Source organism: Rutidosis leptorrhynchoides, chromosome 4 (assembly GCF_046630445.1).
Source record: "Rutidosis leptorrhynchoides isolate AG116_Rl617_1_P2 chromosome 4, CSIRO_AGI_Rlap_v1, whole genome shotgun sequence".
NCBI classification, from domain to species: Eukaryota; Viridiplantae; Streptophyta; class Magnoliopsida; order Asterales; family Asteraceae; genus Rutidosis; species Rutidosis leptorrhynchoides.
The window spans coordinates 588,764,662-588,836,750 of record NC_092336.1 but is presented as its reverse complement, the minus strand read 5'-3'; the positions used below and the strand labels follow the sequence as shown (position 1 = coordinate 588,836,750).

The following is a 72,089-nucleotide window of genomic DNA, read 5'->3' as shown; positions in this document are numbered from 1 at the left end:
AGGGTTTAATGAGTTCACGATGATAAGGGGTTTTTACGAGGAAGAAAACCAAAAGAAGAAGAATTGGTGTCTCGGCTTTAGGTGGTGGTGGCTATGAACCGAAAGTGGTGGTGTTGAGTTGTGTTTGTACGGAACTGAAACAGAAACAAGAAGCGTAGCAGTAGCAGAATATGTTTGTGTCTTGTTTCGAGTAGAACAACAACGGGGAACGAAAGGAAGAAAAAAAAATGATAATGGTTGTGGTGATTTTATGTGGTGGTGATGGAGTGGAGAATAAAGGTGGTTGTCGTTGGTGGATAAAGAGGATGAGGGTGGTTGTGGTGATTTTTGGTGACGGCTTAAGGTGGTCGGAGGTGTGAGTGAAAGTGGTGATTTGGTTTGTGAAGTGTAACAGAAAAATAGAAGGCAGTAATCGAATATAGTGGTGATTTGTGATAGTTTTGTGGTTTTGTGATCAAGGCTTAGTCGATGGTTTTTGATGCAAGAACACACGTACTATAGTAGTAAGAAATTGAAGACGGTGATGTTGGTTTGTGAATTAAATTAACAAGAAACATTACAAGTTATAGTGAAATCATATATAGTAGAAGAAGAAGCATATAAGTATGGTTTGTGTGTGTGGTTCCAAAATGATAAGAAGACCAATTATATAGATTTATACTGTGTGAATTATATGAATATGTGTCTGTATATGTAATAGGTATATGTAGTAGATATTTACAGATATATTGCCTAATCAATCCAAGAATTAATCGATTTATTCAATCACCTGGACCCCTTTATCCCATGATTGAAGCAAGTTGTTTTCCAATTTCAACAGATTTAAACTCTTGCTTGTTGAAAATAATAAATAAATAAATATAATATTAATTATAAGATATTTAAAATAAAACGTGTGGTAAACAGATTAGCAACCTACATTTTAAATTCTTATGCCGACAGTTTTATTGGACTGGTATTTTGTACTACGTTGTAAATCAGTAGCGGATAAAAAGTACTCAGATAACTTCCAAATTTTTATGATAATTATTATTTTAAGTTATTATATATACTTATATTTATATATATATATATATATATATATATATATATATAAACACACATTTATTAACAAATAATGGTTCGTGAATCGTCGAAACTAGTCGAGGTTAAATGATTATCCGAATATAGATTTCAAGCTTTCTAGACTCAACATTACAGATTTTGCTTATCGTGTCAGAAACATATAAAGATTAAGGTTTAAATTTGGTCAAAAATTTCCGGGTCGTTACATTACCCACCCGTTAAAGAAATTTCGTCCCCGAAATTTGATCGAGATCGTCATGACTAACAATAAAATGTTTTTATGACGAATATGAATTGATAGCTAGAGTTTTATCACCATTTAGTAATAGCGATAAAACAATTCGATTATGTGAAGCGTACGAGTGAAGTTGTCACAAGAGATTGAGATAGAGATTTAACTTTTGACGTAATCACGGTGAATTTCCAGAATTTAAGAAATTTAAAGAAAATCTTCTAAAAAAAATGTAATAGCACGATTCATTAGCGATTGTTGAAATTACGGAAAGGATAGAAATATCAAGAGAATATTTTCTTGATATGTTTAGAGGTTAAATAGAATGAAAGAGTCGTGTAACATGACACATGATGATGATACTGTGAATTATCACATTCTATTAGAAACTTAACATGACTTATTGTAATATAATGAAGTTGGTCAAGTTTCATTATATTATACTAATTCATGCATCAGTTCCCAACACTACTTCAAAACATTCATATTTTAAACTCGAAGGTTTCAGAATTTTAGAAACTAACACAGTTTCTTTTATGTTATAACGCAGATATTACAGAGAGATACATGATCTCGAATAAGAATAGTTGTGAAAATATCTCCAGAAATCGAGGATATTTATAATGAAAGATACGACGGTATCTTGGAATGTTTCAGATATGATGATGATAAAGAATATTTGTCTGTGAAGGGTTAGAATAAGGTGTAGGGTTCTTACTAACGGTTTCAGCAGGTACTGAATCATTTGGATCCTTTGAAGGCAGGTTCAGTCCTTGTGATTTATCCACAGCCTCTTTCATACTTTGCTCAATCCGTTTTCCAGTTCCAAAACTTCTCTTTTTCTGGGCTTTTCCAACATACCGTACTTCATTGTAAACTTTTAACTATTAAGGTCGTTTACGGTTTTTGCTGCTTCATCAGCATTTCAAGAACTACTTCATAGTTCAGGGTGTTTTTCAGAAACTTCACATTCGGAATATGAAATTCTTAGGATAGATGTTATAGATTTAACTGGAGAGGTTCTGCGAATTTTCAAAATACTGATTGCGGGTTTCGCCAAAGAGATAACGAGCTGCTGGTACATCTGTTGATGATGTCGCAGAATATGAAAGGTTCTCCGGTAACGACGGCGAAAGGATAACGTATAATTTCGAGGTTATAGTAGGAGTAGTCTCACTGAGAAGCCGAAGTGGAGCTGTGACAAAATTAGCTTCTTGAAAAGGAATTATAGGGTTGTTTTTGCTAATAAATGGCAAAGGATTCAACACGGCATGTGTTAAACTATGAATTTGGGTTCGAGAGTTTTTCAAGTGCATAAATATTTTCTTCCGTAGATGAAGTGCGGTTGGTTCAACTTCTCGATCGAAGTGTTTTCAAGAATCGTGAAAAGTTGTGAATACGAATTGTAATCGCCAAGATACGAATGAGGTTTAGATAGAATCAAGTGGCAAACTTGAAGAATTGTTTAGTTTCATATGTTATAATCAATATTTTAATTCATTTTAATTGTCCAAAGTTAGCAGCCCGATAGTCCAATAGTTCAATAGTTCAATGATTCATATATAATTTAATATATAATATTCGAATTAAATAATACGTATCGTGACCCGTGCACCGGTCTCTGTATTGATCACAACTCAAAGTATATATATATTTTGGAATCAACTCTAACCCTGTATAGCCAACTCCCACCTTCACATATAGAGTGTCTACGGTTGTTCCGAAATATATATATAGATGGGTCGATATGATAAGTCGAAACCTTGCATACGTGTCCCGTTATTTATAATGCGTAAAATAAATAAATATATATCATGACCCATTACACAACGTGTTGTCTCAGAATTAATCCGACGTATTGTTGTACATGTGTCCCGACGGTATGTAAAGTGCGGAAATTAAATAACAATAAATAAAATTGCGAGAATGTAAATTGCGATAAATTAAATGTAATACGGAATTAACAGTCAGCTGGGAACAGTTAGCGTGAATTCTTAACAGATTTTCAATTAGTTAATTCGTGTGTTTCTAACAATTTTTAATTTGTCCAATGTTTCTTCTTTATGCCACTTGTTGGATTCGGATAGGTAAAAATCCAAATATGAAATTTGAATTGAAATGGTTATTTTGTGATGAACGGATACGTATATCGGTGATTGTAAGTAGGATAGTAAATGATTGTTGAATCAGATTCGAAGAATGTACAGTGTAACTTGTTAATGTGAATTTTAAATATTCCTTGGGTACTACCCACCCGTTAAAATATTTTCATCATTAACAGTTTGTACGGAAGAATTTTTAATTACAATCTTTATGAAAATATACTTGCATATATATTTTCGTCAGATGTAATCATGGATTTAATGAGTCAATAGGATATTAAACTCATTTGATTTGTCGTTAATACTATATTACATAATCTCTAAAACTTTAGAAATTACATAATCGTCATGTTGAACGAAGATAAATGAGGTAAAACGATACGTATAGCGAAGATAATCGATGTAGAATGATATGTAGAACGAAGTTCATACTCGAAGTACAGATGGTAATATTGAGGCGTGTGATGTTGGTATCCGAGATTCAGATTGTGAGGTTGAAGTTTATGATGCGGTTGTGGTTTAGGGGTGCTAAGGGTACTGTCGGTGTTTGATAATATTGGTGCTGATTATGCTGCTGGTACCGAAGATTGCGATGTTAATGTTACCGGCGATACTGGTTATACTGCCGGTGCTGTTGCTAATGTTGGTATCCTTCGCACAATGTTCTCCAAAATCGTTACGCGAGCGCGAAAATTCGTTAACTTCTGCTAGTACATCGGGATGATTGACGGTTGAAATGAGCGGGTGAGTAAGATTCAAATATAGGATAATATATAATCGTGACGGGATACTCTAGAAATGAGAGGGTAAGCGGTTTCTCGAACAGGTTCGTCGGTAAGTGCTTTCAGGTTCATTGCCAAGAGAAAGTCGATTAATGGAATAGTTCTTCGATGTGAAATAATTTTCGAATATAGGATGATATTCTAACTACATAGAATATCTATATATATATATAACACTAAGGATTTTGTAGACTACAGAAGAACCTACGGCATTTGTCCGGCAGGTCTACAGATGTGCTAAGATATGAATTTCGTTTATACACTATCGATGCACTGAATGCAGTAGAACGTGTCTAGACTTGAGAATGATAGGCAAGTAATTTCCTAAGGATGATAAGCAGATGGTTTCCGACTAGAAATGATAAGCAAAACTTTTTGGCAGGTAGACACGGTCAAAGTCCAGACTCACTAATGTATCCTAACAACTACCAGTTAGCCACACTAATGCAAGGCCTGGTTCACTAAGACCAACGCTCTGATACCAACTGTAGTAACCCGAACTAATCCATCCGGACGAAGTCATCAACAGTTGGTCCCATTGCGATGATCGATTCCAAGTAATGTCCTTAACGTGAGCTAATGCACAGCGGAAGACTTAATTCGTACCTGAGAAAAACATGCTTTAAAAGTCAACATAAAGTTGGTGAGATATATAGGTTTGATGCTAGCAGCGTTATAACTATGGACCACAAGATTTCATATGTAAACATTTTAATAAAAATATTCTAAGTGGTTGAGCACTTGGTAACCATACTTAACATTTAATCACGTCGCATATTCCCTTTATTATGAAATCTTACTACACTGTACCAAGTGTAGTCACGAAACGAAGTACTGTGCAACCGTTGAATACTGGTCGTCCAGTCCGGTTGGGGTTGTCAGGCCCGATAGATCTATCAACAGGATTCGCGTTTACAATACCGCTGTAAATAACAGTTACCAAGCTACAGGGAAGTATGCCAGTGGTACAACTCAACGTAGAATATATTTTTCAGTTACTTGTGTCCATAATGTAAAACATAAAATACATGTATTCTCATCCCGAAATATTTAGAGTTTAAAAGTGGGACTATATACTCACCATACTGTATTTTGTAGTAAAAATACATATAACATCATTGATCAAGTATAAGGTTGGCCTCGGATTCACGAACCTATATCATTTTTACATTTATCAATACACATAATCGTAATCGAATACGTTTATATATATTTATATTATTAATATACTTTTTATTTTAATAATCTGTTAACTATATTCATTTGTATATTTTTAATACTTAAATTTTATATATATTTTTATGTATTCATATATCAAATTTAAAAATGTAGGTTAAGTCATTTATTTTAAATACCTGTTTTGATGTTTAAAAGTATTATCTTATGTATTAAACTTAATATATATTTATTTTCAATATTCAAAATAATTACTCACTATTATTCTAAAAATATAGATTATCAATGTTAAAATATTTTTGTGTTAGTAATAATATTCATAAAATAATGATAAAAATAATAATAGAAATGATACTTTTAATAATAATACAAATAAAATATTTATAATAATTATAATGTTAATAGTAGTAATGATATTAATAATACTAATAATAAGAATATTTTTACTAATAATAATATTAATGAAAAATAATGATAATAATAAATTACTACCTTATAAGTTCCAAAAATTTAGACAAAACTGTCTCTTCCAGGACTCGAAACCCGCGATGTCCCGCTAACCCGTTAATAAACCAAACAATTATGCAGTCTATTCATTTTCGTTAATCACCTTATCATCATCATCTTCCATATCATTATGATCATTGTCATAATATGTGAATCATCATCTTCATCATAACTAAACCGTTAACCCTATCACCATCCTTATATTTAATCATGATCATAATTTAATTATTATCCTAATTACCTCATTTTCCATGATGTTATTCATCATCATCATGATCTTTACTATTATAATACCATATCCACCGTCTATCTATGAGTCCAACAGCAAAGTCGAAGTTGGGTCACGGCATATTATATGATCCAAGTTCACGGTCCAAAAATAGAATAAGTTCACGGTCCTTAACCAAAATAAATCCACAATCCAATGTAACCACTAGAACTTGCGGCCCAATAATCTATATTATCTAAACCCATTTGTGTGATTATTTCTAAATAATCCGTTTAGCAATTGGACAAAGATTCTGGAAGCCTAACAATCTATAATTTAAACCCGTTAATCCCTAAGTTTTTGGTTACTCTTTATGTTGTAAATTGAAATAGCACATCCACCAAAGAAACATAAGTGGGGTATTTAGGATTAGTATTTGTCAGCCAAAAGTAAAAAGGAAGTTCAAATCATGGACCTTAATATTTATCAATTGGGTTTCAAAAGCCATGTTAGTGTACGCTGTAAAAAGAACAGGAAACCAATCGAGCAATAACCGTAACGGTTATGTTGTATGATGGCAAGTTGTAGGCTGAACATGCAACATATATATCAACCACAATCTGGTTCGTTTTAGTTGTAGAAGGAAACAGAAACATTGAGCAAGTTTTGGTGGTTAAATAGATGAAAGTGATGGTGGTGATAGGGTTTAATGAGTTCACGATGATAAGGGGTTTTTACGAGGAAGAAAACCAAAAGAAGAAGAATTGGTGTCTCGGCTTTAGGTGGTGGTGGCTATGAACCGAAAGTGGTGGTGTTGAGTTGTGTTTGTACGGAACTGAAACAGAAACAAGAAGCGTAGCAGTAGCAGAATATGTTTGTGTCTTGTTTCGAGTAGAACAACAACGGGGAACGAAAGGAAGAAAAAAAAAATGATAATGGTTGTGGTGATTTTATGTGGTGGTGATGGAGTGGAGAATAAAGGTGGTTGTCGTTGGTGGATAAAGAGGATGAGGGTGGTTGTGGTGATTTTTGGTGACGGCTTAAGGTGGTCGGAGGTGTGAGTGAAAGTGGTGATTTGGTTTGTGAAGTGTAACAGAAAAATAGAAGGCAGTAATCGAATATAGTGGTGATTTGTGATAGTTTTGTGGTTTTGTGATCAAGGCTTAGTCGATGGTTTTTGATGCAAGAACACACGTACTATAGTAGTAAGAAATTGAAGACGGTGATGTTGGTTTGTGAATTAAATTAACAAGAAACATTACAAGTTATAGTGAAATCATATATAGTAGAAGAAGAAGCATATAAGTATGGTTTGTGTGTGTGGTTCCAAAATGATAAGAAGACCAATTATATAGATTTATACTGTGTGAATTATATGAATATGTGTCTGTATATGTAATAGGTATATGTAGTAGATATTTACAGATATATTGCCTAATCAATCCAAGAATTAATCGATTTATTCAATCACCTGGACCCCTTTATCCCATGATTGAAGCAAGTTGTTTTCCAATTTCAACAGATTTAAACTCTTGCTTGTTGAAAATAATAAATAAATAAATATAATATTAATTATAAGATATTTAAAATAAAACGTGTGGTAAACAGATTAGCAACCTACATTTTAAATTCTTATGCCGACAGTTTTATTGGACTGGTATTTTGAACTACGTTGTAAATCAGTGGCGGATAAAAAGTACTCAGATAACTTCCAAATTTTTATGATAATTATTATTTTAAGTTATTATATATACTTATATTTATATATATATATATATATATATATATATATATATATATATATATATATATATATATATATATATATATATATATATATATATATATATATATATATAAACACACATTTATTAACAAATAATGGTTCGTGAATCGTTGAAACTAGTCGAGGTTAAATGATTATCCGAATATAGATTTCAAGCTTTCTAGACTCAACATTACAGATTTTGCTTATCGTGTCAGAAACATATAAAGATTAAGGTTTAAATTTGGTCAAAAATTTCCGGGTCGTTACATATTATTATTCTTAACTTTATGTTACAACTGAATTTGGCTTGTTGTATCCTATTCATTCCACTTATTGCATTATGCAATATATCGAATCTGTATATTTTTCCTTATTGATTTCTTTTACTACTCGACACAAACCCACACATCGATGTTACTATTTTTGTTTGTCAATTACACATATTACTACAAATGCAAGTGGTACTCAACTTTCACCATAAGAAAACAAAGAAAAAGTGATTGATTATCTATCTCTTATTACTGATTGCTTAAGTGTTTATTACTTTACATATTATATATATATATATATATATATATATATATATATATATATATGTATACATACATGCGATTGAGAGGGATAACGGAAAACATTCATAGTCTTTCTCCTATTTTACTATAGATCTCCATCTTCTTGCTTCATATAACTCACTCTCTTCTCTCTTTTAACACCCACTTCTGTTCCATTTCTGATTAATGACCATCAATTAACCAAACACCCATTTCAATCACCACCCTTGTAGATAACCTCCGGCAACAACCTCCATCACAAACCCAACATCCACCACTAAACCACCATCATCTTTTATATATTTTTCTTTCGGTTACTTACTTCTGGTTGTTCGCGAACAAGCTCTACGACATCACCTATTTAGTTTCCTACTAATCGATAACTTCAACTGTTACTGTACATAAATTGTTATTGGTTCGATCACCTATCAAGAAACAACCCACACTTCCTATTTTTCTTTTCTGTTTCTTATTTATGTTTGGACGTAAACCCAGCTAGCAACAAACCTGCAACGATTTTATTTCTCCTATTTCTAATTCGCTGGTTACTGCTACTGTCCTATCATCTATTTCTATTCGCAGAGGGAACCACAACAAACCCACTTGCAAGCCTACAACATTGCTCATTTATTTTAATAAACTAATAGCTATTGAAGTTGATGAATCATACCACCTTGGCGTGTTCCTTTTTGTTTTTCTTTGCTTTTGTTTTCTTGGCCGACATATTCATAACAACTAGCCCACTTGAATTATTAAAGTGATTACATGATGGAAGATGACATGGGAGTGGGGTTAATGAAAGTGTTGTTAATGATTAAATAATGAGGTTTTGATAAGTGATTAAATGTTAATGACGATGAACAAAACTTGTCGAAGTCCTCTGATGCAGATGCTATTACGGTGATCATTGTATCTCTTCAAAACCTGGTGAACGAGCTGCTGCTGTATTTTTCTTTATACCGTATGATTTGATCAGGCCATTAAGCAATTGAAGCCCAACATTTTGTTTTAATGTCAGTCCATTATAAACGGACCATTAAGTGGCCCAATATCTGCACCACACATCCAAATATTGTTACTACTGCTCGCTGGTTCCTTGTTTCTATTTTCGATCAAACCAAAACCCATTTGTTTATACGTTGCTGCTACAACCGTTCGTTTTCTGTTTAAAAGACGTAATTAGAGACGATGATTATGATAATGATAAGGACGTGATGATGATGGGTATCATGACGAAAATGTGATCGAATAATGATGATGATGTGTGATTAAAGATGAGGATTATGAAAAGATGGATATGGGGACTGTGTTAACCGCGTAATTTTTCTTTCGTGTACTCCTACTGTCGTCGCAAGTTACCAGACACAACCCACATATTGTTGTTGGGCAGCGGCCTGCTATGTTGGGCCCTAGTTTGCTATCTTGGACCGTGTCCCTATTTGTATTTTTAGGCCGAGATGAGGATATATGACTATGATTTACGATGATATATGAATGTGATAATGATAATAGATGATAGCGTTATTGATAAACGAAGTAGATGATAAACAAAAACAACAATTAAGATTAATAATAATGACGTTGATGCTATGTTAAGATGAAAATGATAATGTGCAATGGTGGTAATAAAAGATGGTAATGATGATAGAAATATGAGGGATATGTTAAGCATTTCATACGCATCATATGTGATCGAACGAGTTTAAACAGAAACGAAATAACGGGAGGAATGGTTAGGATTGTTTTCGGGTAAGCGGGACGTCGCGGGTTCAAACCCGGACTTGGGCATTTTTTTTAAGGGCTACTCCTTTGAGGTAGTTATTACTAATACTCTTATTATTATTTCATCATTATTTTTATTATTATTATTATTATTATTATTATTATTATTATTATTATTATTATTATTATTATTATTATTATTATTTATTGATTGTTATTAAGTAATTATTATTACCAATATTAGAAATAAGATTATTAGTATAATTAATATTATTATCATTATTATTATTATTAAAATATATAGTATTATTATTAATCTGACTATTAAAATTTCTATTAGAATCATCATTTTATTAAAAGTACCATTATTATTTAAAATATTATTTTTATGAAAACTATCATTTTTATCTTATCATCATTATCTTTTCATTAAAATTATTATTATTACTAACATTACTTTTATTATTAATATTATTATCAAAACTATTAATAGCAGTATCATTACTAAAACTAATTACTTTTATTATTATTATTATTATTATTATTATTATTATTATTATTATTATTATCATAAAAAGATACAAATTTTTATTTATTATTATTGATATTATTTTACCAAATAAATAGCTATATAAGAAAATATTTAAAACATATCGCATAACAACATTAATATTTTCATAATAAATACTAATTATTTATCTAAAGTATATAAAATAAATATAGTTAATATAATATAGTTACCAATGAAACATACAAGTTACTGATATAACAATTAATAATAATATCTAAACTTGTTCGATTACAATTATATGTTTTAACTTTTGACGTAGTCACGGTGGATTTTCGGATTTCAAGGAATCTAAAGATAATCCTTGATATCTATAAAAGATTTGATTCTCCGGTAATCAAGGAAATTATGATCCTCTTTGATTAATTGCGGTAATCTGCCTCGATTGCTATGTATGATATTTTGCTATAAATCAACCTCTTCCGTTCCATTATTTTCATTACTCCTACATCTTCTTCCTCATTTCATACCTCCCAATAGGTTGTGAAAATGTTAAATCCAAACCTGATTCTTGATATTTTTCTGGCTATCGTATCCTTCATTCTTCTTTTTCATCTACCACCAGAGGAAGTTATTTTCTTCTACTATTACCTTGGGGTTATAATATTTTTAATTCTCCCATGTCTTTACATTGCAATACGTATTGATATACATGGTTTGTAATTTATGTGTTGTTGTCAGGCTTTATATTTTCCCTTATATTTAGGAGTTATATGCTTTTGTTTTTCCTTCCCGACTTCAACTCAAGCGAATAATGGTCCAGAATTCGCAGGTATGGAGTTTCGAATGATCATAATATACAAATTAGAAAGGAAAGGTAATAGCACGATTTGATTTGTCAAATTACCAGAATATCCGGAAAAGACCGAATCATCAAGAAAAATATTTTCTTGATAGTTTAGAGGTTAAATAGAATGAAAGAATTATGTAACATGGTTCATGATGTGGGTATGATCTGTGAACCTTTATCACGTTCTATTAGAAACTCAGCATGACTTACTGTAATATAATCACGTTGATCAAGTGTCATTATATTATACTAACTCATGCTTCAATTCTCAACACTACTTCAAAACATTCGTATTTTTAACTCGAAGGTTTACAGAATATAGAAACTAAACAGTTTCCTTTATGATGTAATACAGATAACGCAAGAAGATAAATGATTTCAGACAAGGTTGCAAAAGACGCGAGACGGGGTCGAGACGGTCGGGTCCTAAAAGGGTCGAGACGGTCGAGACGGGGTCGAGACGGAGGTCTAGACGGATGTTGACTAACGTTGACTTTTAAATAAAAATGTTATATATTATATATATATTGTACATTACATTATTCCAAACATAAGCATTTCACACATGTTTAAATACTTCAACATTTCAAACATAAAAAAAAGAAACCCTAAGTAATAGCACAACGTTTAATATTAAAAAAAAAAAAAAAAAAAACTTGAAAAAAATCAGAAAAACCCATTTTTTCCCGTCTCGGACCGTGTTTGACCGTCTTTTGACCGTTTTTTGGCCGATTTCCGTTTTTTCAAACGTTTTATGTATAAACGGGACGGGGCACTCCAAAATCCGTCTACACCCCCGTTTTTTCCTTTTTTACAACACTGATTTCAGATAAGGATAGTTAAGAAAATATCTTCAGAAATATCGAGGATATTTATAATGAAAGATACGATGATATCTTATAATTTCTAATATCGAAAGGTGATGAAGAATATTTGTCCGCAAAGGTTTAGAGTCAGAAGCATGGTATTCATTAATGACTTCAGTAGACACTGAATCATTTGGATTCTTTGAAGGCGGGTTTAGTCTTTGTGATTTGTCCACAGCCTCCTTCATGGTTTGCTCAATCCGTTTTCCAGTTTCAAACCTTCTCTTTTTCTGAGCTTTGCCAACACACTATTCTTTATCATCAAACTTTGGCTGTTAAGGTCGTTTACAGTTTTTGCTGCTTCATCAGCATTTTTCAAAATTTCGAGACCTGATTCGTAGGCTGGGCGCTTTTCAGAATTTCATAATGGAAGATCATAATTCTAAGAGATAATTGTTATATGTGTGCATATAACTGTTGATGTAGAAACACTGCGAGATTCAAAATACTAATTGCTAATTCCCTGTAGTTGGTATGGCAATTATTGTTACAAGATGTGGATGAGCACATGATAGAGTTTCAATGAGTATAATGATTTTTCGGAAGGTCAAAGATCAATGAAGTTGTTGGTAAGTTTTACTGCTAATGTGGCGAGATATAAAGGTTCTCCTGTAACAATGATGAAGGGGTACTCGTTATAATAAGGCTTATTCGAATGAAAAATTGAAGTTGATTTGCTGGAGGTGTGACAAAACTGGCTACTTTGAAAAGGAATTGCAAAGTTATTTTCGGTAATAATAATGTCAAAGGATCTAGCACAGTTTTGAATTCAAAGTATGGTTTTGTAAGATGTGAAAATCTAATAGTGATATCTTCTGTTAAATCTTGACTCAGATTCTGATCTGTCAAAAATCAGAATGTGTAATCGAATTTGTATGAAAATGGTTGTTATGATTCTTATGGAAGAATGTATATCGCTGTGAATGTAGTGAGTATAGTTAATGATTCTTGAATCAAAATTGAAGAATGTACAGTGTAACATATTAATTGTGACCTTATATATTTCTCGGGTATTACCTACCCGTTAAAAAATTTCACAAGTAATATTTTGTACAGAAGAATTTTACTACAGTCTTTATGAAAATATATATGTATATTTTCTTCGGATGTAATACAGATTTAATGAGTTAATATACTATTAAACTCATTTGATTTTTGGCTGGAACTAGAGATAAATAATCTCTAAAACATTAAAGATTACATAATCTTCGCGGAGTATTTCACTAATGTAATCAATATTTCATTATCTATTCTTATTGATACTCCTCGGTGAAGGATGTTGGTGCCCGTGGAATTCTTATGAACTTTGTAAGATATAAATGATGTTTTCAAGAAAGTTTCGAGTTCATTGAAGATAAAAGTGTAAAATCAAACATGTAGTTGATTAATACACTAAGTTTATTATGAAATGGAATTCATTGAGTTGAAACAGAGATTGTAGTTAACGATGGTTAAGTCGTTAACAAAGGATGTACATCATAGCATATTAGTAATATGAATTAACCGAGTAGTACTTACCCCCAAAAATTTCATACATAATAGCTTAGTACGGAAAGATATATTATGGTTTCCAAATTTTATATATATAAGATATACATATAAATTCTTTAGATGGAATGAGTTAATATTTCATAACTCATTGATATAATATACTCGTTGTTGCTTGTGGTGTCGATACCGTTGATGGTTATAGAGCTGATGTAGCTTGTGGTGCTACAGGTGTTGCTGGTGTTGGTGATACTGATGGTGATGCTGGTGGTACTACCGGTGGCGCTTGTATAATAAGTTTAACTTGTAAATCACGCACCATTCTTGTCAGAGTTTCTACTCTTCCTTCTATCATTTCGGTCCACTCATCTGGTTTACGGTTAGAACTAGAATAAGTAATCTCTAAAACTTTTAGAAACTACATATTCTCTGCAGAATATTTCTTCAAGGAAGTGATGAGTCAATACTTCATCGTTTGTTGTTGTTGGTATTCCTTGGTATCTACGGTGCGTATGACGTTGATGCTCGAGGTACAGATTGTAATGTTGAGGTGTGGGATGCGGAGGTTGTTGGTGGTGGTAATGGTACTGTTGGTGTTGATGATGGTGGTACTACTGATGCCGGTGATGCTTGTCATACCCCCAAATAGGGCCGGGGAAATATGACTTCACAATATCACAACACAAGTATGTATAAACGAGAATGACTCTACATGAGACGTTTTAACAAAATTTAAATTTGCAGCGGAAACATAATAATGTGTTACATAATGAAACTCATATGTAAATAACAAATGATAAGTCTAATATGTGGACTCCAATGTAACAGCTAACTAAGCATCATAGGGCAGCACACAAGCTAATCTTCACCTGAGACAAACATGCTTAAAAGTGTCAACACAAAGGTTGAGTGAAAATCATAGGTTTAACAATAATAATAAGTTTTAGACCACAAGATTTAATTTAAAATATTAGAATATTCAATATGCCATGAGTTATAATATCGAACTAAACATTAACCCCTGACACTATACGGGTGTCGGCAATCATTATTATGTACCCCCTTGAATATTACGCCAATGGGTAGAGACGTCACTCTCAATAGGCCTACTCACAATAATTAAGCTTGCAAAATTTCAATTCCAGCAATTAACGATATTATGGCGGGAATTCGCATGTAACAATAAATACATGTTTAACAAAAGTCTCACGTAATTACATATCAAATAGTTTAGGTACTTGTGTCTAAATTGTAAATCATTTAAAAGCAAGCATGTGTCTCACCCCAAAAGTTTATAAAAACAGTTATGAAATAGTAGAAAGAGGGGCTATGAAGTTCACCTTAGTAGCAAGTAAGACATTTCACGCAAGAAGTATGAACGGAGTATGAAATCGGAGATCTCAACCTAGAGATATAACCTTAGATTAGTTAATGTCTAATAGACATAAAGTTTGTTTATTAATATAGAAAACTATATTAACAGTGACGGTTTTCGAGAAAAGTTCCTATTTTTCAAAAGTTTCTATTTTTGGAAACCTACTATTTATGGAAAGCTTCCACTTATAGTAAGCTTCTAATTTAAGAAGTTCGGGTTATAATTCTTAACAAAGATGTTGTACAATCTCGCCCAAACTTCGTTGCTATCATGCAAGTCACTCGAATGATCTATTATTACCGGGCGCCCAGGATTCTTGACCAGAATCTAAGTCATGGCATTTGAAATCCACAAGCGGTTCCCATAAGGCAACAAGGACCACCCTAGGCCACAAGTAGCGGTGATGTTTGTAGTCTTTGTACGCTATCTTTAATCATAACCTTCACGTTAATAATGTAAACACATAGCAAGTTATTAAGATACTTATTAGTTATATGTATATATATAAGTAATAATATATTTAGTGTAATTAAGTGTTACGATATAGTTAGGTGTATAAGTTATACTAATAATAGTATTATTATTTACTTTAATAATCAACTATTATGTTACATGTATGAATATACCTATATGATACATACATATATATTCTTTATTATTATTATACATGTTCATAACTATATAGTATATATATATTAAGTGTAGGTGTTACATATATATATAAGTGTAAGATGATACATATATATACACTTATTACTTTTATTATTATATTTACTAACCTTATATAATACTTTCATAATACACATTCATACATACATACACACGTACATATACATACATATGTACACATACATATACACGTATGTATATATATACATATATACATAAGCATATACTTACAATATACACATGTACATACGTACGTATGCATGCATGCATGTATATCTTTTTCATTATACGTTACTAATTATAATATCATAACCTACTTATCATATACAAGACCTATTAGCATTAACATAAAATCATAATCTTTAACCTTTACCTTAATACTTCATGATCAATCCATAATTCATAACTCTTTATTATATTAACTAGTTTATTATTCAATAACCATATTCATACATATTTTATCATAATCATAATCTTATAATTATACTTTTAACTTTGATCATAACCATTAACATTATTCATTATCATTATTCTTATACATTCATAATTCCTATTCATTATCAACTTTTAACACATAAAATCATAAACTTTTATTCATATTCATAACCTAAACTTTTTAATAATCACAATACTTTTAATCTAATCATACTTACTAGTTATCAAATTATTTATACCTCATAATCTTCTTATTAATCATAATACTTGATCAAGATCATACTTCATAATACTTATTAACAACATACATAATTATAATTTTAAAAGTAAATAAATTAAGAACAAGATTAAACTAGGGTTTAGGCTACCTTGGGAGCTAAAGATCAAGAATGGATGATGATGATGATGATGATATACGAAACAGAAGCAGTCTGCAGTAGCAGCAACAATCGACCCAAAAGAGGTAGTTCTTGGGTCTGAATTGTCACGACAGATGCAGCAAACTTAGCAGCAATTATGCAGGCAACTTAGAGTGATTCTTGGATTAATTGAACTCGACAGTAATCGCAGCAAAACCATAAAAATAGGCGCAGCAACTAAGGGGATTTGTGGCTGTTTTGATCACGCAAACAAGTAGGAAAACACAGCAGGTTGTTGGGTCTGTTTTGGTTCAGATAGCAGCGGGAAACAGCAGCAGGGAGTGGCGAATAAAAGTGGGTTGAAGGGCTATTTTTGGATTGCTAAAAGTAGCGAGATAGGGACTGTTTTGGTGAGGGTTTGAGTGTCGACTACAGCAGATGGTTTGGGGCTGTTGTAGTCGACTAGGATGATGATGATGTGTTGTAAAGTGTCGACTAAAAAAAACCTTGGGATCTGTAGGTGTCGACTGGAATAAGAGGGAAAAAGATGGAGGGATTAGTCGACTATTTTGCAGAAAAGGGAGTGGGTTTTGGATTATTTTGTGGTGTGCAGATTTTGAAAACAACAAAGCCTTATATAGATGTGTTACAAGAGTTGTGATCTTATTAGGAGTCTAGGAACTTGGTGATCAAAAACTTGGATTAGGATTAGGATTAGGATGCAAGTAATTAGGATTAGACTAGGATTTGGTTAACTTAATGATCAAGCTTATTTTCCTATTTCTTTTCTAATGAACCATACTAGCCGATTTTTATACATTACATATTTCTGTTCTTTTTTTTTTACACGGCACTTATATATTTATTATGTATTATATATATATATATATATATATATATATATATATATATATATATATATATATATATATATATATATATATTATTAATATTACTAATATTAGGATTACATTTTATTTAAATATTAGACCCTAACTTTATTAATTTACATTTACTTCTATTTAGTTTTAATATATATAATTGTATTTGTTATAAAGTTAATTATATATTATATATTACTTTAACTATTAACAAAAGTAATATAATTTACATATATCTTCATAATGTTAATAATTTAATTAGCACTAGGGTTAAGGTTTATATTATTAATTTTATTATTAGGGTTAGGGCTTATGATATTAATAAACCTTTAGGGTTAGAATTTAGATTATTAATTACTATTAAGTTTAGGGTTTCAGGTTTTTAATTACGAGCATTAATTATAAAGCATTTAATATGTCTTGATAACAACCCTAATGATGAGGCACAGAACAAGAAAACGGAACCCTAAGGGTAAATTAGTAAATTCAGAATGGAAAACGGGGGAATGTTATAGTACCTCCCCGTTAATTTAAACTTCGTCCCGAAGCTTCAGTAAGACTTCTCGGATGCATCAACATTTGAGAATAGATGGGGATATTTCCGCTTCATCCGGTCTTCACGTTCCCAGGTATACTCGGGCCTTTTCGTGAATTCCAACGGATCTTAACAATAGGAATGGAGCTTTGTTTCAAGCCTTTAAGCTTACAACAATTTTGAAGATTCAAGATGTGAAATGTATGAACTTTAATTAACAGGAAGTGTTGACTAAAAATTACCATTCGATCAACGTTTTGTTAAAACAAGGTTCACACTTAATTATAGTGGGGATCTACTTGAGTGATAGCTGATATTGTATGAAATTTCAGTTAAAAGAGCATGGGTGTTTAGAACATCTAGTCTTATGTACCTCATCCAAGACTAGTTCTCAAGAATTTCTGAATAGCGGTGACTTTTATAGGATCGACATGTATTCCTTCACTATAAACTACATGTCTAAGAAATTGTACGGTTCGCAGCCAAAGTTCACACTTGGAAAACTTGGCATACAGTTGTTCCTTCTTTAAGAGCTCTAGAATAAATCGCAGAGGTTGCTCATACTTTTTCTCGCTCTTGGAATAGATTAAGATGTCATCAATGAAAATGATTACGAATTTATCAAGATAAGGTTTGCATACATGGTTATAAGATCCATGAATACAGCAGGAGTATTGGTCAAATAGGTCATCAATAAGCGAGAATGAATAATGATTCTTGATGGTTAACTTGTTGAGTTCTCGGTAGTTAATACACATTCTCAATGTGCCACCTTTCTTATTAATGAAGAGAACGGGAGATCCCCACGAAGGCAAGCTAGGACGAATGAAACCTTTCTCCAAAAGTTCTTGGAGTTGGTTGGATAATTCCTTCATCTCGGGTGGAGCTAATCGGTAAGGTGCCTTTGCAATAGGTGCAGCACTGACAATTAAATCAATTTGAAACTCAACCTGTCATTGGGGAGGGAGACAAGGGAGTTCCTCAGAGAATACTTCAGGAAAGTCTCTAACCATCGGTTCATCATTAATGCGTTTCTCTTCCGGTTCGACTTTCTTAACATGAGCCAAGATGGCTTGATATCCCTTCATTAGATACTTGCGGGTTTTGATGCATGAAACGATATTGAGTTTGGAACCACTCTTTTCACCTTCAATGACTAGAGTTTCACCATTCTCTAGAGGAATACTAACGGTTTTATCGAAGCATAGGATTCTCGCTCTCAATGGGGCTAAACAATCCATTATAAATACATCGAAACCTCGTAATTTGATCGGTAGTACGTCAATGTACTCATAAGTATGAGGTAGTTTGGTTACAACGAGTTCTTCATATATGATGATTACCCTTCATGTAATCACATTGAGATTTTCGAATAAGTGGCTTGGAAATTTTCTTTGATTCACTTTCTATTCCATATGTCATGATATTGGAATTTCTATATGAATTACCATAACATAATCACGTTGATCAGGCATCATTATGTTTCACTAATTCACACTTCCACTCCAAGGTCACTTCATAGAGTCAGGATATGTGATCAAACTACAGAATTTTACTTATTAGAAAACTATCTAAGGACTTAAAACTTAATTTCCGTTTTACAAAATCCTTAACTTAAAACGTTTTCTCAACGCACAAAGGATAACACGGAGAGAATCTTCACGAGTTAAGAATAACGTTTTCTGGTTCACAAACCAAGGCATCGCGGTACGTATTATAACAATAATGTTATGTACATGGCCGTAATAAGTGACATGGAAAATGTCGGGAAATTCAGAAGTCATAAATGACATGTTTAGGAAAGGAAACAGGGTATCGAGATGGATGCTAAGGAAAGATACAAGGGCAATATATAAAGAAACGTATAATAGGGAAGCACTAAAAACTAAGAAGTCTGCTATGACTTGTCCCTTGACCGAATGCCTCGGGAGAAAAGTGATCTCGTGTTCTCCGAGTTCTATTGCCCATTTTGCCATTCTACCAGAGATTTCCGGCCTGGTCATAACGTGTTTGATTGGTTGGTCCGTAAGGACTTGTATCGGATGTGCTCGGAAGTATCGCCGTAGCCGCCTGGCTGTGTGTACTAAAGCATAAATCAGTTTTTCCATGGCTGGGTAGTTTACCTCTCCATTTTGCAACACTTTGCTTACAAAGTACACCGGCATTTGAGTCTTGCCTCTATCAGTGATTAGAACTGAGCTAATTGCCTCGGAGGAGGCGGCGAGATATACCATGAGGGTTTCTCCCGGTATAGGTGCCGTTAATGCTGGTAGCTCTTTTAAGAATGCCTTCATATCCTGGAAGGCTCTCTCGGCTTCATCCGTCCATATGAAATCTTTTTTGCTCAGGCACCCTTTTAACGTTTGGAAAAAAGGGAAAGCTCTGTCGGCGGCCCGGGACAGGAACCTTGTGAGTGACGCTAGCTTCCCGTTTAAGCTTTGCACGTCCTTTTTGCTCTTGGGTGACTGCATGTTCTCGATTGCTTGGATCTTCTTCGGGTTTGCCTTGATCCCTCTCGGAGTGATCATGAAACCCAAGAAGTGACCTTCTCCCATTCCGAAAGAACATTTTGACGGATTTAGCTTCATATTAATTTTGCGCAGCGAATCGAATGTTTCGATGGTGTCCAGGATCATTTGCTCTTCCGTTTTGCTCTTGATGACGATGTCGTCTACGTATGCTTCAATATTTCGCCTGATTTGACCCTGGAATGCTTTGTCGATTAGTTGTTGGTATGTTGCTCCGTCATTCTTTAGCCCGAATGGCATTTTGGTATAGCAAAAGATGCCTTTGTTCGTGAAGAATGCGGTTTTTTCTTCGTCGATTTCTTCCATAGGGATTTGCTGATAGCCCCTGTATGCGTCCAGGAAGCTTAGAAACTGGTAACCTGAGAGAGACTCAACTTTCCAGTCAGTTTCCGGCAGAGGGTAATTGTCTTTTAGGCATGCTTTGTTGATGTCTTTATTGTCGACACACATGCGCCAAGATCCGTCTGCCTTCTTTACCATCACGGGGTTCGCTACCCATGTTTGATATTTTACTTTTTTCATTATGCCGGCATCGACTAGTCGTTGTACTTCGTTATCCAGGAATTCACTTCGTTCTAACGCCATTGCCCTTTTCTTCTGGATGACTGGTGTGATATTCGGGTTTACGTTTAGCCGATGTTGGGCTATGTCGCGTGGGACACCCGTCATGTCCGATGGTTCCCAGGCGAAGACGTCAATACTTGCTGCTAGGAGTTTGCAGAGCGTATCCCTTACATTTGTGCTCAAAGTAGTACCAATCTGTATCCGTTGGTTCGGATGCTTGGGATTTGGGGATACATAACCGTCGTCATGGACTACGATATCACTTGCTCCGTTGAACTGAGCTAATTGCCTCAGAGGAGGCGGCGAGATATACCATGAGGGTTTCTCCTGGTATAGGTGTCGTTAATGCTGGTAGCTCTTTTAAGAATGCCTTCATATCCTGGAAGGCTCTCTCGGCTTCATCCGTCCATATGAAATCTTTTTTGCTCAGGCACCCTTTTAACGTTTGGAAAAAAGGGAGAGCCCTGTCGACGGCCCGTGACAGGAACCTTATGAGTGACGCTAGCTTCCCGTTTAAGCTCTGCACGTCCTTTTTGCTCTTTGGTGACTGCATGTTCTCGATTGCTTGGATCTTCTTCGGGTTTGCCTTGATCCCTCTCGGAGTAATCATGAAACCCAAGAAGTGACCTTCTCCCATTCCGAAAGAACATTTTGACGGATTTAGCTTCATATTAATTTTGCCCAGCGAATCGAATGTTTCGATGGTGTCCAGGATCATTTGCTCTTCCGTTTTGCTCTTGATGACGATGTCCTCTACGTATGCTTCAATATTTCACCCAATTTGACCCTGGAATGCTTTGTCGATTAGCTTTTGGTATGTTGCTCCGTCATTCTTTAGCCCGAATGGCATTTTGGTATAGCAAAAGATGCCTTTGTTCGTGAAGAATGCGGTTTCTTCTTCGTCGATTTCTGCCATAGGGATTTGCTGATAGCCCCTGTATGCGTCCAGGAAGCTTAGAAACTGGTAACCTGAGAGAGACTCAACTTTCCAGTCAATTTCCGGCAGAGGGTAATTGTCTTTTGGGCATGCTTTGTTGATGTATTTGTAGTCGACTGATGTGCAGCGGGGTGTATATAAAATAGTTTTGAATTTTTGCAGGAAATACTATTAAATACGATACAATTTTACACAAGATATTTATTTATTTATAGAATGGATATACTTAAACCTTGCTACAACACTTATAGGCAGTGTACCTAATCGTACAGTAGTGTAGTTTTTAGTAAGTCCGGTTCGTTCCACAGGGAATCTTTTTTAAACAAAGCTCAACGCTATATTAGTTTACTTTTATAAAAATACAAATATATATATAAGTAATATTATTATTATAAAGGGGGGTTTTTACCGTTTAATGACCGGTTTGTCGATTTTAAAACTTTAGTCGCAGTTAAAACCTAATGTAAAATATTAAAAATAAATACAAGACTTAATTTAAAGCGTAAAATAAATAACGATAATGAAATTGCGAATAATAAAAGTGCGATAAAATAAACTTGCGATAATTAAAAAGGACGATAATTAAAAGTGCAATTAAATAACAATAAATAAAAGTGCGATAATTAGAAGTGCAATTAAATATAAAATAAAGGAAATTAAATATGAAATAAAAGAATTATGCTTATTTAAACTTCCGTAATCATGATGTTTGACGTGTTGATTTTAGTTTTATGCCCATGGGTTAATTGTCCTTTGTCCTGGATTATTTAATATGTCCGTCTGGTTTTTGTCCATAACAGTCCATCAGTCATAAATATAAAGTGCGAGTGTCCTCGTCAAATTATTCTTATACCCGAAGTTAAATATTCCAACTAATTGGGGATTCGAATTGTAACAAGGTTTTAATACTTTGTTTAATGAATACACCAGGTTATCGACTGCTTGTAAACCAAGGTTTTACTACTTTGTTAACAATTACACCAATTACCCTTGAATGTAATTCACCCCTGTTTCAACAAGTTTATTAACTATTAATCCATTTCTGTGTCTGGTTAAATGAACGATTATTCGTACATATAAATACCCCGCCCATCGTGTCTGATTGAGTGTATATGGTAATTTATAGGGACGCCCAATTGTAAATCTTTATATTAACATTAACAAACTATCATTTAGTTAAACAAATATAAAGCCCATTAATAGCCCATAGTCTAATTTCCACAAGTGTCGTTCTTTTGTCCAAACCCCAATTATGGTACAAAGCCCAATTACCCAATTTTAGTAATTAGCCCAACATCATGATTACTTCGTTTTAAATAAGCATAATAATAACTTAGCTACGAGACATTAATGTAAAAAGGTTGAACATAACTTACAATGATTAAAAATAGCGTAGCGTTACACGGACAGAATTTCGACTTACACCCTTACAACATTCGCTAACATACCCTTATTATTAGAATTATAATTAAAATTAAAATATAAATTATAAATATATATATATAATTTACGTATGAGAAGAAGAAGAAAAAGATGATGAAAATGATCAGAATTCGGTTTGCTTTATAGGGAGTTTCAAAACTGGGGGCTCCGCGACTCGCGGCAATTTTGGCCTTCAAACTCCGCGAGTCGCGGAGATTGAAAATACAGCTCACACCAATTTGGAGTCTTTCTTGCCGACGGATTTTATATATAAATATAAAATATAAATAATTAATATAATTATTTATATATTATATTATATTCTTGTGCATAGTAGACTTGTAATTTTTAGTCCGTTGCGTCGAGCGTTAAGAGTTGACTCTGGTCCCGGTTCCGGATTTTTGAACGTCCTTGCGTACAATTTAATATCTTGTACTTTGCGTTTTGAATCTTGTACTCTTGTAATTTCGAGACGTTTCTTATCAATAATTGGAACCTCTTTGATTGTCTTTTGTACTTTTGAGCTTTTTGGTCGTTTGCGTCTTCAATTCGTCGAATCTGTCTTTTGTCTTCACCTTTTATTATTTAAACGAATATCACTTGTAAATAGAACAATTGCAACTAAAAGCTTGTCTTTCTTGAGGAATAATGCTATGAAATATATGTTCGTTTTTAGCATTATCAAATATTCCCACACTTGAGCGTTGCTTGTCCTCAAGCAATATCGTCTTGAAATACTAGAATCACTTCTTTATTCTTCACACTTTGTACATCAGTGATTTCTATACGGTGGTATGAACAATGGTAGTAACGATATGGTTTACAGTCCCACATGACTATAAAAATTTAGATCCATTAAGGAAATTGGATCTTTATGAAAACATTTGATCTTTTGAAAATTAAATCTAGTTTTTACCCTAGATAAGTTTTCCGGAATAACCCTTTACCGGTGTTTGCAAAATATTTTTGTGGGTTTGGTGGGTTTCAGATTTGAAAATTTTAGCTCAAAACTTGCGGTTTTGTGTCACCCACTTGCTAACCTTGTATTTGGAAAGCAACACGTCCAGTTTACTTGTCCCGTATATTACCTTTCGGTAAACTACCGTCCGGTTGAAAGGAAAGCGTTGAACAAGCAACTGTTAAGGCAATGTCTCCTGACATGCTTTTAATTATGGTCTATAACGTGTCGGACGCAATTACTATCCTTGGTAGGAGCAATAGTAAAGCTCACCCTTATAATTTTTCGGTATGGCACAAGGTCCTGTCTTTGACCACTATGCAACCACCGTTCTTACGGTTGACACCCGATTTGGTTCAGGTGACCTAATGAATTCCAGGTGAATTCCTAGGATTTTACGTTCAATGGTAATGAACGCATTGAAAATAGGGTTTTCAGAAAACAAATTGGTTTGTAATTTTGATCAAAATATTTTCTCGTTCAAGCTCGAGTTTAGATATCATCGAATTCCATGAGTTTGTAATTCTCAATCTTTAAGGTCAATCTCAAGGATTGAGTAATATCAGGCTTAAAAGCTGATTTTTAATCTTTAAGGAGATTATCCTTTCTAGGGATCTGATTCATTAGTCTTATCTAGCTAATTTGCATGGTGCCCCCCATTGTACAAGATAAATCCTTCTCATGGTTAGGATAAATCTGACCACTTGACGACCCTGTTTAATGCTGAGGTCCGTGGATTTCCTGCTGATTTTAGTGATGACTTTTCTAGATTTTTCGTCAACCTACAGCTAGTCTGGACGACAACTTCATGACCTAAATCAAGAAGCGCGTGTCTTTTTCGGAAGACTTTACTTCCTTTTAATGATGGAATTGATTCATCGTGTAGATCCATCTTTTCTTTTCTTTTATCGGGTAAAACAGTTTAGTTTAGTCCAAAGCAAAAGTATTTTCAGTTATTTGTTACAGATATATGTGACATTTGTTTAAGATAACTTGGTAGATTTTCCCACACTTGGCTTTTATTTTCCTTTTTATCGTCCTCTATTCCATTTTAAATGAATTTTAACATTTTGGTTTGTTTCTCAATTTATGTCCTTTCCGAGGTAATAATAATTTCGGTGTTAAAACCTAGTTTTATCGTTCATAAATATGTATAAACATGATTTTGAGTTCATTTAATTGAAAATTTTGAAAAATTTTACTAGAATTGGGTAGTCAGTATATAAGACTAGGGCTGTTCTTTATTATCAGAGAGCACTATATTCTAATACAACTACTGCTTTACTAGTATTTTTAATGGTAACCAAGTGTTTAAGATAAAAATTTTAAAATCCGAAAGAATTTAACCCCTTCCCACACTTAAGATCTTGCAATGCCCTCATTTGCAAGAAATCAGTAACAATTTAAATTATTGAGGGTGATTTGTGTGAATGATTAAATTTTTACCAAAGTTTCCAAATATATTGGCGTTTGTTCGCTGAATGATAAATGGTGCACATCATTTGTTCATTCCGTCTTGTTGTTATTTCACATATATTTTGCATCTTGTCGTCAAAATTAGTTGCTTTTGCTGAACTTAATGCCAGTCTTTGAAAATGCGTTGTTTTACCCTGTTGTGTACATAAGATAAACTACAAACATATATACATATTTTTGAAGTTTGGTATATTACCCCACATTCAAAAATTATTAAAATCTAAGAATAAAAGTTAGACAATTATAAAAACTATTACAATATTAACAAAAGTATTAAACGTATCAATAATTACAAATTACAAAATAAATAAAACTAAGTATACTAGGGATGATACTGGTACCAATAGGGGTTCCAGGCATAACCATAGGTGCTATAGAATGCTTCGGCAGGGTCATACGTAGGATATGGTGGCTGCATCTCTATAGACCAGGGAGGGAAGATGGGTTTCGGTGTAGGAATATAGTTTCTACCTATATGTTGGCAATGAGCTATGATTTGGTTCTGATGAACTTGCCAATCTTCAAATGCTCTCTGTCTAGCATTTTCGTATTCCTGAGAAGCTATAAACCTTTGCATTTCTTGCATCTCTTTCCCCCCTCCTACATTACCTTGCTGTTGGTTTCTCTCCACCTGTGGATGTCTACCATGGTATCGTACTGCGGCGTTATTTCGCCTCTTCAAAACTTTCGCACCATGGTATACATTTAAACCTATAGTATCGCGGGGTTCTGGTTCTTCTACTAATAATCCCCCCGACTTATATCCACACCGAGATATTCACCAATCAAAGTAATAAAAATACCACCTCCTATTATGCTATGCGGTCGCATCCCCCGAACCATAGCTGATAAATAATAACCCACACAATACGGTATACTTACAGCGCTTTGTGGGTCTCGAATACACATATGGTAAAACAAATCCTGTTCATTTACTTTTTCCTTGTTCTTACCCCTTTGTGTAATCGAATTAGCTAAAAACCTATGTATCACTCTTAATTCGGCTCTATCTATATCCAAATAAGAGTAATTTCCCCCTTTGAAACGGTGATGGCTTGTCATTTGACTCCACACACCGTGTGTATCAAAATTTTCATCTATCTTTCTACCGTTTAGTATCAACCCTCTACAATCGGCAGATGCTAACTCCTCAGGCGTATATATACGTAAAGCCTGAGCCATGTCCATTAAAGACATGTGGCGCATCGAACCGCCTAACAAAAATCTAATAAAAGAACGATCGGTTAAACTAGCTACCCGATCATTCAACTCTATACTACATAACAATTCTTCACACCATACTTTATATACAGGTCTACGCATGGTGAATAAACGTACCCAGTCATTAAAAGAAGAATTACCATACCTCTGTATAAGTAATTCCCTAATTGGCCTGGCCAATTCTACAGCTTCTAAGGGTCCTCATTCTATGACCCTCGGTACCTCAACAACCTTAGAATGAAGCGTATGCAAACCCCTTTGATATTTTGGATAATATATCCAAAGTCTGTCAAATCTCAGGTTCAGGTGCAACTCTTCCAAGTGCATATCAGAAAAGGTCATGACTGGATGAGGTATATCCTGCTTGTAGTAGTTATCCACCTCCTGTTGTTTCACATTCTCAGCAGGAGCATTGCGGGCTTGGGATGAAGATTCACCCCTTTCAGTCTGCAAAACACATCAAACACAAATTTTGTGCATACAAATATGCATTAGTGTCAGCAAAATCATCAATCAAAATAATTACAATGACATTATCAATTTATATCAAACTTAAGCTTATTTTCATATTTTCATCAAATCTACACTTTTTCAAATAAGCATATACGAAAATGTTCGCCAAGTTCATAATCATTCAACTCAAATAACATGTCAAAATAATCATTACTAGCAATTAAACAAGTCTCAAATGGCATTATCTTTCAAAAATCAAGTTCATGAATTTTAGACTTGAAAAAGTCCACTTTAATTCTCAAAATCATGTTTAGGCTCAAAGTTTGGATCATTTAACTACCTAGACATGTTACACTACTTAATTTAGCAACAATTCATGACAAAAATCGGCCATAACCTGTTTATATCAAAAAGCCCCAAATTTGCTCAAGAACACAAACCCTAGATTACTCAAAATTTGAAGTTTAAGGCTTCTAATCATGTTAAACAGCATCAATCTAGGTTATACAAGCATAATACATAAATAATTTAAGCCTAATTACACTAAAAAGCATCAAAATCAAATTGGGGGAAAAAAATTGCTCAAGAACACCAAATTTCGGATTAAATGGTGTTTAGGTGTAGAAATTTACCGTTTTTCTTGAGTAATTCCTAGATAGCATCCTTCTCAACATGATTTTAGTAAAAGATTTGGTGATTAACGGTTAAAAATTGTGATTTTGGGGGTGTTTTTGGTGTATTTTCGGAGTCTTTTTTCGCTGTGTTTTTCGGTTTTGAGGGTGTGGACTGATCAGTTCGGGTGTTTATATTTTTTTTCTGATTTTTCGACCCCTCCGCGACTCGCGGTGAATAACCCTTCAAACTCCGCGAGTAGCGGAGTTTGATATTTTTTTTTTTTTATATAATCATTAACTTATAAAACAATTAAGTACTTAATTTTAAAATTTTGTTTCCCTTGTTATTTAGGACGAGGTCGTTTCGGATCGATGTCCAAGTCCGTCCCTCGACAAAATTTTAAAATTTGTCTTTTTGTAGCGATTGTTTTAAAAGCTAAGATTTTTGGGTTTTTTAATGTTTTTGGCATACGTTAATTCAATAAGATTAAAAATAATGATAATAAAAGTTCTCGTCCCTCCCTCGGGTAAAGCAATTTCGGTTCAAAGACCTAGTCTTCAACTTACGACGAATTTTAAAAATCATATTTTAACTTAATGAGATAAAGTAAATTTTTGTTTTTAAATTCACACAACTTAAATATAAAATTCAAAATTAATATTAAAAATTCACACCAAACTTAAAAATTTGAAATGCATAAAATTAAAAATTCATTTTTTAAAAATTAAAAATTCACACCAAACTTAATTTAAAAATTCATATTATAAATTCATACCAAACTTATATTAATTTTTCAAATATTTTACAATTTTAAAAATATTGTTTTTACAAAGTTTACAATATTAATTTAAGATTTAAATATTAATTTTAAAAACATGGTAAAAATAAAATTTAAAATCTTTTTGTCTTTTTATCCCACTTTAATCAATCAAATATTATCAAAAATATGCGCCCCTCTTTTCGGTAAAGTAATTTCGGTTCCAAAACCTAATTTAACTCATGACGAATTTTTGAAATATTTTGGGTTGATTGATTAAAGATATTTATACCTTAAGAATAAACGTTAAATTTCGCAGTGATGTAATAAATTTTTGAATGATATCAATAATTTCGGTCGCCAAACCTAATTTTATTCAATACCAATTTAATACTTTTTAGCGAACAAATTAGCGTTTATTATCAAAAGGTTAAAAATAAAAAATAAAAATAAAAACTGTACAAACATACCTGTGAAATAGATTTCTTAGTTATATGATCTATCCCATTCATAAGATAGTCGGTTTAATTGGTTTTCCATGGCTACATAGGCATAACCTCGAGCATTCAGTGTCTTTTCTTCTAAACATATGAACGGTCCGTCTCTGCATAAAGTAACAAATTCGGTATTTGAATAGGTTTGATTATTTGAACATTTACCTCCATGTGACCATTTTCCGCATTTGTGACATCTTTCTAGGTGTCGTGCTCTTCTTTTCGCTGCGGATTTTGATTTTCCTTTACCAAATTGTAACTTATTATCTTCGCATCTGGATTCTTTTCTAACTCCGTCCATTCTTTCTCTGATTACTGATACTATTTCACTTGGTAGTATGTCATTATTTCTTTTAGTGATCAAAGCGTGTAGCATTAGACCATGGTTTAGTTCACAGGCAGTCTTCATTTTGTAAAAACCTAAAAAAATAAAAAATTCAGAATGGGGGGAGAAGACTAGTTCTTTAGGGTCTGCTAGGTAAAGACCATTCGGGTTTCATTTTCGAGAACTACACGAAAACAGACAATCTAACTCTAACAGAAATACATATTATCCTTTAAAGACTTGATTCTCCCCACACTTAGTTAGCTGTTGTGTCGAAATTGTGATTAACTTCGTTGTTGACTTCCATTGGACCATGTATGTAATGTTTAACTCTGTGACCATTAACTTTAAATTCAATCCCATTTGAATTTATTAATTCTATCGTTCCGTATGGGAAAACTCTTTTGACCATGAATGGTCCAGACCATCTTGATTTCAATTTTCCAGGAAATAGCTTGAATCGTGAATTGAAAAGAAGAACTCTGTCTCCTTCTTTAAATTCTTTTGAACTTCTGATTCTTTTATCATGTCATTTCTTCGTTCTTTCCTTATAGATTAACGAATTTTCGTATGCTTCATGTCTTAATTCTTCTAATTCGTTTAGTTGACTTAATCGTAGACGTCCGGCTTCATGTAAATCAAGATTACATGTTTTCAAAGCCCAAAATGCTTTGTGTTCAATTTCTACTGGAAGATGACATGCTTTTCCATAAACAAGTCTAAAAGGTGTGGTTCCAATTGGAGTTTTGTAGGCTGTTCTAAAAGCCCAGAGTGCATCCTCCAATTTAATGGACCATTCCTTCGGATTTGATCCTACGGTTTTCTCTAGAATACGTTTTAAAGCTCGGTTGGTATTTTCAAATTGTCCACTTGTTTGTGGATGATATGCGGTGGAGATTTTATGAGTTACTCCATATCTTTTAAGAACTTTCTCAAGTTGATTATTACAGAAATGAGTACCCCGATCACTTATTAAAGCTTTCGGTGTTCCAAACCTTGCAAAAAGACGTTTTAAAAAATTGACTACAACTCGTGCATCGTTAGTTGGGAGAGCTTGTGCTTCCGCCCATTTAGATACATAATCAATGGCTACGAGTATATATAGATTATTATGAGATTTTTGGAAATGGACCCATAAAGTCAATACCCCAAATGTCAAATACTTCACATACTTGGATGACATTTTGTGGCATTTCATCACGTTGACTTATTTTTCCGGCCCTTTGACAAGCATCACAGGATTTGCAAAGAAGGTGTGCGTCTTTGTAAATTGTAGGCCAATAGAATCCAGCTTCATAAACTTTTCTAGCTGTTAGTTGAGGCCTATAATGCCCTCCTGTTGGTCCTGTGTGACAATGGTTTAAAATTTTACTAGCTTCATCTCCAAATACACATCGGCGTATTATTCCATCGGGACAACTTTTGAACAGATGTGGATCTTCCCAGAAATAGTGTTTTATATCACTGAAGAATTTCTTTCGTCTTTGGTACGATAATCCTTTTTCAAGGAATCCACAAACTAAGTAGTTTGCATAGTCTGCAAACCATGGGATTTCTTTATAATCTATCTTCAATAGATATTCATCAGGAAAGTTGTCTTGTATGGCCGATTCATTTAGAACTTCTAATTCGGGATTTTCAAGACGAGAAAGATGATCAGCGGCGAGATTTTCTGCTCCTCTTTTATCTCGGATTTCAATATCAAACTCTTGTAAGAGTAAGATCCAACGGATTAATCTTGGTTTAGCATCTTGTTTTGAAAATAGGTATCTAAGAGCAGAATGGTCGGTATAGACCACCGTTTTTGCTAGAACGAGATATGATCGAAATTTGTCAAAAGCAAAGACAATAGCAAGGAGTTCTTTTTCAGTAGTTGTATAGTTCGTTTGTGCTCCTTGTAATGTCTTACTAGCATAATATATAGGTTGAAATCGTTTTTCAATCCTTTGTCCTAAAACGGCTCCCATTGCAAAATCACTTGCATCGCACATTAGTTCAAATGGTAGATTCCAATTTGGTGTTATCATGATCGGTGCATTAGTGAGTTTCTCTTTAAGAATATTAAAAGATTTGATACACTCATCTGAAAAGATGAATGGAGCATCCTTTTCTAGGAGTTTATTCATAGGAGTGGCAATTTTAGAAAAATCTTTTATGAAACGTCGGTAAAAACCGGCATGCCCTAGAAAACTCCTAACTCCTCTAACATTGGTGGGATGTGGAAGTTTAGCAATTACATCTACTTTAGCTCTATCCACTTCAATTCCTTCTTTTGAAATTTTATGACCAAGAACGATGCCTTCTTTAACCATGAAATGGCATTTCTCCCAATTAAGAACTAGATTTGATTGTTCGCATCTAATTAGCATTCGTTCCAGATTAACTAGACATGATTCAAATGTATCACCGAAGACTGAAAAGTCATCCATGAATACTTCCATGCATTCTTCTATCATGTCATGAAAAATCGCCATCAAACACCTTTGAAAGGTTGCAGGGGCGTTGCAAAGTCCAAATGGCATGCGTTTGTAAGCAAAAGTACCATAAGGGCACGTGAATGTGGTTTTCTCTTGATCTTCGGGTGCTATTGGAATTTGAAAATATCCGGAAAATCCATCTAGAAAACAATAGTAACTATTTCCGGCTAATCTTTCCAACATTTGATCTATGAAAGGTAAGGGAAAGTGATCTTTTCTGGTGGCGTCATTTAATTTTCTATAATCAATACACACACGCCATCCTGTTACAGTCCTAGTAGGAATAAGCTCATTTTTTTCATTTGTGATGACAGTCATGCCACCCTTCTTAGGCACGCATTGAACTGGGCTTACCCATGGACTATCAGAAATTGGATATATCAAACCTGCATCTAGCAGTTTAATAATCTCTTTCTTAACTACATCTTGCATATTAGGATTTAGTCTTCGTTGGCGTTGCACATATGTTTTATGACCTTCTTCCATAAGGATTTTATGTGTGCAATACGAAGGACTTATTCCTTTAATATCATGAATCTTCCATGCAATGGCTGGTTTATGGGCTTTCAACACAGAAATGAGTTGTGATTTCTCATTTTCAGTAAGAGAAGACGATATTATTACAGGTAATTCAGATTCACCATGTAAATAAGCGTATTCCAAATGGTTTGGAAGTGGCTTTAACTCTAATTTCGGAGGTTCTTCTATCGATGATTTGTATCGATATCTGTCTTCTTCTTTTAGCATTTGAATTTCTTCTATTGTTGGTTCATATCCATTAGCTATAAGTGTAGCTAATATTTCAGCTTCATCAATTGGTTCATTACCTTCTCCTAAAGAACATTCTCCTGTTCCTTGTAATTCTGGAAATTCTTCTAATAATTCTGCATGTGCATCTATAGTTTGAATATAATAACATGTATCATCTGCAGATTGTGGTTGTTGCATTGCTCTATCAACTGAAAAGGTAACACTCTCGTCCTCTATACTTAGGGTCAGTTTCTTACCAAACACGTCTATCATTGCTTTAGCCGTGTTTAAGAATGGTCTTCCTAATATGAGAGGAACTTGAGAATCTTCTTCCATGTCCAAAACAACAAAATCTACTGGAAATACTAAAGTACCAACTTTAACTAGCATGTTCTCCATTATCCCTCTAGGATATTTTATTGATCTATCGGCTAGTTGTATGCTTATTCTTGTTGGTTTCAATTCTCCAAGGTCTAGTTTAGCGTATAGTGAATACGGCATTAGATTTATACTAGCACCTAAGTCTGCCAATGCTTCTATTGAACTAAGACTACCCAGAAAATATGGAATTGTGAAACTTCCTGGATCAGATAGTTTTTCTGGTATCTTATTCAACAGCACTGCTGAACAATTAGCATTCATAGTAACAGCCGAGAGTTCTTCCATTTTCTTTCTATTTGAGATTAGATCTTTCAAGAATTTAGCATATCTAGGCATTCCTGAAATCACATCAATGAAAGGAAGATTTACATTTATCTGTTTAAACATATCCAAGAATTTGGATTGCTCGGCTTCAAGTTTCTCTTTCTTCATTTTACTCGGGTAAGGAAGTGGTGGTTGGTATGGTTTAACATAAGGTTTATCCTTAACTGTGTTATCTTCATTAACCTTTTCAACTACCGGTTCTTTTTCCTTATCTTGATCAGGTTGTGGTTCTTGTGGAGTAGGAATAGCTTCATCAGAAGTTACAGGTATTTCAGGTGGTTTAAGTGTTATACCACTTCTTGTGGTAATGGCTTTCGCTGTTTCATTCCGGGGGTTAGCATTTGTATCACTAGGTAGACTTTTCGGTTTTCTTTCACCTATTAACCTTGCTAGGTTACTCACTTCTTGTTCCAGATTTTGAATAGAAGCTTGTTGATTTCTAAATGCTTGAGCATTTTGTTCATTGGTTTGTTTTTGAGATGTGAAAAATTGTGTTTGAGTTTCAACTAGCTTTGTCATCATATCTTCTAAATTTGGCTTTTTATCATCGGTTTGTTGTGGTGGTTTGTTTTGAAAATTAGGTCTTTGCTGATTGTAAGTATTATTGGATACTTGTTGATTGCTAGGACCTTGTTGGTTGTTGTATGGAATATTTCTGTTATAATTCTGGTTTTGATTGTAAATCGGTCTTGGCGGTTGATAATTATTCTGATAATTATTTCCAGGCCTTTGGTTTATGTATGAAATATTCTCTCTTTGTTCCATTGTTAATTCAATACTGAGACAATCTTTTGTCAAATGTGGTCCTCCACACTGCTCACAACTAATTCGTATTGAGTGAATATCTTTAGTCATCTTTTCCATTCGTCTCTCCACAGCATCTATCTTTGCGGAAATGGAATCTAAGTCATGGCTAGAATCGGCTCTAGCTGCTTTAGATGATCTAACGATATCTTTTTCTTGGTGCCACTCATGTGAGTGGGAAGCAGTGTTATCAATAATTTTGTAAGCATCAGTTTCGGTTTTCTTCATAATAGAACCACCAGCTGCTATATCTATGTCTTTTCTTGTAGTGATGTCGCATCCTTGGTAGAATATTTGTACTATTTGACAGGTGTCTAAACCATGTTGCGGACATCCTCTTAACAACTTCCCATATCTTGTCCACGCCTCATATAGAGTTTCATTCGGTTTTTGTGTGAACGTAACAATTTCTGCTTGAAGTCTTACGGCTTTAGATGCAGGAAAGAATTGTTTAAGAAATTTGTCAACTAAAACGTCCCATGTATCAATCGCCCCTTCAGGTAACGATTCCAACCAATCTTTGGCTTCTCCCTTTAAAGTCCAGGGAAATAACATGAGATATATCTGTTCATCCTCCACTTCTCGGATTTTAAATAGTGTGCAGATCCTATTAAAGGTACGTAGATGTTCATTTGGATCTTCCTTCGGCGCACCACTAAATTGGCATTGATTAGTCACCATGTGTAGAATTTGTCCTTTGATTTCATAATCTGGCGCATTAATGTCTGGATGAGTAATTGCGTGACCTTGGCCAGTGCGTTTAGCTCTCATTCGGTCTTCCATACTTAGAGGTTCCAGATTCTCCATAATTGAATTTGTTGAATCGGTATCACTAGATGATTCTGATTTAATGGTTCGTTCCTCAACAATCTCTGTTTGAATGATTGGTGGTTCCGGGGGAAAGTTTAGTGGTTCAGGATCTACGAACCGTTCCTGAATATTCTCCGGATTCTCAATTGTGAGGTTGGGTTCAAAAAATGGATTATCGGAAATTTGAACTGAAGTACTTGGTTGACTGGATGACGATTCTAAAGAGAAATCAATGGCGGTAATATTTGCTAAATGTCTTGATCTAGTTACAGGTGGTGAACGTACAAAAGGTGGTGAACGTCTTGCTCGGTGCATTCACTGAATATCCTATTAGTTTTAAAAAGGAAAGAAAAATTATAATAAGTTATCCAATCAATAGACTTTTCTGATTTTGCCCACGTTTCTAATAGCCAAAAGATGCAGCAGAGGGGCAGAATTCGTTTGGTCTCAATATAATTGAGGACTGTTTGGCTCCAATAACCCGGTCCACGTACAAATCCAACTATTACTACGAACCAGAAAATTTTGATGTCTATTAATTTAACCACTTAAAATAAATTTTCGTAATTTTAAGAAATTTAGATAAGAAGTAGAATAAAAATCTATATCCTAAAAACTAGAATAGCGAGAAATAAGAAAAAAAAAGAGTTCGTCGAAAAAGGTCGAAAAAGAAAAATGGTTGAAAAAATAAAAGGTGACGAAAAAAAATAAAAGAAACTTATAAAACTTAAAAATACTTGACTAACCTAACCTTATTACTACAACTAACTTAAAATTATAATCGCAAATTGAGATTACTAATTGGAATGATAATTGGTACATAGTAAAAGGTGTCTAAAAATATTAAAGCTTACAGGAAAACTAAATCCCAAATGAAAATAACTTAAAAAGAAACTAAAACTTAAAAAGGCGTCGCAAAATTCTAAAGTACCTAAATCTTAGTCTAAAGAAAAAGCACTTAAGAAATTCTACGGCAAAGCCTAAAAATCTAGGAGTAAAAATGACTATGGCAAAAACTAAGTTTAAAACTAAATATGAGCTAAAAATACAAATATTATGCTACAACGATTAAAAAGGGACAAAATATAAAAATATACAAAAAGTTGTAAAAAGTACAATTTTTATAAAAATATTATTTTTATATTATTTATTTAATAAAACTATTAATTTTACAATTTAAATAAATTAATTAAACTAAAAATACAAATTAATTAAAAAGTAAAAGTTAAAATAAAACTAATAATAATAATAATAATTAGGGTTAAATAATAATAATAATTAATAATTATCCGTAATTAATGCTGAATTAGGGTTTTGTCGCCTGTCAGAAAATCTCCGCGAGTCGCGGTATTTATTGCATCAAACCCCGCGAGTCGCGGGGTTCAGAAATTCAACTCTGGAGCAGTTTTAATTTACGCGTTTTTTTTTTCGGTTTTTTATATTTATAAAATATATTTATAAAATAAATTAAATAAAACTCATATTTTTACAAAATAAAACTTATATTTATCAAACTCCTAAAAATACATAAATTTTTGTTTTTCTTTTTATATTTTCGAATAATTAAAACGTATTTTTACAAAAACGAATTTTAATAAAAGTTAACTAAATTTTTTTTTTTATATTAGTGTTGCGCTTCCGGCTTTTAAGAGAGTTCCCAGGCAGCGGCGCCAAAAATACTTGATGTGCAGCGGGGTGTATATAAAATAGTTTTGAATTTTTGCAGGAAATACTATTAAATACGATACAATTTTACACAAGATATTTATTTATTTATAGAATGGATATACTTAAACCTTGCTACAACACTTATAGGCAGTGTACCTAATCGTACAGTAGTGTAGTTTTTAGTAAGTCCGGTTCGTTCCACAGGGAATCTTTTTTAAACAAAGCTCAACGCTATATTAGTTTACTTTTATAAAAATACAAATATATATATAAGTAATATTATTATTATAAAGGGGGGTTTTTACCGTTTAATGACCGGTTTGTCGATTTTAAAACTTTAGTCGCAGTTAAAACCTAATGTAAAATATTAAAAATAAATACAAGACTTAATTTAAAGCGTAAAATAAATAACGATAATGAAATTGCGAATAATAAAAGTGCGATAAAATAAACTTGCGATAATTAAAAAGAACGATAATTAAAAGTGCAATTAAATAACAATAAATAAAAGTGCGATAATTAGAAGTGCAATTAAATATAAAATAAAGGAAATTAAATATGAAATAAAAGAATTATGCTTATTTAAACTTCCGTAATCATGATGTTTGACGTGTTGATTTTAGTTTTATGCCCATGGGTTAATTGTCCTTTGTCCTGGATTATTTAATATGTCCGTCTGGTTTTTGTCCATAACAGTCCATCAGTCATAAATATAAAGTGCGAGTGTCCTCGTCAAATTATTCTTATACCCGAAGTTAAATATTCCAACTAATTGGGGATTCGAATTGTAACAAGGTTTTAATACTTTGTTTAATGAATACACCAGGTTATCGACTGCGTGTAAACCAAGGTTTTACTACTTTGTTAACAATTACACCAATTACCCTTGAATGTAATTCACCCCTGTTTCAACAAGTTTATTAACTATTAATCCATTTCCGTGTCCGGTTAAATGAACGATTATTCGTACATATAAATACCCCGCCCATCGTGTCCGATTGAGTGTATATGGTAATTTATAGGGACGCCCAATTGTAAATCTTTATATTAACATTAACAAACTATCATTTAGTTAAACAAATATAAAGCCCATTAATAGCCCATAGTCTAATTTCCACAAGTGTCGTTCTTTTGTCCAAACCCCAATTATGGTACAAAGCTCAATTACCCAATTTTAGTAATTAGCCCAACATCATGATTACTTCGTTTTAAATAAGCATAATAATAACTTAGCTACGAGACATTAATGTAAAAAGGTTGAACATAACTTACAATGATTAAAAATAGCGTAGCGTTACACGGACAGAATTTCGACTTACACCCTTACAACATTCGCTAACATACCCTTATTATTAGAATTATAATTAAAATTAAAATATAAATTATAAATATATATATATAATTTACGTATGAGAAGAAGAAGAAAAAGATGATGAAAATGATCAGAATTCGGTTTGCTTTATAGGGAGTTTCAAAACTGGGGGCTCAGCGACTCGCGGCAATTTTGGCCTTCAAACTCCGCGAGTCGCGGAGATTGAAAATACAGCTCACACCAATTTGGAGTCTTTCTTGCCGACGGATTTTATATATAAATATAAAATATAAATAATTAATATAATTATTTATATATTATATTATATTCTTGTGCATAGTAGACTTGTAATTTTTAGTCCGTTGCGTCGAGCGTTAAGAGTTGACTCTGGTCCCGGTTCCGGATTTTTGAACGTCCTTGCGTACAATTTAATATCTTGTACTTTGCGTTTTGAATCTTGTACTCTTGTAATTTCGAGACGTTTCTTATCAATAATTGGAACCTCTTTGATTGTCTTTTGTACTTTTGAGCTTTTTGGTCGTTTGCGTCTTCAATTCGTCGAATCTGTCTTTTGTCTTCACCTTTTATTATTTAAACGAATATCACTTGTAAATAGAACAATTGCAACTAAAAGCTTGTCTTTCTTGAGGAATAATGCTATGAAATATATGTTCGTTTTTAGCATTATCATCGACACACATGCGCCAAGATCCGTCTGCCTTCTTTACCATCACGGGGTTCGCTACCCATGTTTGATATTTTACTTTTTTCATTATGCCGGCATCGACTAGTCGTTGTACTTCGTTATCCAGGAATTCACTTCGTTCTAACGCCATTGCCCTTTTCTTCTGGACGACTGGTGTGATATTCGGGTTTACGTTTAGCCGATGTTGGGCTATGTCGCGTGGGACACCCGTCATGTCCGATGGTACCCAGGCAAAGACGTCAATACTTGCTGCTAGGAGTTTGCAGAGCGTATCCCTTGCATTTGTGCTCAAAGTAGTACCAATCTGTATCCGTTGGTCCGGATGCTTGGGATTTGGGGATACATAACCGTCGTCATGGACTACGATATCACTTGCTCCGTTGAATATTTGCATGCATTCAATTGGTTCCATTTCTTGTGTCCGGATTGTAGCGATTCCGGCTGGAGTCGGGAATTTCAGCATACCATGGACTGTGGAGGTAATCGCGCCAAACTTCTGCAAGGCATTACGTCCCAAGATGACGTTATACCGTGAGTCTGTTTTGACAATAGAGAATTCTATGTCTGCTGCACTTTGAAAGGGTAATGTTACCAAAACCACCTCCAGGGTTATGGACCCCACCGGCCAAGTTGCAGTGCAATTGAATCCTGGTAGTGGCGAAGTTGCTGCCTTCTTTTTTCGTCTGAAGTTTTCTGGTAGCTGCAGAAAACAATGTTCGAACATGACCTCAGCTCCCGCACCAGTGTCCGTGTATATTCGCCCGATCTGGCAATTGGAGATATGTGCTCATATGATAACAGGGTCTGAAGATGGGTTGATGTTAAATAATGAGGGGAAAATGATGGGTTCGTGTTTTCATTCATCTAACACCCCTGATTTTCGTCTCTGTCCCGCGACCCACGAATGAATCATATGAACATCGGTGTCACTAGTGTTGCGTATGCTTGCTTCTTCGTTTTCAAGCTCGTCTTGGTTAGTTGTGATTAATTTCGTACCTTTAGATAGCGCCATTTGATCAAACCAAAATCGTTCAGTGTAAATAGATTTCGGGTTTGAGTGCTTAATTTGGGAAAAAGAGTAGGTTGATTGTTTTAACTCCAATAATTGTGCAAACCCCGATTTGGAATCTGGATTCCAAGGATGTAAAACAATCAAGTGAATTAACCTTATTCGACCGGAATCGAATAAGTTAATATCTTAGTGTGGATTAACTCGGATGGTGATCGGAGCACAGATCGGAATTAAGTTAACGACTGGAGTGACGTTGTCGCCATTGATTTTGGCAGAGTAACGTTTATGCATCCAGTGTTGTCCAAATGAATGATTTCACTCGTGTATTTATAGATGTTATAGAGGGAATGATGACGTGGCACATGTCTCTTTCATGGTTGTAACAAACTTTGCCAATCCCGAGGGGTGACGTGGCACCCGTCCCTTTCATGAGGAATAACAGATCCTAACGAACTTCCCTAGATTTGCGGGCTGACGTGGCATGCAACTTGCTTGCATGCTTGTTCCGTGACCAAGTGGTCATTCCGGGACAGGGTGCCTACTTCGTGACAATGCGTTCTGTTCCGGGACAACGTGCTTGTCCCGGGAGTTCCTTCATGTCGGTTTGGAAGACCGAGACGGTGGTATCGGTGAGTTAATTTCGGTTAAAGCATCACGGTGCTCTCAGTCTAGCCGAGTGGGTCTCGCCTAAACACTTGCCAAGTGTTTCTTCACGGTCATGATTATGATGACTGGTTTTGCGGTGCCTGGTTATGATTATCTCGACCGGTTGTGTGGCACCGGTTGCATGTATGTCATCCAGGTTCTTAGCTTTGCCATTTGTCCGTCATGATGGAATATCCGGGAAGACGTTAGACGGATGACGAGAAAAGGAGTTGGCAATCCGGGACGCGTAGTGCCGGGTATAGTTTTTGCCGAGATGCTTGCCTATTTTGAGACGGATCATTATGCGTATCATTAGCTCGCAATAAAGCTAGGGTCCTGTTCGGGCAAGCTATTGATTCCATTTCCGAGGGCAAAATCGAAAAACTCAAATTTTTTACACTAAAAATTGCAAATCGACTAGGGCGGATGCCCCCATTTGTCCCTACCTATTTCCGCCACTGAACGCACGGACTCTAACGTTTTTTTTCTTTTCGCTATTTACATACTTGAATAATATAATTTGTTACGGTTATTGTAAGGTTTTTTACATACCCGTGCAACGAGCGGAATCTAAAGCCCAAGTTATATGTGTGTGTGTCTCTCTCTCTCTCTCTCTGTGTGTAATGGATTGCACGTTTTTTATTTTGTACATCATCAGCATATATATATATATATATATATATATATATATATATATATATATATATATATATATATATATATATATATATATATATATAGTGGTAGGATCAAGAGGGAAGTAACCATTCGGGGAGAAGCAAAAACTTTTTTTTTCGTTTTTTGAAAAAACTTTGTTCACGAACATTATAGATGAGATGAAAATATGAACATTTAGTAGAGACACTTTGTGATAAATGTTTTTATTTTGGCGGGAAAACGCTCGAAGAAGTAATATATAACAATTATCGTGTTTTTCGAGCGTATTTTGAGGTTTTAGCTATTGGAGTTTAGATATTAGGTTTTAGATATTAGGGTTTATAGGGTTTAGATATTAGGGTTTAGAAATTTAGGGTTTAGGGTTTAGATTTAGGGTTTAGATTTAGGATTTAGATTGAGTTTTTAACATGAACGGTTTAGAGTTTAGGGTTTAGAGTTTAGGGTTTGGTGTTCTCCATAAACCCAAAACACCAAACCCTAAACCCTAAACCCTAAACCCTAAACTCTAAATCGGGCTAAATTTTACTTCACAAAACATGGAAAAAAAAAACGTTCATATTCTTCACGAACAATATTATCTTGAATGTTATTTTTGTCGATCGTTTTCCCGCCTAAATAGTAACATTCATCACGAAATGTCTCTTCTAAATGTTCATATTTTCGTGTGATCTTGATGCCGAAAAAAAAAACGAAAAAAAAAAAAATTTGCTTCCCCCCGCTTCCCCCCGATTGGTTACTTCCCATTGATCCTGTCCATATATATATATATATATATATATATATATATATATATATATATATATATATATATATATATATATATATAAAGTACTCGTCATTCTTTTTTGGTGTTTAGATAAAGTTATGCTTGGCACGTGTAGGAAGAAGATCCGAGGAGCGGATTGCCGACTAATACTGGAGCCCACACATATGGTAGATTGGATCTCAATTTTAGCGTAATTATAATTTATAATAAAATAAAACTGTAAAATACGGTCATAAATAATAAATATAAATAAACATAAACTAATAAAGATTTAAAGATATATGAAAAATACCTCGAGTGTTCGTCATAATCATATACTGAAGTAACACTAAAATGATTGAAATGCTAAGAACTATGTCATAGATCCATACTGGTAAAAAATAATCTCAATAGAAGATAATGAGATGAGTAGATGACACTAATACGATAATTTAATTTTTTTAAGAAGTAAATCATGAATAAAATTGGTTATTCTATTTTAGGGATATAAATAAATAGCATAACTAACTGAATGTAATATTCGATTCGATTCGATGGTAAAAAGGATATTAAATATTGCAACTACATTCCCCACTCTATACTGACACAATTAAATGGAGCTCTCCCATTGGTTGAGATCCATTTTGACAACTGTTCATAACCAAATAGTAACCCAAAATCGAAGTCTACTTTAGCATAGTAGAAATCTCATATAGTAGTGTTTGGAAAAGAAAAAAAAACAAAAAAAAAACGGAATGACATGTTTTTATGTTTTTAATTACAACTCAAACTGTTGATATGTGTGTAACCGTTAAACACTTTACTATGTAGATTATGTTTATAATGAATCGCCGACAAAGTAATCGTTGACAATTTTCAGCTGCGAAGCGCGCACCCTTTATCTTGTTATCACCAAAATTACTTGTGATCCCCACATGTATAAATGTACAATACATTTGACAATGTAGTTGCATTGCCATACAATTAACAAAATATGGAAATTGTTAGGTGTTTAAACATAGAAAACATTAACTTACTTCGAATTGATATTACGCATAATAATCAACAAAATTACTTAGGTCGTATTTGAATTTGTACTTAAATTCCTAGTTTCGTCCTTAAACTTTTTTTACTAGGGTCGTCACTTTACTTTCAAAAAATAACATTAGTCATCCTTTCGTCTAGTTGTAGTCTCTTTCCCACGTTAACCTGAAGCATGTGTCATACATGTGAGGGTATTTTAGTCTTTTTATCACTTTATTTAAATAATTTAATTTATCTTTTTTCTCTCTTTCTTTTTTTAACACTCATTTTCTGTGACAACCCGTAAATTTTCGGCAAAATTTAAACAAAAATCTTTATATGATTTCATTTAACCTCGACTAATTCCGACGATTCACGAACAATTATTTGTAAATAATTACGCATTAATTTGATATATTAATATTATTATTATTAATATCCTTTTTAAATAAGATATCAATAATTAATATCTTTATTATCAGTATTGTTATTATGAATAAAAAAAATATTGACAAATATTCTTGAAAAATAGTAAATCAATTTGTTTATTTTAAAAAATATATATAAAAAATCCTTAAAATAAATGATTTTTTTTAAATAAATAAATTACTTTTTAATTAAAAATTATAATGGAAAACTACTTTTATTATTTTATTTTGTGCATTATCCCATGACCTAACATTTAATACTTTTGAATTTTAAAATCCCATTAAAAATTAAAATATTTCTTTTTCTTTTAATTATTTTATTCTTTTTACCTAATTTTTTCAAGTATAAATACCCCTCATTTCTCATTCAAACTCACACCAAAATTTCTCTCATTCTCTCTTTAAAGAATTACTACTAGTAAGTATTCTTTTCTTACTTTTTACTTTTTACTTTTTACTATTTACTTCGGTTTATTATTTTTTTTACCGAAACATGTAAATAATGTTATAAATTATATGCAATTAAAATTAAAATAAATAACATGTTATAATTAGTAATATATGTTACTAAAAATTATAAAAGTATTTTTATGAATTAATATATAGGAGTTATAATTAAAATCGAATTAATGAATATATATATGTATATACGCACCTAACGTGAAGGTTATAATTAAAGATAGCGTACAAAGACTACAAACATCACCGCTACTTGTGGCCTAGGGTGATCCTTGTTACCATTATGGGACGCTTGTGGATCTCGAATGCCAAGACTTAGATTCTGGTCAAGAGATCCTGGGCCGCTCGGTAACAATAGATCATTCGAGTGACTTGCATGTTAGCGACGAAGTTTGGGCGAGATTGTACAACATCTTTGTTAAGAATTATAACCCGAACATTCTTAAACTAGAAGTTTACTATAAGTGGAAGTTTTTCATAAATAGTAGGTTTCCAAAAATAGAAACTTTTGAGAAATAGGAACTTTTCTCGGAAACCGTCACTGTCAATATAGTTGCTATATGTCAAGTTAGACATTACCTAATCAAACGTTATACCTCAAGGTTGATATCCAGATCACTTACTTGCTTTACTTTCCTTCTTGCGTGGAATACTTCAACTGCTATTTAATGTGAGTTCATCTGCTCCCTTTTTATATATTTTTGGGCTGAGAATACATGCGCAACTTTTATAACTATTTTACACGTATTAACTATTAAACTGTGATATGTTGGGCTATGACCAGCAAGTCCCCAATCGACAAGTATAAACGATAACTTGTACGGGGAAAACTTGAAAGTCTAGTCTAAATATCAGTACCAACTATTAAACTGTGATATGTTGGGCTATGACCAGCAAGTCCCCAACCGACAAGTATAAACGATAACTTGTACGGGGTAAACTTGAAAGTCTAGTCTAAATATCAGTACCAACTGTTAAAACTATGCTATACCCGGCTATGTCCGACTAAGTCCCTACAGTGATATTTTTAATTGCTGCGGTATTCTTAATTATTGGGGATAGGCCTATCGGGAGTAACGTCCCTAATACATTTGACTAAGTCTTGTATTACTTGATAATGAAATTAAACGACAAGGACAAAACAACTTGTCACGGGGCAAACAACGTTTAGTCTAAATATCACGCACTGACATAACTTTTTGATCCTGCGGGAGATCAACTTTTGGATCTTGCGAGATCTACTTTACAAACTAAATCTTGTGGTCTAACACTATTACTGAAATCATTATTTATGACAAACCTATGAACTCACTCAACCTCGTGTTGACTTTTTAAGCATGTTTATTCTCAGGTACTTAAATATTGCTTCCGCTGTATATCTACTGCTTTGATGATGATTGCTTGCTATGCTTGGAGTCTTCATTACATATCATATCAATTAAAGACATATTTATCTTCTGCTGCAAAACTCAACAAAACGTCTCATGTAGAGTCGTTCTCGTTTATACAACTGTGATTTGATATAATTAGACACAAATACCCCAGGCCCTATTTGGGGGTGTCAAAGATTGGTATCAGAGCAGGTTGTTGTAGAGAACCAGTGTAACGACCCGCACTTTTTCGATCATTCTATACTTATAAGATTAATATTTACATAAATTAAACCTTTCCAACATGATAAGCAATCCAAATTGTCGAGACTTATATTTCCGAAAAGAGTTTTACACAACGTTTGACTGTCTAGTTTGACCGATGATATCACGAACTATACAATATATGATAATTATACGTTTGTGTATATATATGTATATATACATATTTAACATGATTAAAGAATGTTTTAATATCTCATTTTGTATTAATAACAACAAGTTATAAGTATATTTTGAAACTACTAACTTAAGTTTTCAAAATGATAACAATACGTAACGTTAATTGACATAAATACTTAAGACTTATAATGTTTATACATATATTGTATAAGTAATGTATTTAATCACTATTAAAGACTTAAATACATAAAACCATATAAGTGTATTCACAAAAGATAGCTATATTTGAACCCTCATTCCATTTTTCACAAAATTTCTATACGTATACCTAGAGTATTTATACTCGTATCATACCTAGCTTCTATACGTATTTACTAATAGTAAATACACATCAAATCACCACCAAACCTACTCTTGTTACTGCCCTTATAGCTAGGTAATTGAACTTGGAAGCAATTAAGACTAGATACATAAAATGATAGCTTGAATTTTGTCTTGATACCCCCCCATGGCCACGTTTTTTTTCCTATATATGTATCATCATTCTCTTTCATTTTAACTCCAAATTTCTTAAGATAAACACACACTCTCTCTTCACTCTTAACCTCCATAATCATTCAGCAACTTATCAAGAAGATCTAGCCATAAAAACCATACTAAAACACCATAAGAAAACTCTTACAACAACACTTCAAGAAAACCTTCCAAGAACACCAACTTACTTCCAATCTTTCATCCACTTCTATCACCCTTTTGATTCTAGCTTCTTACTCCTCTTTTACAGCAAACTTATCCAAGGAACTTGAGGTAGAATCTATGTTCATAACCTTATTCAATTCATATATATATAGCTATCTTATTTTGTGGTACAAAAGTTTAACAACAAGAACATAGTTTGAATGTTTTCAAACTTGTTTGCAAACTAAATAGATCCTTCTAACTTAACTTTTAAAATACTTCAAGACATGTAACATAACTTATTTATATGTTAATTTAACAAGGTAAAACTTGGTTTTTCAAAGTATAAGTATTTTTGGAAAAATGGTCATTAAATGATTTTGTTGTAACAAAAATGTTTAACTTCATATGTTTCACTAAACTTTCACCTATGCCGTATGATTTTGAATACAAACCAAGGTATTTACAGTTCATAGTCTTAAAGAAGAACTCGATCCAAGAAGATGGCAATTTGAATCAACGAAAACGGACTTGTAACGAAGAAACTATGACCAAAACAAAATTGGTTATCCAAGACTTAATTGACTTCGGGATTCATTGGAAAAATTTACATAAAATCACATCTTTATAAGATAACATGATATTTTATATATATGTACTCATAATTCAATTTCATATGGTTCAGGATCACCCGTAAGCAACACGAGAAGATTAATCATAAGATCCCATGTTTGTACGCAACACGTCATTTGACAACACCGGTACTTTATGTACGCAATACGTCATTTGACAACACCGGTACCGTGGGTCAAGATTAATCTCGACCAATTCATATACGTTGGGGTTTTATTTATTTCGTTGGGGGTTTGATTTATTTCATTGCGGGTATATTAAACATCTAAAAATGAACCATTAAAATTGAGTTACTAACAAAGAAATGCTAACTACGGACTAAGGAATTATTCTAAGTATTAAAAGTATAACAAGTATATATATATATAACGTTTGATTTAAAATGAAAACATATTGATATATTATATATGGATAGGTTCGTGATATCAACCGGAAGACCGAGTCAAATTATATATATCATCAAGACAAGAGTGAGTATATAGTCCCACTTTTAAACTCTAAATATTTCGGGATGAGAATACATGTATTTTATGTTTTACATTATGGACACAAGTAACTGAAAAATATATTCTACGTTGAGTTGTACCACTGGCATACTTCCCTGTAGCTTGGTAACTAATATTTACAGCGGTATTGTAAACGCGAATCCTGTTGATAGATCTATCGGGCCTGACAACCCCAACCGGACTGGACGACCAGTATTCAACGGTTGCACAGTACTTCGTTTTGTGACTACACTTGGTACGGTGTAGTAAGATTTCATATTAAAGGGAATATGCGACGTGAAAATGTTAAGTATGGTTACCAAGTGCTCAACCACTTAGAATACTTTTATTAAACTATTTATATACGAAATCTTGTGGTCTATATATATATTGCTGCCGGCATTAAACCTATATCTCACCAACTTTATGTTGACCTTTTAAAACATGTCTATTCTCAGGTGATTTTTAAAGCTTCCGCTGCATCATGTTGGATCTAACCAGGATCTTGCGTACGCATGTTTGTGTCAAAAATAAAACTGCATATCCGAGATGTTGTATTGTAAAATATGCTAGAAACCGTGTTGTTGTCATCATTTGTAAAGTTTGTAAGTCGAAGATTATCGCTAAACGTTAATCTTCTTTTTATTGTCTTAAGCTTGTAACAAAAATAATGGTTGTGGTTTGTAATGTATAATATATGCAGTTTTTCTTTTAAAAATGTCTCATATAGAGGTCAATACCTCGCAATGAAATCATACGTTATCTAACGCGTTCTTATGGTTAAGGACGGGTTATGACATGTGGTATCAGAGCGTTGGTCTTAGCGAACCAGGTTTGCATTAGTGTGTCTAACCGAGAAGTCGATAGGATACATTAGTAAGTCTGGACTTTGACCGGGTCTGATTTTAAAAACCATTGCTTATCACTGTTGGTTAAAAATTCATATGTAAATATTATGTAAGTACTAATGGGTTAGTTGTTATGTGATAGATGTCGGGCTCGAAACTTATTATCACATTCAGCGACTCCGAATCAGAACCTTCAGATTGTGTTTCAGTCATTAACATATCCGATGACGAAAGTGGTATTTTTGGGGAAGACTCACAATTTCCGGATGAACCAACTATAGAAATATCGGAAAGTGAACCCGAGGAGGAAAGTGAAACCGAGGAGGAAAGTGAACCCGAAGAGGAAAGTGAACCCGAGGAAATTACGAAAGAAAAATATGATCAAGGAAAGAAACGAAAAGCTAGTGAATTAGAAAATCCAAACCCCGAGTTTAATGAGAATGATGTGGCACCAATTCCACTCAACACTACCACCCCTATTCCCGCTATTCCTATTAGTGCTATCCCTGCATCTAGTTCTTCGGCTCCTCAGCCAAAACGTAGGGAGACAGCTAGGATTCGCGTTGGGGGATTCCCTGGACATAAATGTTTTGGGAAATAGACCAAACGATGCGCTGCCGAATTAAACCATGGAGTCAAATAATGTTTTGTATAATATTATTAGTGTGGTTTGTTTAATGTTCGATGTAAGATAAGCATATGTAAAATAGCGAAGTATGAAATGCAATAATTTTCCATGGTTAAGTATTATTTAGATTGTAGTAATTGGTTCTGTACTAAGCTATTAAGTATGAACATTAACGGGTAGGTACTACCCTAGATATAATTATAAAACGCTAATAAGAAGAAAAGGCTTTTATAATAATACCTGGTTCATATTATTAACAAGCTATAAATGTACTATAAATACACACTACATCTATAATATTCCATGTGAATAATTATTTTTTTTTCATTAGGAAATGGCGCGATTGAATCGAATGACGGAACAAGAACTCGAGGAACTCATCAACCAGCGAGTGAACGACAGAATGTTATGGGTTGAGGCTGCAAGAGCTGCTGCAGTTAATCCAACTCCTCGTGTAGGATGCACCTACAAGACGTTCCAAGCTTGCAAGCCCTCATCATTCAGTGGAACGGAAGGACCTATCGGTTTAACCCGATGGATAGAAAAGATGGAGACGGTGTTTAAAATCAGTGGTTGTGATGAAAAAGACATGACCAAGTTTGCATCGTGCACTTTACAAGATAGTGCACTCACATGGTGGAAGAATTATGTGAAGGCGGTAGGAGGAGATGTAGCTTATGATACTCCATGGGAAGAATTCAAAGCAATGATAATCACCGAGTATTGTCCAAGGAATGAGGTTATTAAGTTAGAAGATGAGTTACGAAGTTTGAAGGTGGTTGGTACTGAAATCACCAACTACAATCAGCGATTCATGGAATTGGTTTTACTATGTCCTGAATTGGTTCCAACCGAAGCACGGAAGATTGAAATGTACAAAGGTGGTTTGCCCAGAAAGGTCAAGGCAAACGTTACGGCATCGAAACCTAAGACAATTCATGAAGCTATAACCATGGCGAACGAGTTAATGGATCAGGTCATTCTGGATAAGAAAGCATTCACTACTGAGGTGAAGGTATCGAGTAACAAAAGGAAGTGGAACGGAAATTATGATCGAGGTTATCAACAGCAATCTTTTAAGAAACCAGAAACCCCGAAAGGTGCGGGTAGCGGTTCAGGCTTTGGTTACAAAGGACAAAGTCCTTTATGCAACCGTTGTCACAAACATCACTTTGGTTACTGTAGTGTGTTGTGCACCAAATGCAATCGACAGGGACATCTTGCTGAAGATTGTAAGGCTCTCGTTACAAATGCAAATGGTAACAAGACTCCTGCCACCAACGCAAATAGAACTGCTTTGGCTAACATTACTTGTTTTGGGTGTGGAAAACAAGGTCATTATAAGAGCCAGTGCCCGAATCAGAATGGCGGACCTGCACGTGGAAGAGCGTTTGTTATTAATGCTAGAGAGGCACGAGAAGACCCGGAGCTTGTTACGGGTACGTTTACCATTAATAACTTATCAGCATCTATTTTATTTGATACTGGCGCCGATAGAAGTTATGTGTGTAGAAATTTTTACACTAAATTGAATTGTTCATCATTACCTCTAGATGCGAAGTACTTGATTGAGTTAGCTAATGGTAAACTAATTAAAGCCGATAAAATTTGTCGTGGTTGTGAAATAAATCTAGCCGGAGAAACGTTTAAAATCGACTTAATACCCGTAGAATTAGGAGGTTTTGATGTAATAGTCGGCATGGACTGGATGTCCAAAATAGGAGCGGAAGTTGTTTGTGCTAAGAAGGCAATTCGTATTCCTGGTAAGGATAAAATACCGGTGATGATTTATGGAGAGAAGGGTAATTCAAAGCTAAAACTCATTAGCTGTTTGAAAGCCAAGAAGTGTTTAGAAAAGGGATGTTACGCTATTTTAGCACATGTTAATAAAGTCGAAAAGAAAGAAAAGTGCATCAACGACGTGCCTGTGGCAAGAGATTTTCCTGAAGTTTTTCCGGAAGAATTGCCGGGATTACCTCCATTTAGATCGGTAGAATTTCAAATAGATTTAGTACCAGGAGCTGCACCAGTGGCTCGTGCTCCATATAGACTTGCACCGTCCGAGTTAAAAGAACTTCAAAGTCAGTTAAAAGAATTACTGGACCGTGGATTCATACGACCGAGTACTTCACCGTGGGGAGCTCCAATTTTGTTTGTTAAGAAGAAAGATGGATCTTTCAGGATGTGTATAGATTATCGTGAATTAAATAAGTTAACTATCAAGAATCGGTATCCACTACCAAGAATTGATGAATTATTTGATCAATTGCAAGGATCATGTGTGTATTCGAAAATCGACTTAAGATCGGGCTATCATCAACTACGCGTCAAAGAAGAGGACATTCCGAAAACTGCTTTTCGGACACGTTATGGTCATTACGAATTTTTGGTCATGCCGGTTGGATTGACAAATGCGCCAGCTGTATTCATGGACCTCATGAATCGAGTTTGTAGTCCGTATTTAGATAAGTTTGTTATCGTTTTCATTGATGATATTCTTATCTATTCCAAGAGTGAGCAAGAGCATAAAGACCATTTAAGGTTGATATTGGAGTTGTTAAGAAAAGAACAGCTATATGCTAAATTTTCTAAGTGTGCTTTTTGGTTGAAAGAAGTGCAATTTCTTGGCCATGTTGTTAATAGCGAAGGAATTCAGGTTGATCCAGCAAAAACTGAAGCTATTGAAAAATGGGAGACTCCTAAGACACCAACACAGATACGCCAATTTTTGGGTTTAGCCGGTTATTATAGAAGGTTTATTCAAGATTTTTCCCGAATAGCTAAGCCGTTGACAGCGTTAACGCAAAAAGGGAAGAAATATGAATGGACCTCGGAGCAGGAGAACGCATTTCAAATACTGAAGAAGAAGTTAACTACGGCGCCTATATTATCGTTACCAGAAGGGAACGATGATTTTGAAATATATTGTGACGCTTCGCGACAAGGTTTTGGTTGTGTTCTTATGCAACGGAAGAAAGTTATTGCATTTGCATCCCGACAATTGAAGATTCACGAGCGAAATTATACGACGCATGATCTAGAATTGGGAGCAGTCGTGTTTGCATTGAAGATGTGGAGACACTACTTGTATGGGGTTAAATTCACTGTGTTTACTGATCATAAAAGCCTTCAACATATTTTTGATCAGAAACAATTGAACATGAGGCAACGTAGGTGGGTCGAGTTAATAAACGACTATGATTGTGAAATTCGTTATCATCCCGGAAAGGCGAACGTGGTGGCCGATGCTTTAAGCAGAAAGGAACGAGAACCAATTCGAGTTCGAGCAATGAATATAAAAATTCGCATGAATCTCAACTCACAAATCAAAGAAGTTCAACAAGAAGCACTCAATAATGAAAACATAAAGAATGAAATAATGAAGAAGTATGAGAAGCAACTCGTTATACGGGAAGACGGAATTAGATATTTTGCAAATCGTATTTGGGTACCGAAGTTGGGTGGATTAAGGAAGTTGATATTGAACGAGGCACATAAGACAAGATACTCGATACATCCTGGAGTTGGAAAGATGTATCAAGATCTTAAGACACGTTATTGGTGGCCTAACTTAAAGACCGACGTTGCAACATATGTTGGGGAATGTTTGACTTGTTCCAAAGTCAAAGCAGAACATCAAAAGCCGTCAGGGTTACTTCAACAACCAGAAATCCCAGAATGGAAATGGGATGGTATTACCATGGATTTCATCACGAAGTTACCAAAGACTGCCTGGGGATACGACACCATTTGGGTGATTGTTGATCGTCTCACCAAGTCTGCACATTTCTTGCCTATAAAGGAAACGGATAGAATGGAGAAACTATTACGATTGTATATAAAGGAAGTTGTTTCAAGGCATGGAATACCTATTTCCATTATATCCGATCGTGATAGTAGATTTACCTCAAAATTCTGGCAATCACTACAGGAAGCACTAGGAACTCGGTTGGATATGAGTACCGCATATCATCCACAAACCGATGGACAGAGTGAGAGAACGATTCAGACTCTCGAAGACATGCTCAGGGCATGTGTGATCGATTTTGGAAACGGATGGGATAAATATCTACCGTTAGCAGAATTCTCGTATAATAATAGTTATCACGCGAGCATTGGAGCTGCGCCATTCGAAGCATTGTATGGAAGGAAGTGTAGATCTCCTATCTGTTGGAATGAAGTAGGAGATCGACAATTAACTGGTCCTGAGATCATACATGAAACGACTGAGAAGATAGTGCAAATCAAGGAGAGATTGAAAACAGCCCGTAGTCGCCAAAAGAGCTACGCCGATGTCCGAAGGAAACCATTAGAGTTTCAGGTCGGGGACATGGTTATGCTAAAGGTGTCACCTTGGAAAGGTGTGATACGTTTCGGCAAAAGGGGTAAATTGAACCCAAGATATGTAGGTCCGTTCAAGATTATCGAACGCATTGGACCGGTAGCTTATCGACTCGAGTTACCGCAACAACTCGCCGGAGTACATAATACCTTTCATGTCTCGAACCTTAAGAAGTGTCTTGCAAAGGAAGACCTCACCATTCCTCTTGAAGAAATCCATGTCGACGAGAAACTACAATTCGTCGAAGAACCAATCGAAATCATGGACCGTGAAGTTAAACAGCTCAAACAGAGTAATATACCGATTGTTAAGGTTCGTTGGAATGCTAGAAGAGGTCCCGAGTTTACTTGGGAACGAGAGGATCAGATGAAGCAAAAGTATCCACACTTGTTTCTCGATGACGCAAAATAGGTACAATTTTAAAATTTCGGGACGAAATTTATTTAACGGGGAGGTAATGTAACGACCCGCACTTTTTCGATCATTCTATACTTATAAGATTAATATTTACATAAATTAAACCTTTCCAACATGATAAGCAATCCAAATTGTCGAGACTTATATTTCCGAAAAGAGTTTTACACAACGTTTGACTGTCTAGTTTGACCGATGATATCACGAACTATACAATATATGATAATTATACGTTTGTGTATATATATGTATATATACATATTTAACATGATTAAAGAATGTTTTAATATCTCATTTTGTATTAATAACAACAAGTTATAAGTATATTTTGAAACTACTAACTTAAGTTTTCAAAATGATAACAATACGTAACGTTAATTGACATAAATACTTAAGACTTATAATGTTTATACATATATTGTATAAGTAATGTATTTAATCACTATTAAAGACTTAAATACATAAAACCATATAAGTGTATTCACAAAAGATAGCTATATTTGAACCCTCATTCCATTTTTCACAAAATTTCTATACGTATACCTAGAGTATTTATACTCGTATCATACCTAGCTTCTATACGTATTTACTAATAGTAAATACACATCAAATCAGCACCAAACCTACTCTTGTTACTGCCCTTATAGCTAGGTAATTGAACTTGGAAGCAATTAAGACTAGATACATAAAATGATAGCTTGAATTTTGTCTTGATACCCCCCCATGGCCACGTTTTTTTTCCTATATATGTATCATCATTCTCTTTCATTTTAACTCCAAATTTCTTAAGATAAACACACACTCTCTCTTCACTCTTAACCTCCATAATCATTCAGCAACTTATCAAGAAGATCTAGCCATAAAAACCATACTAAAACACCATAAGAAAACTCTTACAACAACACTTCAAGAAAACCTTCCAAGAACACCAACTTACTTCCAATCTTTCATCCACTTCTATCACCCTTTTGATTCTAGCTTCTTACTCCTCTTTTACAGCAAACTTATCCAAGGAACTTGAGGTAGAATCTATGTTCATAACCTTATTCAATTCATATATATATAGCTATCTTATTTTGTGGTACAAAAGTTTAACAACAAGAACATAGTTTGAATGTTTTCAAACTTGTTTGCAAACTAAATAGATCCTTCTAACTTAACTTTTAAAATACTTCAAGACATGTAACATAACTTATTTATATGTTAATTTAACAAGGTAAAACTTGGTTTTTCAAAGTATAAGTATTTTTGGAAAAATGGTCATTAAATGATTTTGTTGTAACAAAAATGTTTAACTTCATATGTTTCACTAAACTTTCACCTATGCCGTATGATTTTGAATACAAACCAAGGTATTTACAGTTCATAGTCTTAAAGAAGAACTCGATCCAAGAAGATGGCAATTTGAATCAACGAAAACGGACTTGTAACGAAGAAACTATGACCAAAACAAAATTGGTTATCCAAGACTTAATTGACTTCGGGATTCATTGGAAAAATTTACATAAAATCACATCTTTATAAGATAACATGATATTTTATATATATGTACTCATAATTCAATTTCATATGGTTCAGGATCACCCGTAAGCAACACGAGAAGATTAATCATAAGATCCCATGTTTGTACGCAACACGTCATTTGACAACACCGGTACTTTATGTACGCAATACGTCATTTGACAACACCGGTACCGTGGGTCAAGATTAATCTCGACCAATTCATATACGTTGGGGTTTTATTTATTTCGTTGGGGGTTTGATTTATTTCATTGCGGGTATATTAAACATCTAAAAATGAACCATTAAAATTGAGTTACTAACAAAGAAATGCTAACTACGGACTAAGGAATTATTCTAAGTATTAAAAGTATAACAAGTATATATATATATAACGTTTGATTTAAAATGAAAACATATTGATATATTATATATGGATAGGTTCGTGATATCAACCGGAAGACCGAGTCAAATTATATATATCATCAAGACAAGAGTGAGTATATAGTCCCACTTTTAAACTCTAAATATTTCGGGATGAGAATACATGTATTTTATGTTTTACATTATGGACACAAGTAACTGAAAAATATATTCTACGTTGAGTTGTACCACTGGCATACTTCCCTGTAGCTTGGTAACTAATATTTACAGCGGTATTGTAAACGCGAATCCTGTTGATAGATCTATCGGGCCTGACAACCCCAACCGGACTGGACGACCAGTATTCAACGGTTGCACAGTACTTCGTTTTGTGACTACACTTGGTACGGTGTAGTAAGATTTCATATTAAAGGGAATATGCGACGTGAAAATGTTAAGTATGGTTACCAAGTGCTCAACCACTTAGAATACTTTTATTAAACTATTTATATACGAAATATTGTGGTCTATATATATATTGCTGCCGGCATTAAACCTATATCTCACCAACTTTATGTTGACCTTTTAAAACATGTCTATTCTCAGGTGATTTTTAAAGCTTCCGCTGCATCATGTTGGATCTAACCAGGATCTTGCGTACGCATGTTTGTGTCAAAAATAAAACTGCATATCCGAGATGTTGTATTGTAAAATATGCTAGAAACCGTGTTGTTGTCATCATTTGTAAAGTTTGTAAGTCGAAGATTATCGCTAAACGTTAATCTTCTTTTTATTGTCTTAAGCTTGTAACAAAAATAATGGTTGTGGTTTGTAATGTATAATATATGCAGTTTTTCTTTTAAAAATGTCTCATATAGAGGTCAATACCTCGCAATGAAATCATACGTTATCTAACGCGTTCTTATGGTTAAGGACGGGTTATGACAACCAGGATTGCATTTTATGTGTGCCTTATACAATTAGGTACCTTAGCAATGTAGGACTACAACTTTCCTTGACCATAGTGCCTTTAATTGTTGCCTTTAATTGTTAAATGCTACACTATGCTTTAGGAACTTTATTTATCTTAGAATGCCGAGCCAATCTAAGAACTCTCCTAATTCCCCTAAGTATTATCCAATTACGCCACCGCATTTAAATGAGACACCATGATTTCTGAAATTCTTGACATTCCTATGTCATCTATCATGGTTTTGTGTATTACATATGTATTACATGAAATATTATCCATGATTTTTGAAACTCCTATAATTGTTACTATTCATACTCAAACGTATATAACTCCCTGTTATATCACGTACCTATATGCCTTATACCTTTATGCATCGGTTTGCGAACCGAAAAATGTCATTGGGTTATCACAGTATACAAATTGAAAGTCTTTAATCGAAAGATTATTAGATTACATACTTATCATTTTATAATCTTGACACGTCATACTGCCATTATTGGAGTATAGACAAATCATATCTTATCATATCTATCCCAATAGACCTTGTCTACCACTTTTCCTAAATTTCCTCCGTAAATTATGGAAATCTTTTTGCTATAAATACGTATTCAAGGAGACGAATATATCATTCAGTATTCAATACCCATTTCATATCAAACCCTATTCCAAACACATAATATGGATTTCTCACCCGATTCTTCAAATTCCTCTAGTTCCGAAGACAGCATGACGGGGACCCACCAACCGATCAACTACCGCGATTTCTTCAGAAGATTGGGATGGGTTCGTGAAATACTCACCCTATGGAGAAACGAAGAAGGTGCTCCTTATCATGAGCCAAACTTACCACCAAACGTCGGAGTACTCGATCTACTTACCGACGAACCTATTCGTAATACCGTTTACACTCTTTTGGCAAGGATTTTCCGCCTCGAAGGTCGACTCGATCTAGCCCAAGACAGTATTCGTCCTCTACTCCCAAATTCTAATCAGATAGGATTACTAGAAGGAGTTAGAAGACTTCGAACTAAATATCAAGAATTGACAAACCTTACGAAGGAATGGGTAGAACAAATCCATAGACTCTAGCGTAAAGTAGAAACCCTGGAGGAAACGGTGCACGATTTGGAAGCTAGGCTCACACCTACTACCCAAGTACCACAAGCAACACCAGCAACACCACTAGTACCATCAGTACCACCAACATTACCAACACCACAAGAATTGTAGGCACCATCAGCATCACCACCAACAGCATCAGCTTCATCAACAACAACATCCGCATCCCACGCCTCACACTCAGTACCTCAAACATCAACATCATACGCCCATAGATACCAAGGAATATTAGTAATAATGAGTTAAGATGTATTGACTCATTCTTCGTGAAGAATTATATATGTATACTTTATATATATATGATTTGGAACAATAATAAATCTTGTCGTACTAAGCAATTACGTGTGAATCTCAACTAGTATGTACTACTTGGTTAATTCATATCACTAATATGCTATGATGTACACCCTTCGTTAATGACTTAACAATTGTTAATCACTGCTTCAACACAATAAACTCCATTTCATAATAAATCAAGTGTAACGATGAATGTATTGATTCATAACTTCATTAGCGAAATATTTCGCGACAATTATGAAATCTCTAAAGGTTTTGGAGATTATTCATTCTCGTTTCAACCGTAAATCAAATGAGTTTAATATTATATTAAATCCATGATTATATCTGAAGAATACATATATAAAGGTATATCTTCATAAAGATTGTAAATTCTGTTGTACAAACTGTTAATTGTGAAAATATTTAACGGGTAGGTAATACCCGAGAAATATTTACATCTCACATTAATACACTGTACATTCTTCAATTTCGATTCATAAATCATTAATTATACACACTACCTTCACAATGATACACAATCATCTTCATACAAAATCAATTACACATTCTGAAATTAACATATCGAAATTCAAGTAAAGCTTTAGCAGGTGTTATCTTCCTAAAGATTACTACATTCATTCATTCGTATTCTGCAATGAATTATCACATCAAACTACCGAAATTATCACTCATCACTTTTAAAATCAATAACGCCTATTCGTTAACCATTAAATTCGTTGACGATTACAATCAGCGTTTAATCATCAAAAAAAAAAAAATCTTGAAACCATCTCGGATTGATAACCAATGATTCCGATATGGTAGCATTAAATGCAGAGGAAAAAAAAGAATTTTCCTCGTCATTGGATCTTAGAAATTCTAAGATATCATCGTATCTTTCGTTATAAATATCCTCTATATTTCTGAAGATATCTTCATAACGATTCTTGACCGCAATTAATTGTCTCCTTGCGATATCTTTATCACATCATAAAGGAAACTGTTTTAGTTTCTATATTTTGTAAAATTCAAGTTTAAATTTTGAATGATTTGAAGTAGTGTTGGAAATTGAAGCATGAGTTAGTATAATATAATGACGTCAGGCCAACGTGATTATATTACAGTAAGTCATGCTAAATTTTTAATGGAAGATGATGATTCATAAACTTTATAATCATCATTTGTCATGTTACACGACTCTTACATTCTATTTAACCTCTAAACATATCAAGAAAATATTTTTCTTGATGATTCGGTCTTTTCCAGATATTCTGATAATTTGACAAATCAAATCGTGCTATTACTTTTCCTTCTGCTTTGTATATTATGTTCATTCGAAACTTCATACCTACAAATTCTGGACCATTACTCGCTTTACTTAGAGTTGAGAGGAGAATAAAAAGGCAAAGAGCTCCGACATATAAGGGAAAATATAAAGCCCGATAACAACACTGAAATTACAAACCGTGTATATCAATGCGTATAGCAATATAAAGACACGGGAGAACTAAAAACACAATAAATCCTAGAGCATAATAGAAGTAAACAGACTCATCTGGTGGGAGTTGGAAAAGAAGGAAGATTGTGGCGATAACCAATATAAGGTCAAGAACAAGAACTGGATTGAGCATATTAACAAATCTTTTGGAAATATGAACTTGTAACACCGACCATATTTTTTTTTTTAAATACACAGCGGAAGACTTTATTAACAAACACAATATAAGTCACGTCATTACGTTTAAGTTTACACAACGGTGTTACGTTATCACAAAACATTAATTATACAAAAGTCCACATCAGAGTTGGTTTGTCAAACATGTCTTCTGCAATAGCACCCTTCCCGACTAGCAGTACCTAAACCTGCAAGGGGAGAATATGTGGGGGATTAGCGCACCGCTAAGTGAATGGAATCTATCTAACAGATATAGCTTAAGTCACACACAAGCTATATACTAACAACAACACATGCTAACTACCAACTAGTATACAATAAGACAATACGAGGATCGGCGGCTTGTACGAGCACACGACTCCTAGCTGATCGGACTTGAGTCTACCGATAGTCCCTGCTACTCAATTCACAGTATAGTTATCCAGATGCAGGGGATGCATCGTTCACACTATACTCTACAATCAGTAGCCTATGGACCCAACCTCCCCTAGGCACGGTTGACCTCATACGGACTCTAACCTCTCCTAGGCACGGTTTCGAGTCCCCAGTCTCCCTAGGCCCGACTGGTGTCATTCACACAGTGTACACATAAATCACATACAACATCAGGCATACTATATCATTCTAACATGGCAATTTCTACACTATGCATGGTAAAAGAGTCAACCACAGTAGCATGATATGCTACTTAAACTCTATCCGGAGATAGACCCACTCACCAATTACCAGCAACTGCTCAGTTATTATTTCTGAGCTTCCTCCTTGTCCTTATAACCTGAGAACAACACAAACAAAGTTAATATACATATCCAATAAATAATATAATCATTTCATACAATTAACTAGGTCATAACACCATATATTCATAATTTTATGAGTCTACATCATGACTCCACTCAATAACGGCATACAGGTGCGTGCAAAACACGACATACACACTAAAACTCCTTTTCTGCCCCAAAAACAGTTTGATCTAGTTTCTTAAAAGTTCACCATTGAAAAGTATTCTTTATTACGATTCTAACGATAGTTTATTCATCAAAAACGGAGTTACGTTTTGAAAGTTACGCCCGTTCCAATTTCATAAAAGGTACTGTAGCAAATAGCGGCACTGTAGCAACTCGGGACTGTAGCAAATAGTGACACTGTAGCAACTCGGTACTGTAGCAATAGTGACACTGTAGCAACTCGGGCACTGCAGCAACTCGGTACTGTAGCAACCCGGTACTGTAGCAAATAGTGACACTGTAGCAAATACCGAACACTGTAGCAAATAGTGACACTGTAGCAACTCGGTACTGTAGCAAATAGTGACACTGTAGCACCCCAGGCACTATAGCAACTCGGTACTGTAGCAACCCGGTACTGTAGCAAATAGTGACACTGTAGCAAATATCGAACATTGTAGCAAATAGTGACACTGTAGCAACTCGGTACTGTAGCAAATAGTGACACTCTTTATATGATTTCATTTAACCTCGACTAATTCCGACGATTCACGAACAATTATTTGTAAATAATTACGCATTAATTTGATATATTAATATTATTATTATTATTAATATCCTTTTTAAATAAGATATCAATAATTAATATCTTTATTATCAGTATTGTTATTATGAATAAAAAAAAATATTGACAAATATTCTTGGAAAATAGTAAATCAATTTGTTTATTTTAAAAAATATATATAAAAAAATCCTTAAAATAAATGATTTTTTTTAAATAAATAAATTACTTTTTAATTAAAAATTATAATGGAAAACTACTTTTATTATTTTATTTTGTGCATTATCCCATGACCTAACATTTAATACTTTTGAATTTTAAAATCCCATTAAAAATTAAAATATTTCTTTTTCTTTTAATTATTTTATTCTTTTTACCTAATTTTTTCAAGTATAAATACCCCTCATTTCTCATTCAAACTCACACCAAAATTTTTCTCATTCTCTCTTTGAAGAATTACTACTAGTAAGTATTCTTTTCTTACTTTTTACTTTTTACTTTTTACTTTTTACTTTTTACTTTTTACTATTTACTTCGGGTTATTATTTTTTTTACCGAAACATGTAAATAATGTTATAAATTATATGCAATTAAAATTAAAATAAATAACATGTTATAATTAGTAATATATGTTACTAAAAATTATAAAAGTATTTTTATGAATTAATATATAGGAGTTATAATTAAAATCGAATTAATGAATATATATATGTATATACGCACCTAACGTGAAGGTTATAATTAAAGATAGCGTACAAAGACTACAAACATCACCGCTACTTGTGGCCTAGGGTGATCCTTGTTACCATTATGGGACGCTTGTGGATCTCGAATGCCAAGACTTAGATTATGGTCAAGAGATCCTGGGCCGCTCGGTAACAATAGATCATTCGAGTGACTTGCATGTTAGCGACGAAGTTTGGGCGAGATTGTACAACATCTTTGTTAAGAATTATAACCCGAACATTCTTAAACTAGAAGCTTACTATAAGTGGAAGTTTTTCATAAATAGTAGGTTTCCAAAAATAGAAACTTTTGAGAAATAGGAACTTTTCTCGAAAACCGTCACTGTCAATATAGTTGCTATATGTCAAGTTAGACATTAACTAATCAAACGTTATACCTCAAGGTTGATATCCAGATCACTTACTTGCTTTACTTTCCTTCTTGCGTGGAATACTTCAACTGCTATTTAATGTGAGTTCATCTGCTCCCTTTTTATATATTTTTGGGCTGAGAATACATGCGCAACTTTTATAACTGTTTTACACGTACTAACTATTAAACTGTGATATGTTGGGCTATGACCAGCAAGTCCCCAACCGACAAGTATAAACGATAACTTGTACGGGGCAAACTTGAAAGTCTAGTCTAAATATCAGTACCAACTATTAAACTGTGATATGTTGGGCTATGACCAGCAAGTCCCCAACCGACAAGTATAAACGATAACTTGTACGGGGTAAACTTGAAAGTCTAGTCTAAATATCAGTACCAACTGTTAAAACTATGCTATACCCGACTATGTCCGACTAAGTCCCTACAGTGATATTTTTAATTGCTGCGGTATTCTTAATTATTGGGGATAGGCCTATCGGGAGTAACGTCCCCAATACATTTGACTAAGTCTTTGTATTACTTGATAATGAAATTAAACGACAAGGACAAAACAACTTGTCACGGGGCAAACAACGTTTAGTCTAAATATCACGCACTGGCATAACTTTTTGATCCTGCGGGAGATCAACTTTTGGATCTTGCGAGATCTACTTTACAAACTAAATCTTGTGGTCTAACACTATTACTGAAATCATTATTTATGACAAACCTATGAACTCACTCAACCTCGTGTTGACTTTTTAAGCATGTTTATTCTCAGGTACTTAAATATTGTTTCCGCTGTATATCTACTGCTTTGATGATGATTGCTTGCTATGCTTGGAGTCTTCATTACATATCATATCAATTAAAGACATATTTATCTTCTGCTGCAAAACTCAACAAAACGTCTCATGTAGAGTCGTTCTCGTTTATACAACTGTGATTTGATATAATTAGACATAAATACCCCAGGCCCTATTTGGGGGTGTCAAATTTTCTTCTTTATTTTTTTCATCCTTTCTCTTTCACCATTCCATGTTCATCCTTATATCTAAACCCTGACATTAAAATTTAAACTCATATCATAACTTTTAAGAAACAAATTCATAAATCAAAAACCTTCTCATCATCATTAACATCTTCATCGTGGTGATGGGTTTATCTTGATACCTCAATCGAAATAAATCACCCCCTCATCATCATAAACAGCTTCGATCGATTATTCGCTACGTGCAATGGATTCATCTAATGAACCACATGATTTTCTAAATAAGCTTCCAGATCCCTGATCTGCTTCTGCTTCTGCTTTTGCTTGCGTGTTCATTCGATAATGTTCTCGGGTGAACATCAAATTCGTCAAAGGCCAGAATTAAGGCTAAAAAACAATTAAGATGCACTCATATATCAACTATCAACAAGATTTATGAAGAAACTTCAGGGAAAACATAACAAATGCGATTTTAATAGTAGATTAGTGACATGTTCTTCATAGAAGCTTCAAAACTGAAATCGAAATCCGATGCGTTTTAGGTTTTGATTTCTACACGAAACTTGCTTCAAATCAACCATACGACACTCAAAAATCGCCATTCAAACCTGAATCATTACAATAATCATGAATTAAAATGGTGACCGAATGTGAATAAAGTTTTACTTGAGATCATAGGCGGAGCTAATAGGGTGGTCGAAGGTGGCAATGCCACAATCAGCAAATTTAATAAGCCCATTATTATATATAATAATTATTGAATTTATTTTAGTCCATCAAAATTAACAAGCTTTCATCAATTAGCCCATATTACTTTAAGTCTATAGTGCCACCTTTTACGTTAAAATTAACAAGTCTTCTTCAATTGACTACCCTTAACGTTACTTTAAGTCCATAGTGCCACCCTTAACGTTAAATCCTGACTTCGCCATTGCTTGAGATCTAAGAATTCTGTGATGTTTGTTCATGCGATTTGAAGCATCGCGAAGCTTAATCAAATCATGTGGATTCCAAATCTATGCGCCATTTCGTCATTTGATAGAGTGAATCTCTTTATAATGATCGGTTTGTGAATATTCGGTCAAAAAATGAAGAACACAATCAAAACACCACAAATCAGTTGTTGTTAATGGATTCAATATGATCACGAGTTTTAGGATTTGCGTTAGGATCATAGATCTATGTTCAATTTGTATTAACAATCATTGTTTGATGAACTTTGGATTTTGGCTTATATATGAAGATAAAGAAGATGAACTCAGTAGCATAAATTATTTTGTAATCTGATCTTTTGATTCTGAAAAAATTATATGTAAAATAATCTCGATTGTGAAGATGTTGAGACTATGCGTGTGAACGAGATAGGAAATAAGGAGATAAAGAAAGAAATGAAAAGGTAAAGAAGATAAATAGATAAAGTAAAAGAAGTTGACGGAGTACTTTTGTCAAGAGTTTAAAAGGAGTAAAACAGGGAATGACTGAAATAACCTCACATGTATGGCAGATGCTTTAGGTTAACGGAGGAAAAAGATTGCAACTAGACGGAAGGATGACGGACGTTATTTTTTGAAAGCAAAATGAAAACCTCGGTGAAAAAAAAAAAATTAATAACAATGCTAGTGATTTAGGTACAAGTTCAAGGACAAACTGAGTAATTTTGTCCATAATCTATAATTTCTATTAAAATCCTATAATGATGATGTCATTATTAGACTAATTCCTTTGTTAAAAAAAATCAAAAAACAAAAGAAAAAAATCTAAGCATGGTGGGTGATGTCATTAATCTAAATAATTTTGAATTAAAATTTAATCTTATTAATTATTTATTAATATTAAATCTTATTAATAATTATTTTAATTATTAAATTTAAATAATTTTGAATTATTTTAATTAATTATTTTGAATTGAGTACGAGAAGGTATAAAAGCTAGGTAGAATGAAACCAATTCTAAATTTATATTTTAATTTACACTTTAAAATAAAATGACAACCAATATTATCTCTTATGATTGGATGTAGATTGGTTAATATGCATTTTAGGTGTTTTATGAAATGTTCAGCTGACGAGATTCTTAATCTGACTCTGTGGTTCCACGGGTCATTAAACTAAATGACTTTAACATTTACGTTCACTTAATATTTAAAACACATCATTAAACTGTTTCGTTTAAACAAACCCGTGATTCCACGGGTCATTTCACTATTAATCATTAAAAGTTATAATCTATCATTATTCATTTAGAAAAATATTAATCATTAAATTAAAGGTTCCAACCACGAGGGTGGTGGTGACATGGTAAGACCCTGACCTTCCAATGTGGAGGTCAAGGGTTCGATTACTTGCACCCACAAAGTTATTCTCCCTCATGACCACGGAGGTTCGCCTGCAATGACTCTGGGCTGCTTGCAAAGCGGGTAGTCGCCATGGGATTAGTCAGTTAACAAATGTTGGATACCCAGGTTACAAAAAAAAAAAAAAAAAAAATTAAATTAAAGGTTCCCTTTTTTTGCAAAAAAAAAAAAAAAAAATTAATAATAATAATAAAAAAAAAATTTAAAGGTTAAATATAAAATGAATTAAAAATTAATATTACTCCGCGTTTAACTGTATTTTACCTAAAATTGATTGATCTTCCTTTCCCAATTATTTACCTTTCTCGTTGACAAGCTTTGATCCTTTTAAGAACAAGTGCTACAATCACGGATCGCTGTCTCTTTCACTCTTTCAATTGAAAAACCACTTTTTCCCCTTCTGATCTTTCACACTTTATTTCCTCATCACGTCACTGTAAGCAAATCAACTTTGTCTTCAACATCATCTGTTTTAATTAATCAATTATTAATAAAACGATTGATCCGGATATATACAACTGTAAATCATACTATAATCAAGTTGATTTCACTTTACGTTTATGTAATTACGTTTACCTATAGTTGTGATTTGATTGCTGCAGGATAAGTAATAAATATGGGAGAAACGCTACTACATGGAACTCTTCATGCTACGATCTATGAAGTTGATAAGATCCATGGATATGGTGGCGGTGGTAATATATTTGGCAAGGTATTTGTCTGTAGATCACTATATATTACTGTTTTATAACATTGATTTGTTTTGTTAGCTAATTTTAAATTATTATAGTTGGATCGGAAGAGTAAATCTCGTTTATTTGGATATTTTGATCTTGATCCAGGCACATAAGTATTTAAATTTAACGATCCAGAAGTGTAGTTTGCTCGATGAATTTGTTTGTTAATCTCAGTTATTCTGGTTATAGGGTGCAACCTTAACTTAACTTTTAGAGATAAGAAATTTGCAAATGAAATGTTAATCTTAAATGTATTTTGGAAAAGGATACAGCTTGAAGTATGATTTTTGAGTGAAAGAAGGTTTATTAACTGGTGAATAATATGCATAGATTCATAGAATCATAGATGAATATTAAAGAGAATGTATTCGCCAATGAATAAGAGCAGAATATTCACTAAATAATACTCATATCTTGCTTCCAGTGTTGATCGAATGAATATTAAAGGAAAATTTGTTACTTAAAGTTGTATCCTTCTTATAAACTCTATAGTCTTGTCTCTTGTTTTCATTTTTTTTTTTTTTGAACCGTGATTTTTTTGGCATCAGTAGATCATTTCTTTCAACGACCCTCATCATTTGCACGTAACACACACGTTCGGGCGGAAACCCGAACCCGATCGACGGTACCCGGGAACACATCCATTCGGGCAGTGGTTCCGGGTAGAGGTCCGTGAACGAATCCGGTAAAACCTCCCTATAGGGTCAATATATACCACCATTATTGGTGTTCAATTGGTTTAAAGAAAATCATGTCATCCCTAAGGATTTCATTTATACTTGAGTTTTTTCATATGTTCTGTTTATAGTTCATTTTGCAAATATTTACTCTGTTTTTTTTATTACTTAATAAGTTGATTACTTGTATTACAATATGTGATTGTTGTACTTATGGTGTTTAGTTTAATAAGGTGCTATGTAGCCATCATAACCATAATTATAATCATATCATATGCTCGTAATAATATAATCATATGTAAAACAATAATAATAAATAATAACATTAATATTGCTATTTATGATATTTAAGCTAAAATTTTCATTTTGTTGACTTGGAAAGTTAAAATAGCAATTTTCTGTTACTTAATGTTTCATCTGAAAGATTAAGACCTTTTCAACCAACATTTTTGATACATCAAAGTTCAGTTTTTTTAGATGTCTTTGTGCTTATTAGCGTCTTTAGTCTATTACTTAAATAGTTAAATGCAATGATTTTCTTATATATAATGAATTTTTTTAATGTTGTTTTTTTTTTTTTTTTTTTTTTTTTTTGCAGCTGAAAGCAAACCTAGAGGAGACTGTTGGTTTTGGGAAGGGAACTCCAAAAATGTACGCAACAATCGATCTCGATAAATGCAGAGTAGGACGAACTCGTCTGTTAGAGAACGACCCTGGCAACCCAAAGTGGTACGAATCTTTCCACATTTACTGTGCTCACGCAGCTTCTAACGTAATCTTCACCGTCAAAGACGATAATCCCATCGGTGCAACTTTAATCGGACGAGCTTATGTTCCCGTTGAAGATCTTCTAGAAGGTGAAGAAGTAGATCGATGGGTTGAGATCTTGGACGAAGACAAGAACCCGATTAAATCCGATTCAAAAATTCATGTTAAGCTACAATACTTTGATGTTACTCAGGATCGTAACTGGGCCCGCGGAATCAAAAGTGCAAAGTATCCCGGTGTTCCGTACACGTTCTTCTCTCAGAGACAAGGATGTCGTGTATCCTTGTACCAAGACGCTCACGTACCTGATAATTTTATTCCCAAAATACCCCTTGCTGGTGGCAAGTATTACGAGCCACATAGATGTTGGGAAGATGTGTTTGATGCAATCACTAATGCAAAACACTTTATTTATATTACTGGGTGGTCTGTTTACACCGAGATCACATTGATTCGGGATTCAAGGAGGCAAAAACCGGGAGGTGATGTCACCCTCGGTGAGCTTTTGAAAAACAAAGCGGGCGAAGGTGTTAAGGTTCTTATGCTTGTCTGGGATGACAGAACCTCGGTTGATGTTTTGAAAAAAGATGGATTAATGGCTACACATGATGAAGACACTGAAAACTTTTTTCAAGGTTCTGAAGTTCACTGTAATTTGTGCCCGCGTAATCCTGATGACGGTGGAAGTTTCATTCAGGACCTTCAAATTTCAACCATGTTCACTCATCACCAGAAAATTATCGTGGTTGACTCACCGATGCCGAACGGCGACTCTGAAAGAAGACGTGTCGTGAGTTTTGTCGGTGGTATCGATCTTTGTGATGGGAGATATGATTCCCCGTTTCATTCGTTATTCAGAACTTTGGACACGGCCCACCATGATGATTTCCACCAGCCTAACTACCCAGACGGTTCGATAACTAAAGGTGGGCCCCGGGAGCCATGGCACGATATCCACTCACGCCTTGAAGGACAAATTGCGTGGGATGTTTTGTTTAATTTCGAACAAAGATGGAAAAAACAAGGTGGGAAAAACGTGTTGGTTAACTTCAGAGAACTTGATGACGTCATCATCCCACCGTCTCCAGTCATGTTCCACGATGACCAAGAATCATGGAACGTGCAACTTTTCCGTTCGATCGATGGTGGGGCCGCTTTCGGCTTCCCAGACACACCTGAAGAGGCAGCAAAATCAGGGCTTGTAAGTGGTAAAGATAACATAATCGACCGAAGTATTCAGGATGCGTATATTCACGCCATTCGTCGAGCCAAAAAGTTTATATATATTGAAAATCAGTATTTTCTTGGAAGCTCGTTTGGTTGGCAAGCAGATGATATCAAGGTTGAGGATGTTGGTGCATTGCATTTGATCCCAAAAGAACTTTCGTTAAAGATTGTTAGCAAGATTAAGGCTGGGGAGAAGTTTACTGTTTACGTTGTGGTCCCGATGTGGCCTGAAGGGATACCGGAAAGTGCTTCGGTTCAGGCTATATTAGACTGGCAAAGGAGAACAATGGAGATGATGTATAAAGATATTATCCAGGCTTTAAACGAACAAGGGCTTGAAGAAGACCCAAGAGATTATCTTACGTTCTTTTGCCTTGGGAACCGTGAGGTGAAAAAGGACGGAGAGTATGAACCTACAGAAGCACCCGAACCTGATTCGGATTACAAGAAAGCGCAAGAAGCTCGACGCTTTATGATCTACGTTCATGCCAAAATGATGATAGGTAAGCCACATATACTTTAGCATAATATCGTATACTCCCTCCATCCCAAAATTACTTTCCTAGTTTGACTTGAAGTCTTCGTTATTCAACTTTGAGTTTATATATCCTTGTTGGTGTCAAACTAATATCTGATAAAAATAAAAATTATGCCAATGAAAGCACATTTAAAACCTAGTATATTCATATAAATTTCATCAGATATTATAATACACAAACAAAAATATCTAAAGTCAAAGTTATGAAAAAAGACTTCAAAAAGTGAAATGGGGCAGTTATTTTGGGATAAAGTGAGTATTTATTTAGGGGTTTCTTAATTGTGCATTAATGTTTTGTATAAAGTGGTTCATGTTGACTTTATGGTTATTAAAAAGTTCAAGTTTTTTTTTTTTTTTTTTTTCACCTTAACGGCAACCCTTATGTATGTCGTTAGAAAATCCATTTTATGAGTAATACTTCATTTTGCTTTTCCAAAATTGATTAATTTAGTTGTCTTTTTAAAGGTGATTTAATATTTGAATAATCAGTTGCTCAAATATAAAGGGGGTAATGAGGTAGTTCAACATTTATTTAAGTAAAAGTCGGGGACATGAAAACTCACTAGTAAGCATCACATTTTATATTCATCAACGGACACTCTAATATTGGAGCTAAAAGTTGCACATGATTTGGATTTTGGTTCCTGCACACATTCAATATGCTTTTCTAACACATATTATGTAACAGTTGACGATGAATACATCATTGTTGGGTCAGCCAACATCAACCAGAGGTCAATGGACGGAGCAAGAGATTCAGAGATAGCAATGGGAGCTTACCAACCTCATCATCTTACTACCAGGACACCCGCAAGGGGTCAAGTCCATGGCTTCCGTATGGCTTTATGGTATGAACATCTTGGTATGCTTGATGACAGTTTCCAACATCCCGAAAGTACTGAATGCGTTAAAAAAGTTAACAAGATAACCGACAAATACTGGGATCTGTTTGCAAGTGAGAATCTTGAAAGCGACCTCCCTGGTCACTTGCTTCGCTACCCTGTTGCTGTTAGTGGTGAAGGACAAGTTACTGAACTTCCAGGAAGTGAGTGTTTCCCTGATACTAATGCGCGCGTACTCGGAACAAAGTCGGATTATCTTCCTTCCATTCTTACTACTTAACAAGGTTTTATGTTTTTCTTTCGTCTGAATAATAAGGTTTTAGTTTGATATCGATTGCTTATACTGCTACTTATTACTGAGTGAACAATAAGTGACTTTTTTATATGATTGGTTTTTTTATTCCATACCTGAAAGCAGCAGCCAAGTATGTTTATTGGGTGTGCTTTTATTTATCTAATAATGTAAGATCTGTTTATTGTGAACAATGTGAGCTCTTGTTTCGCTTTTTTTTTTCCTCTTATTTTCTAAACTGTAACAAGTTTATTCAATTTAGCAGAGCAATAAACTTCTCAATTAAGAAAATATGACACTGTTCATTAGACGGTTTGTATCGGTACGTGGTCACGGCGTTTATGGTGTACGTGGCACAAGCAACGGGACCTAATATGGGGTAGTGGTGCGTGGCTGGAAGAAAAAAGGGACCTGGCCGTGGCCTGGCAACGGATCCAGCAACGGAGTGGTTGCAATTTTTGTAATTTTTTATTAATTTAAATTTATACCTTTTTAATACTTAACGCAATTATATTTTAACCAAGGTTGGAAAATTCGGATCTCGGGGAGATCTCGTTTGGACTTTTTTAGGGAGACCTCGGCATCTCGGAATAATCATGGGGAGATCTCGGACGTAGACTTTATAATTTTTTTTTAATAAAAATATACATAAAAACATAAATATATGTATATTTATATACGTTTTTACGAGATTTTATAAAAATATTCGAGAAGTGAGCGAGAAAATCTTAGAAATTACGAATTTTACAAGAAAATCTTACAAATTAGCAAGAAAATCCGAGAAATCATGACTTTGACTAAGTTTGACCCCGTTGATCGAGAAATCTTGAGAGATGAACATCTCATCTCGGTTGCCTTCTAAAAACGAGATCTCGGGGGAGATCTCGGGGAGATCTCGGGAGATTTACAACACTGATTTTAACACATCATCACAATACTCCCAACCCACACCAAAAACCCTGCGACCACTACTCCACAAAAACAACTCACACGTCCTAATCATCAAACAGGTACAAAAAGCAACTCACGCCCCCGACTCACGCTCCCGACTCACGCCCCCAACCACTACAAATAGTCTTAGAGGCGGCACAATAGTCGGGGTGTATGACAGGTCAAAGTACATTGGGAAACTCTTTCGGTGCGGGTTAAAGCGGGTCGGATTGGGTGGAGCGTCTCATGAACCACTTTTACATCCATACTTTGGGTTACTAAAGTTGTTGATGTCTTATATACGATCAACCCCACACCCCTTGGACAAACACCTCGTATGAATCCTCCACAGCCCAATACCAATCAA

The 72,089-nt window shown here is 34.0% G+C and overlaps 2 protein-coding genes across 3 annotated transcripts; one reads left to right on the top strand and one right to left on the bottom strand.

Moving 5' to 3' along the window:
• Positions 1–21,943: 21,943 nt before the first annotated feature.
• LOC139842903 (uncharacterized) lies at positions 21,944–40,073 on the bottom strand. The gene is made up of 3 exons (XM_071833001.1): positions 39,933–40,073; positions 39,055–39,827; positions 21,944–22,106 (listed from the first exon to the last, which is right to left on the bottom strand). Exons 1-3 carry the CDS (start codon positions 40,071–40,073, stop codon positions 21,944–21,946), a joined length of 1,077 nt encoding a protein of 358 aa, XP_071689102.1.
• A 25,954-nt stretch (positions 40,074–66,027) lies between these two features.
• On the top strand, positions 66,028–70,875 carry LOC139845583 (phospholipase D alpha 1). 2 transcript variants are annotated; one of them, XM_071835845.1, is made up of 4 exons: positions 66,028–66,147; positions 66,314–66,423; positions 67,724–69,623; positions 70,347–70,875. In XM_071835845.1, the coding sequence occupies exons 2-4, from the start codon at positions 66,328–66,330 to the stop codon at positions 70,778–70,780; spliced, it is 2,430 nt and encodes an 809-aa protein (XP_071691946.1). In that variant the 5' UTR covers positions 66,028–66,147; positions 66,314–66,327; the 3' UTR covers positions 70,781–70,875. The 2 variants fall into 2 exon arrangements, with proteins under 2 accessions (XP_071691946.1, XP_071691947.1); XM_071835846.1 differs by lacking the exon at positions 66,028–66,147 and adding an exon at positions 66,194–66,231.
• The last annotated feature ends 1,214 nt before the right edge of the window (positions 70,876–72,089 follow it).

Bases quoted from the DNA above. Each gene is read 5' to 3' on its own strand.
- LOC139842903 (XM_071833001.1), bottom strand. From the start codon at position 40,073: ATGGCGCTATCTAAAGGTACGAAATTAATCACAACTAACCAAGACGAG. The intron at 39,828-39,932 runs GTGTTAGATGAA...TCCAATTGCCAG, and splicing joins GACAGAGACGAAAATCAGGG to ATCGGGCGAATATACACGGA. The intron at 22,107-39,054 runs GTGTGTCGATGA...GGACGCATACAG, and splicing joins GCAGACGGATCTTGGCGCAT to GGGCTATCAGCAAATCCCTA.
- LOC139845583 (XM_071835845.1), top strand. From the start codon at position 66,328: ATGGGAGAAACGCTACTACATGGAACTCTTCATGCTACGATCTATGAA. The intron at 66,424-67,723 runs GTATTTGTCTGT...TTTTTTTTGCAG, and splicing joins GTGGTAATATATTTGGCAAG to CTGAAAGCAAACCTAGAGGA. The intron at 69,624-70,346 runs GTAAGCCACATA...ATTATGTAACAG, and splicing joins TCATGCCAAAATGATGATAG to TTGACGATGAATACATCATT.